Source organism: Panthera tigris, chromosome C1 (genome assembly GCF_018350195.1).
Source record: "Panthera tigris isolate Pti1 chromosome C1, P.tigris_Pti1_mat1.1, whole genome shotgun sequence".
Classification (NCBI taxonomy): Eukaryota; Metazoa; Chordata; class Mammalia; order Carnivora; family Felidae; genus Panthera; species Panthera tigris.
The window spans coordinates 1,255,690-1,322,193 of NC_056667.1; the positions used below are offsets into that span (position 1 = coordinate 1,255,690).

A 66,504-nucleotide genomic window follows, 5' to 3' on the forward strand; every position below is an offset into this window, starting at 1 on the left:
CGCGGGGCCGGCACACCGCCCGAGGCCCCTTGGGCCACGCCGGTAGCGGTGGGGGTGGTGCCCGTGGGCCATGGAAGAGCCCGGGGACCCCGGTGGGCTCAGCCTGGACGAAGGTAAGAGGGAGCAGTAGGGGCTCAAGGAAGAGGCTGTAACTGCCCTGCAGGGAGCCAGGGTCAGACGCTGAACTGCCCATCGGTGACCCACTGAGCCCACTTGGGCAGGGCTTGACCCCTTCCCCCAGGGGTCTCCGGGACAACCCCATCCCATAAGCACCTGCACACCCCTGTCCCCCGCATCGTCCGCCACTGTGCCAGCATCTCTGCAAAAAGTGGAGACAATCCCCATGGGCGGGGGGGGGGAGGAGGTGCCCCGGCGGAGCTGACGGACACCTGACCTCCAGTCTGCCCCGTGGGGCACCAGCCTCAGTGCGGGGGGGGGGGTGTCGGATCTGGGGTATCCTGACCTGTGGGACCCTGGGGGCTCGCCTGGTCCAACCCCCTCCCGCCCCCTTCTCCCAGGGCTGCGCGGGCGCCCCGAGCCTGGTCAGCACCATGGACAGGGCAGCAGCTCCTTCTCCCTGAGGCGCCTTGCGGTGGTTTGCTGAGCCCTCAGGGTTCCGCCAGGCTCCCCCCCACCCTCCCCCCCCCGTGGGAGATTTCTTGCTCAGATCTGTCACTCTGTCCTGACCTGCGGCCCTGGGCACTGCCCTGGGCAGACAGCATAGATCAACAGGGGTGGCAGGCGCCCTCCAAGGCTGCCGGGAGCTGCCCAGCACCAAGGAGCTTAGGTGCAGGGTGTCAGGGCCTGTCCCCGCAGGGACCAGATGGGGCAGCACTTCTCAGGCAGCATTTGCTCCCCGCCAGGAATGGGGAGAAGCAGAGAGGGGAGAGGGGCCAGAGCCACCACAGCTGTAGCTGGAGGGACCGGAGTGAGCAGAACTTCCTGACTAAGGGCTGAGACCCCCCAAGGAGAGTTGAGCTTGTCTTCTGGCCATTTGTCTGGATCCCGGTTGTTCTGGACTTCATTAGTTCTTCCCTCTGATTGGTGTGGACACACGGGAGGGACTGTGGAGCCTCGGAGAGCAGGCGGGGGAGTGGGGACATTACTGCCAGGTCGTCTGAGGGCGAGACCCTGGCGGTGCCTTTGATGAGCTGTGTGACCACAGGCAGACGCCAATCCTCTCTGAGTCCCTTGTGGAAGACAGGGATGGCGTGGAGTTGCCTTGGTAGAGCATGTGTGAGCAGAGTGCGCCCTGTGTGTGTGATGCTCCGGGATGCCTGTCCCCTCACCACCCCCTTCTCTTGCTGAGATGCCCTTTATGCATGGAGGACAGCATGGCAGTAGGGGCTGGTGGTGCAGACACTCCTGACTTGGCTGTGTGCTTGGGCCGCTCGTCGGTACACCCCCTGGATGACCACAGCCCCCATGCCAGTGTGGGGCAGGGGTCCCATAGCGGCTGGTCCTTCGGGAGAGCCTGGCCCAGCACATCCCTGCCTATCTGGCCTGCAGAGAGATCCATGGAATCAGCAGGCAGCCTTGGTCAACCTTGGTCAGAACCAAGGGTTCCGAGGTGCGGGATGCCTGCCTGCGAACCAAGGGGGGACCGGCTGCCCCCAGGGTCCAGGGAGGCCTGACACACCCAGGCTCTGCAGCCAGGAAGGGAAGAGCCCTGGTCCTGGGAGGGGAGGAGGAAGGCAGCAGCAGGGCCTGAGGCCCCTCGTGCCCCCATTGCCTGGGTCAGGGTCTCAGCTGGCCTCGAGGGGGAGACATGTGGCCTGGCCCTTGTCTGCTGGGAGGAGTGTGCTGCGCCCCTCCCCCCACACCCCGGGAGAGAACAGTCTCAAATGTGCAGCTGAGGACAGAGCAGATGGGCTGGAGTCTTGGGTCCGGCCCCCCATCTGCACAGCTAATGAGCTGATGGCTTAGCTTCCAAGCTCCTGGCACCTTTCTCCTGGAAAGCCGGGGGACGGGCAGGGCGTGAGCGAGGGGCGCAGAGGCCAGGACAGGGTGCGGGCGAGGGGCGCAGAGGCCAGCTCCATGCTCCTTGCAGGCTGTCGGGGGCAGAGGCATCGAGGAGGGAGGAGTAATCGGAAGTGCCTGTTTCTTCTGGGACTTTGCTCCCAGCACGGCTTACGTGGGCTTCTGCCGGCTGGACAGACTTCCCGTGTGGAAAAGGCCCCTCGGGCAGGGTGACGGACACCCTTTCCAGGACGGGATGTTTTGTCCGGCTCTTGAGAGCTGGAGGGAGAGGACGCTGCCCGTCCCGAACGGGTCGGTGTGCCAGCCAGGGACAGCTGGCCCTTGAAGACTCCAGGCTGGGGCCTCGGGTGCCGGACGATCGGGTGAAGAGAGGAGGAAGCTGTTCTCAGTCCCAGTGACTCGTGTTGGTCCTGGGTTCACAGTGATCGGGCCCTGGCCCCGGTCAGCTGAGCTGCTGACCTTTGGAAACTGCCTGTTGTTCAGGCCCCTGTGGTGGCACTGACCATGGGCTGGGTGTGGGCGGCCCCTCCTGCACCCTCTCCCAGGTCCACGGTGGGCATGTGAGGGGACGGAATCGAGGGAAATCAGGGTGACACTCAGGGAGGCCCCATCCCCAGCCACACGGGGACAAGATAGAGGGGACTTTAGGAAGTCAAGGTGGGAGAGCCCAGCTGCTTCCGGAGAGTCCTCAAGGTGCCTGAGGCCCCAGGGCTCTCGAGGAAGCTGCCCTGGCTGGCAGGAGCGGCGGGGCCCAGGGACCAGTCCACGGGCTCAGCCTTCTTCTGTTTCCTATTGCCTCCGTGGCTCCGTGCCCACTCTGCCGGCGGCCGTCCAGCCCCGCCAGCTGCCGCCTGCCTCCTGCGCAGGCCCAGGTGGGTGTGGGGTGGGGACGGCCGGTTCCGCCAGTGAAGGGAGGACCCCCAACCCCCCCAACCCGCGGGAGTTTCCTCTCCTCCCAGCAGGCAGGCCCAGTCCATCTGGTGACTTTTCAGGAACATGCCCCCACCCCCAGAGCCGCTGGAAGTCTCTCTCTGCTTCTCCAGCCGCTCCCGGGGGCTCCCGGGGGTAGGCCCATCAGACAAAGCCGACAAAACTGGGCACCTGCCTCCAGGGAGGCCAGGCCGATGTGGCTGTGTGATGGCCATCCTGCCCCCTCCCGGCCTCTGCTCAGCCAGTGCCTGGGAGAGGAGGGCCGGGGTCTGGGACAGGAGCCCCCAGAGCACAGGAACCAGGGCACCTGTGAGGGCAGGCTATAAATAGAGTCCTCTCCCCACACGACTGTCCAGTGTGATTAATGCCACTGCTGTGGCTGAGCTGGGGGCCACCAAGACAGGAGGAGGCAAAGGGAGAGCCACTGCGGGAAAGACCCTCACCGGTGTGAGCAGGCCCTGGGCTCTGCTGGGCAGGCAGAGGAAAGCAGGATATTGGGACCCCCCCCTGTGTTGAAGACCCATGTCCCCGTGGTGCCCAGCAGTCTCGGTGACAGTGTGGTGGCCCATTGCATGGGAAGGGGTTTCTGCAACAGGAGGGCACTGGGCACCGGGCACCGGATACCCACTGCTTCAGGAGCCTGGACAGCTGTGGACTGCTGGCCCCTCACACCCTACCGGGTGACAGACAGAAAGTTCCCGCTGGCCTTCCCTCAGGGCTGGTCCTGGCAGGATCCTGTGTCACCGGCTAGGAATGGGCCAGGCTGCTGCCATCCCCTGCCCGGAAGCGCAGGCACCCAGGGCCTCCGTGGGTGGCAGGTGCGGGCCCGGGCCCGGGGCTGGTCAGTCGGCAGGGGTGGGGCGGGACATCGCTGGCTGCCAGAGCCCGTCTCCACCCGATGGCACTCTCAGGAAAGGGTGGGGTGGCCTGAAGCAGCCCAGAGGGGCAGAGCAAAGTCTGGCTGGTCCACCCCCACGATGCCCTTGGGCCCCCTTGCTTCTGAGCCAGGTGATGCCGCGGGGCTAGGCCCCCCTGCCCACAAAACTCTCTCCTGGCTCTTGCTAGAAGGCTGAGCCTCTGGCCCCACGGCGAGGATGCTGCGGGAGGAGAAAGGCACATTCTGGCAGGTGGAGTGTCCAGCGTGAAGCCCCATCCCCGGCTGCTCCCCTGTCCCCCGGCCCTCCCCCAGTCTTGTCTGGGGCCAGCCCTGGGCCTCGCTGGCCTGGCCAGCCACCACGCCCCCCAGGGTCTGCTGCCCTCGTGCAGACCCTCGGGCCAGTCCTGGCTCCTGTGCCCCCTGGGCGCTGGGCACAGTCACCCTGGAGTCCTGCCTGGGGCGGGGAGGGGGGCTTGAGGGAGCCGACTCGCACTCCCTGATAAAATAAAAATAGTTGGGAGGAGGCGCCCAGACGCGCAGGGGGAGGGGGGCGCGAGCTGCTTCTCAGACGTTTAAATAATCTCCGCCATATGTGTGTGGGCCTGTCCCTCCCTCCTGTGAGGCGCTGGCCAGGGGCCGGGCCGATCCCCCGTGGGTGCGCGCGGGAGCCCGGTGCAGCGGCTGGGGCCTGCTGACCTCTTCCTCTTCTTCTCCACCCAAGCACAGTCTGAGTGCCCACTGCATGCGGAACTGGCCCCGCTGCAGAGCAGAGATGCGGCTCGGGGCGACAGGCGGGGGGCTGAGGACCGGTGAGGGCTGTGGCAGGGACAGGCCGGCGTCCGGGCCAGTCGGGAGCCTCGGGCTCCGTGTGTCCGGCCGTTGCTGTCTGTTCTGAGTCAAGTGGACACGGAAGGGCTCCCTTGAAGATCCTTCGAAAAGGCAGAGAAATGTCGGAGGGGAGAGGGGCTGCGGGAGGGGGGGGGGGCTGCCCAGCCTGGGACCCAGGGCCGGTGCCCTCAGGGAGGGGGGAGGAACGCAGCCCACACCCCGACCCCTGCGCTCGTTTGCTCAGTGAAGGGGCAAGGGAGGGCCTGACCCGTGCGCACACCCATCGTGGACGGGGGCCCGTGACACCTCAAGAGTGCCGGTGAGTGCGCGTGCTCGCACAGGGGAGCCTTTGGGCATGGTTTGTGGGCTTTGTTGCACTTTCCAGCCCTCCCAGGGAAGAGGCGGGGGTGCTGATCGCCCCTGGCCTCTTGCCCCCTCCCGTGTGAGGGCAGGCTCAGCCTCCAGTGTAAAAAGGAAAAAGCCAGTGCTGGCCAGCTTCTGACGGCGAGGACGTTTCCCCCTTGGGGAAGCTGCCACTGTGTCCCGTGGCCACTGGAGGAAGAGAGGAGGGAGAGCCTGAGGGGCATCCTCTGACAGACAGGGAAACTGAGGCATGGAGACAGGCAGGCCGTCCGAGTCAGCGGTTCAGCCACGGTGCAGGGCCGAGCTGAGGAAGGTCATGAGGACCTTTCCTCTGGGGTGTCAGTGTGGGGGGTGCCCTCCCCGTGCCCTTGCCCCACCCGGGGGGGTGTCACCCGTTCATCTGTGCCGGGCACGTCCAGGCACCAGCCTCCTCGGGGATGGCAGCCGGAGGTGCCGGCACTGGCTGGTGGTGGCTAAGCCCTGGAGGCTGGACGGCCACCAGATGACCAGTGACGGCCGTGCCGCGCGCCGGCTCGTGTCACCTCGTGGGGCTGACTTGGCGGTCTTGGCACCAGGGGCCCAGCCTGTGCTTCTGCTGTGGGCCAGTCCCGAATGGCACAGGGACAAGCAGGACAGGACAGGGTGGTCCCTGCCCGGCGGTGCCCTGGGGGATCAGGCAGTATGCAGATGAATATGTGCGGTCTCGTCCAGAAGCCACAGGGAAGGCGGGAGGATGCTCAGAGCAGCAACTCAGGTCACAGGACTGAGAGCCAGGAGAGGTGTGTGGGGCAGGCGTGAGGAGGAAGGGGCTGGGGGGACCCCTTGTGCCCCCTGGAGCCCTCCTGCCCCTTCCTGGCGAGGCTTCTGGCTGACCCGGGTAGGTCAGGTGTGGACTGGTTCCGGGCTCTGGAGGCCAAGTGTGGAGACTGAGCCCCCGCAGGGCTGGTGACATGTAGCTGCTCTGGCGGCCACATCTATGGCACTGTTGGGGCTGGAGGTGGGGACCGACCAGGGAGTGGACTCTGGCTGGGGTCAGGGTGTTGGGATGTCAGTCTCCCCCGGACGCTTTGGGCGGCTGGTGCTCGCAGGCCAGGCGGGGTGGTGGCGAGTGTCCTGGGTGCGGATGGAGTGAGCCCATGGGTGGGGTGGGCTGGGCTCCTGTCCCTCCCGGTGTTGGCCTGGGTCTGCTCCCACGCAGCACCTGGGGTGGGGGTTTTCTCCGGTCCTGGGACCTGTTCCCTTCTGTGACCCTGAGGGAGGGGGTGGGGGCTGGCTCCGGTGACCACCTGTGGACACGGGGGCCCGGCTCGTGCGTTTGGGGACCTGGTCAATGGTAGGTGCCCCTGCTCTGTGCTTGGTTCTTCTGGGCTCTGCTGCCCCTCCCTTAGAGGCCTGGGGCTCAGCCCCTGTGGGGGAGGGTGGGAAGGGAGGAACCTTACCCCCGCTTTGGGGGGCTGAGCCATCGGGGTTCGGGGCCTGTCCTGGGTTCAAGCCCAGCTTGGCAATCGCCTGGGGCATGGCCTTTGCAGGTACCCAGCATGCTCAGCGGCACTGTGGGGGCAACATGGTGTCCCCAGAGTCAGGAGCCCCCCCCGCCACGGTGTCCTCAGACCCTGGTCAGAGTGTCAGAGCTCAGGTGGGGGTCACCAGGGTCTTGCGGGCAACAGAGGGGCTTTGGTGGCAAAGCCCTGCATCAGGCTGGACTGATTGGACCGTCCCCCGCCGGGTCAGTGAGGACCACCCTGGGCTGGCTGAGGAGGACTCAGGGGTGAAGGGCCACTCAGTGTGGGCCCCCTCCTGGGCTCCCTACCCAGGGAGATTAGGGCACCAGAGCCCCCCTGGCTGATGGCGGGAGACCATTGATCTGGGCTGAGAGCCCAGGGGCCTGACCCGAGGATGGCAGGGTGTGGCCGGCTCAGGGAGCTTTTGTCCGGGGGGAGGTGAGAAGACCCCCAGAAAGGGGCCAGGCGTGGGGGAGGAAAGAGGCGCAGGTGTGACCAGGTGTAACCTGGGTTTGAAGAGCCGCAGGCTTTGAGGCAGGAGGGGATGCCCCAGCGTCAGGGAGGGCCCGCCGATGGAATGGGGCCGTGACACAGGACCGGCAGGTGCGGCCTGGGGAGCCAGCCTCGGACCCGCCTCCCGGCCTCCTGCTCTGGTCCCTCTGCCCCGCTCCAGCTGCCCCCCGAACACGCAGATGCTGTCAGGGCTCCGCAGCCGCGTCTCCTGGAGGAGACCCAGGACGCTTTCTCTTTCTAGAGGCTGGTGGCTTCCTAACCTGATTCCACACAGCGCCGCCTCCTGAAGGGACTGACTCGGAGCCGCTCTGGCAAAGGCTCCTAATTGGGTTCTGGCATTTGGCTTTGAGTCGACTGCGTTGGCTCTGGTCAGGTGGGGCCCTGTTCCCTGTGGTCAGCCCGGGACGCCCATCACTAACTCCTCATGGCCTGCCGCCTCCCCACCCCCCGCGCCCCCGCTCCGACCTCGGACCGGGCTGTGCCCAGCTCTGTGGCCCAGGCCCCAGCCAGTCGCCTCTGTGCTGGGGACGGAAGGGTAACAGCCCAGTGATGCCTGCGTAGGGGGCACGCGGGGGACCAGGGGCTCGGGGGCTCAGCGGCAGACGGGCTCCGAGGTCCTCGGGACCGGGCGCCAGTCCTCGCGGCTGCTGGTCGATGTGACCGTGAGGTGGGGTTCTGCCCCTCAGGCCTCGCGCCCTGGGAGAGGGGGGCGTGCCACCGTCTGTCTGTCTTTGTCCGGCTCTCCTCCTTGTGCCCAGAGCTGCCCGCCCCAAAGGGCTGTCCTCGTCTGGGCCTTCCCTGGTGTGGCCGTGAGTGGGCCTCGTGTCCGGTCAGCAGATGTGCAAGCAGGTCCTCCCTGGGCCCGGCTCTCCCCCTCCAGGCCGGGCCCGCCAAGGGAGGGCAGCCTCTGGAGGCAGAGCTCGGCGACGAATGCGCCCAGGGCAGTGGGCCGCCTCCCGGAGCGCTCTGCCCCAGGGGCTGGTCCTTGGGAGCTGAGGCGGCACAGCCGGGGGCCCGGAGCAGGATGAGGCGTCTGGGAGTCCGGGACCCAGGCTCGGGGACCGGCAACTGTCCCTCCAGGGCTAGGAGTCGAAGCAGAAAGGGGCCCCCCGTGTCCCAGGCCCTCCCCGGGCCGGACAGCCCTGGGCAGGCAGCCCGCCCAGCTCGGCTCCTGGTTGCGGCCCACGGAGGGCTGGACACTGAGGGTGGGGTTCTGCTGCTCCCGTCACCCCTCACCCCCACTCCGGGGACCACAGGAGCCCCTCAGAGCCCCTGGCAAGTACCAGGGACGTGGGCTTGGGAGCTGGGGATGCTGGGGCGCAGGCTGGGACAGAGAAGGGGCAGCAGGGAGGGCGGTGGGGGCACAGTGGACGGTCCCATGAGGACCGTCACCCCAGGCCTTACAGCGGTGTTCTTTGGGTCCTGGGGTGGCCTCTCTGTCTTGCCTGTTGTCGCTCAGCCGGGACGTGGGGGCTGCCCGCTGCCCTCCTGGTCTCCAGCTGGGAGTTCCCTTGGCCTAAATCCTCTGGCCAGCTGGGCTGGACCCGGGCTTGGATTAGCACAGGGGATTGGGCAGGGTGTGGGCGGGGCTTGCAGAGGCCCTGCAGTTGCCCTGCCCTCAGACTCTGGGACGCTGCTTCTTTGGGGATCCCTTCGTGGCCCTGGCGGATGGGCAGGCTGACCTGGGGGCCATCTAGGACGGCAGGTGACGGTTGGGCCAATGTCAGAGGGACCTGGGAGCAGCCCCGCGGGGGCCTCGCAAGGCTCTAAGCAGGAGGAGGAAGAGGAGGAAGAGAGAAGGAGGGCCCGTGGAGCCCCTGTGCCACCCGCCATTGCCTGACCTGCTGCTGAGGCGGGGTGGGGGACGCGGGCGTCCTTTGGCCTCTGTGAGCCACCCCTGGCCATCGTCCTAGCATGTCTGTCCCCTGGCCGTCTACCCCCAGCCGGACCGGGGGAACAGTGGCCTGCCTGGCAGAGGCCCTCCTCTGGGTCGGAGCGAGCGTGGCCGTGTCCCCGCCGTGGCAGCTTGGCCCGCTAGGTAAGGGGGCAGGCCTGGCCCTCCTCGGCGGGAGCCCCGCCTCAGAGCCACAGGGGCCAGGAGGGTGGGGGCTGCTTCTGGGAGTGCAAAAGGCCCCCCTCCTCCAAAGCAAACCTATGACCTCCTGCCCCTCGGGTCTCCCTCTGGGGGTCATGGGGCTCCCGCTGCACCCCCGGCCCACCTGTCTGACCCCAGGGCGCCAAGCAGGCAGCGGGGGAGGGGTGGTGGGGGTTTGGGGATCAGGGGCAGGGCTGTGGTGGGCATGCTGGCTGGGCACTCAGGTGGCTATAAAACTTTTGCTGAGGGGTCCCTGGCACTTTGCAGGGGTGGGGGTGGCACCTTCAGCCGGGATGGGCTGGGGCTAGCGTGCTGGTGAGGGACGAGACCGCGCCTAGAGGGGGGCAGAATTCCCCTCACTGGTGTGAGACAGGGGTGGGGTGGAGGCCTGCCCGGCTGGTGATGAGAAGGTTGTGTCTGTTCTAGCTGGGCCGGCCCACGGAAGGCCCCACGTGGGACTGTGTCCCGCGCCCCCGGGGCCTGGTCTGGGTGCCCCTTCTGGAACCTGTTCTGGCCTCTGCGCCCGCCCCTCTCCCCCTGTCCTGCTTTATCTCTCCCCTCTTGCTACCTGTGCACCAGCAGCCTCACCTGTGTCCTCATCGCTCGGTGTCTCTGTGGAGCTCAGCCTCCCTGTGGGACCTCCCACCACCACCCTGGAGTGTGAGGAGTCCCACTGGCTGATCTCCTCGGGTGGCATTGCCTCCAGGGGGTCCCTTAGTGGGTGGGTCATGTGGGGTTGAATTATCAATGCTGCAGCGTCCTGGGCTTTCTGTAAGTAGGTGTGAAGGGCCCGGGGGGCTGGGGCTGACCCATCCCCGGCCTGGAGCCCCAGAGCCTGCAGCCTCTCCAGCCCTGGGGGGCTGCTGGCCTGGCTGGGACCCCCTCCCCTCAGGACCTGGGAGACGTGAGAGCTGCAGACAGGAGGCCAAGTGGACAGAAGAGGGGAAGGGAGGGCGGGGAGGGGTGCTGGGAGGAGGGTTTGTGTTCTGGAGCTGAAGCCTGGTGCTGCCTTGACCTCCCAGGGCCCCGCTCTGTGGCCTCTAGGGACAGACCCTCACCCTTCCTGCAGGGAGGAGGAGGAGGGCGGCTTTCCCCAGTGGCACGGGAAGCAGGTGCAGGCTCCCAGGTTAGACCACGGCCTGGCCACCCACAGAGGCCCTGCTGCACGGCAGCTCCTGAGCGTGGCCTCAGCCACCACAGCCCCTCGTGTGTCATAGGCATTGGGGCAGGTCACGGCAGTCACTGGGGCTGGGATGGACACGGTGGCTGGAGTGAAGCGAAACCAAGCTGCAGAGGAACAGGGTCCTGCCTGGGACCCCGCCTGGCCCGGGGCAGTCGGGGAGGGTGGCCGTGGCCGGGGCTGGGTGGCTCGGTCTGTTTCTGAGCTTGGGCCTGTGGCCCGGGCCAGCGCCTGGGGGTATGAACCCGCCCCCGCGGAGGGCCGGCGGGCGGGCGGGCGGACGGTCTCCGCACCCCTTGTGCACGGGGTGGTGGGCGGTAGGGCTGGCCCGGCTCTCACGGCGCCCCGTCTGTCTTTGTGTCGGTTGTCTTCTGCCCGCCGTGTCCATGACGCCCAGTGGAGAGATGCATGAGCGCCATGCAGGCGGGGACACAGATGGTGAAGCTCCGCGGCAGCTCCAAGGGCCTGGTCCGCTTCTACTTCCTGGACGAGCATCGCTCCTGCATCCGCTGGCGCCCCTCGCGCAAGAACGAGAAGGCCAAGAGTGAGCAGGCGGCCTTGGGGGCGGGGGGAGCTGGGGGCTGCCTTGGGGGAAGCGGGCTGCCCTGGGGGGCGGAGCTGGGGGCTGCCCTGGGGGGGAGCGGGCGGCCACCAGGCAGCTGGGGAAGTCTCGGGGGGCCTCCGGGCCCGACACAGGCATCTGGTTGGCCTTACAGTTTCGAGGTGATCTCTGGGCGTCAGGCGCAGAGGGATCAGGGCCCCATGCCCTTCAGGACCTGTAGGACTGTGGGGACCGAGAGCCCATCTGGGATGGTCTGAGGAGCAAAAAAAAGGCCCTTCCTTCAGGGTAGCCGGGTCTAGACCTGCCGTAAACAGAGAGAGAGACCCTTGCGGGGCACATGGAGGGCAGGGCTTCAGTGCCACATGTTAGCTCAGGCGACCTGGGGCATGAGGACTGGCATGGGGCGTGGGGGCTGCAGGGCCACCCGGGGCAGGAGGGGGCCTGGGCTGGAGGGTTCTTGCAGGGGTGGAAGGGCGAGGTGGACGTCGGAGCAGGGCCTGTCAGGGACCAGGCTGGAGGCAGGAAGGAAAACGTCAGGGTCCTCCCAGGCCCGGAGAGACCCAGCTGCACCAGGGCAGGGCCTCAGCCCCGCAGTTGCCAAGGGCACAGCTGCCGCCATGGGGCCTGGGAGCCTTGGCGAGGAGCCCCTGGGAGGCATCCTGGTGGTGGTGGTGGGGGGGGGTGGTGCATGGGGCTGCCCTCTGGGCCCATGATGCTCAGATGGGGCCCCTCCTCTGGGCCCGGCACTGCTCCCCGTACTGGGCATCATGTGGGAGCGGGTGATAAGGCAGGGGTGGGCAGGCCGGGACTGGGGGAGGCCGTGTGTGGTACTCAGACCTGACTCTAGCCTTGGAGGATCCCGAGGAGGGAGGAATGGGGGGCAGCTGTCCTCTGCCAGCACCCCCTAGTCTAGGGCCCGGGACCCCCGCCCCTGCCATGCACACCCACGCATGCAGGGAACTGGAGAAGAGAGGTGGGCAGGCCCCCCGCCCTGTAGGCGGGCTCTGTACTCCCGGGAGCTCAGGGGGTGGGAGCAGAGGACAGGAGGGACACCCCCCCTCACTGCACGGACGAAGTCCCCCCTCCATCACAGCTCTGCCCAGGATAACTCCCAGAAGGGCACGAGTCTCCCCACCATCACTGCCCTGCCCAGGATAGCTCCCAGAAGGGCACGGAGCCCGCCGGGCAGGGCTGCAGGAGATGGGCGGGTGGTGTTGGGAGGTGGTGAGAGCTGGCAGGAGGGTGCGGTGGTCGGGGCCCAGCCCAGGGGGCCGGGCTCCCAGAGGGGATGCCTGTGCCCTGCACGGCTGGGAGGGGCCCTGCCGCCTGTGCAGGAACAGACCTGAGAACTCGTCTACTCGCGGTAATTCAGCTTTGGAACGGAGGCCCCGTGGAGCCCCGGGTGCTGTGGCCAGTAATGAAATCCTTGGTGGACCCGGAGCTGGTGCCCGCCGGGCAGGACCCCGCCGCACCCCTGGCCCCGCGGCCTGCTGGAGCCAGAGCCTCCCAGGGAGGCGGCGCGGGATCAGGCCAGTCGCCCTGTCAGAGTGGAGACGCGAGCTGGCTGGAGCCTGACGGACAGAATTGGCCTGTCTGGGCTCCCTCACCCTGCAGCCTCGGCTAGTGCAGAAGCCACGCGCCTGGGGTTGCTAACTAGGGGGAGGGGGCTGCCCCCGAGAGCACGAGCCTTTCTCACACCCCGGGGGAGTGGGGAGCAGCCCTCAGGGTCAGAGCAGAGCAGGGAGGGGTGGGCTCCCCAGCCTCAGCACATGTGTACTTTTTCTTTTCCCCACCCTGACGGTCCCTTGAAACACCCCTTCCCCGGCTCCCCCAGCCTCAGATGGGAAGGGGACCCACAAGGGGACCGGCCTTGTCTCTCGCGGGCCGAGCGGGACAAGCCGCTGCGGCGGGCGGGGGCGCCAGCCCCTGGGGACAGGCTGTGACCGGCGGCCGCCCCTGCCTGCCCGCAGTCTCCATCGACTCCATCCAGGAGGTGAGTGAAGGGCGGCAGTCCGAGATCTTCCAGCGCTACCCAGACGGCAGCTTCGACCCCAACTGCTGCTTCAGCATCTATCACGGCAGCCACCGTGAGTCGCTGGACCTGGTCTCGCCCAGCGGGGACGAGGCGCGCACCTGGGTCACGGGCCTGCGCTACCTCATGGCCGGCATCAGTGACGAGGACAGCCTGGCCCGGCGCCAGCGCACTAGGGACCAATATCCTTGGTCTCGGGGGGCGGGTCCCTGGGTGGGGCTCTCCCGCCCCTGGCCGGGTCACATGTTTGGGGGAGGGGAGGGGAGGGCGCGCTGGGCCTGCTGGACCCGTGTTTGTCCCTGACTCGGCCCTAAAGTGGCTGAAGCAGACATTCGACGAGGCGGACAAGAACGGGGACGGCAGCCTGAGCATCGGCGAGGTTCTGCAGCTGCTGCACAAGCTGAACGTGAACTTGCCCCGGCAGAGGGTGAAGCAGATGTTCCAGGTGGGGTCCCCTGCCTCGGGCACCCCGGGCACAGGCTCTGTGGGGCTGAGGCTGCGTCCGGAGAGGAGGGGCCCTGCCTGAGCGGCGGGAAGTCCTGGGCGGGGCCTCTGGGCCCACAGTCAGTGAGAGGCGAGGAAGCGGCTTGCCCCTCGCCCTGTGCCCTGCGTCTGCTGAGATGCCCCAAGTGGCCGCCTCTCTCTCTGCAGCTGTGCGGGGCCCTCCCTGGCAGCCTAGGTATTTGGGGCAGGTGTGGGTCCCTGAGGGAAACCACCCAAAGGAGGCTGCACCCCCTTTCCTCCACTCCCCCCACCGACTCCCCAGCCTTGATGAGGCACACCGGCCTGGCGGGGTCCAGGGTGCACACTGGCCCGTGTTGCAGCCTCAGCTCTGGCTCCCCGCCCCCTGCAGCCTCCCGGTTGCAACCACCCCGGTGTTAGAAGTTATGAAAATGCATCTGTCAGCTGGGAGGCGGCCTTTATTGTCTGTAATTAGTTTCTCTCTTTCCGGAACTCCTGCTGGAGCAGCGGGGAGGAAAGGTGGCATCACTGGGTCCCGGTTTGTGGAGTTGATGGGCAAGCAGACCCAGGAGGAGGGCGCTCTCTCTCTCTGTCTCTCTCTGTCTCTCTCACGCGGGCACATACACACACACACACACACACGCACAGAGCCAGCTGCTCCACCAGGCACGGCCCCCGGTGGCTTCACTTGTGCTCTCACCATAGACAGCTGGTGGTTCTTGGCCAGAGCGGGGGTGGGGACCCCGCAGCTCAGAGCACAAGGGTCTGTGCATGAATGAAGGGGCGAGTGGGATGCTCTCGGGCTGCTGGTCAGGGACTAGGGGGGCTCACAGGGCCCCTGCCCGGGCAGTGAGGAGCTGTCAGATGGCTCAGGCCTGAAGATCAGCCCCCCACCTGTACCCTGCCTACCCTACCTCCAGGGACAGCTCTGGGCTGAGAGGCCCTTCCAGAATGGAGAGGCTGTCAGGGGCCAGGCAATAGGCTGGCTTAGAACTTGGGGTCCAGCTTGGCCGGTGAGGTGGGAGGAGAGGAGTGTACCCTCACAGAATGGGGTGAGCGTGCACAGAAAGGTCCAGTGCAAAGTCCTGGCTTGAAGATGCACCACGCTGGGAGCTCTGGGGAGCCCATGCCCACCTGCCCCTCTTCTAGGGACACTGGGCCTCTCACGTGCTCTCTGGGCACAGGGGCTCCCCACAGAGCCCTCTGACCAGCCCTCGGCCTGGCTGTGTCTGGGCTCCAACCAGATCCCCTTGAGGAATCCCAGAGCAGTGGGGACAGACCCTGCGGCCTATCTGTGGGGCCTGCAGGTGGGGCGGACTCCGGGCTGGCTCTGGAGGGGGAGTGAGCAACAGGGGTGGGAGACTGATGTTGGCCTAGAGCTGGGGACCCCAGGCCCTGGGTAGCTCAGACCCCAGCAGCCTTGTCCACGGTAGTCCCTGAGTGCCTGGGCCTCCCTGGCCATCTTTGCGGCCGACCTTGCGGGGCTCTGGACCCCAGAGAAGGAGGGCTGGCCTCCAGCCAGGCAGAGCAGCTCTGATAATTAGCATCACTCCGGTGGTCGAGGAGTCTCTGTATTGTTTCCACCACCTGGAAGCGCCTAATCAAAGGAAAGATCTGTGTGGTGGGTAAAGAGCGCCTTGAACATAGTTTCAAGTCTGAGATAACAGTGGAGTGCAGGCCCAGCCGAACGTGCCTTCACCTGCTGCAGTCACAGTCTGTGGAAAGAGGGGCCGAGGAATTACATCAGGAGGCAATTCTGGGGCTCAGAGGCCGGGTCTGTCCTTAAGGGTTTCCCGAGGGCTTCATCCTCATAAAATATTCTCATTCACCCCGCGGGCTGGCAGCTGGACAGAGAGCAGGCAGCCACCCCGCCCTGGGCTCCTGGCCGGACCGCCCAGCACAGAACTTGGGGATGGGGGGAGGCCAAATCACCCTGCGGGCTGGACACTCGACACACTGGGAATCTCTGCCTGGCTCCAGCCACACTGTGGGGAGGGCTGCGGGCCTGGCTCTGTCCCAGGGGGGTCCTTTGGTCTGCAGTGTGAGCCAGAGCCTGCAGCCAGAGCCTGGCTGAGCCTGCCGGCTCTCAGACCCAGGGCTGTCCTCAAACCGAGCTCCAGGCACAATGAGGTCTTTGTCTGGTGTCTTCTGGGCCCCTGCGCATGTGGCTCTGGGCTCTGGTCCTGTCCCAGCCTTGGCACAGACGCTGGGGTCCTGGGGTGGGATGCTGGGACCTTGCTGGGTGTCCACTTCAGTGCCGAGCCAGGACTGGCCTTCCCAAGAGCAGTACTCTGCCTGGGGACAGGGACATGGGGGTGGCTGTGGCCACTTGATTCTCTGGTGATGCTTCTGGTTCAGAGAGGGCCTCAGGGACGTGGCACCCACCCCCCAGCCACCCCAGATTGTGTCACCACATAAGGAAAGACTCCAGATGGCGCTCAGAGCCGGAAGTGCTGCTGTCCATGGTGCTGACCCAATGTCAATGCCTGCTGTGCAGCCAACCTCCAGACAGGTCCTTCTCACACCCCACCCCCACCCCACCAGCCCTAAGAACTGGGGCTCTGGATCAGCACCTTCTACGGGACCTTTCTTGTCCATTCCCAGGGATCACCGTGGCCCCAGGGCACCTCAGGCTCCTCTGGGCAGCCTGGCCTCTAGTCGCTGGGTGCCCTTGTCCTCTGTGTCTGTCCCTGGCCTTGGCGTTTGGTGTTCCCAGGGTCTGACACTTCAGTAGATGCTCCCTGAGTAAGTGGGTTCATGAAGAAGTTCATGGTCTCACTGGGGTCACGGTGGGTTTGCCCCCGGCGGTTCCTGCAGGAGTCGTGTGAGCTGCCCTGTCCGCAAGACAAAGACAGTGGCCAGGTCCTCTCATCTCTGCTGTGGAGACTGAAGCCTGGACACTCTTGTGCACCTTGGGGCCTTGTGCTTTTCTAATCAATGGGCAGCAATTGTAATTACAGGCTCACAGCCCAGGGTGGGCATTAACTCCAGGGTGGGGTGTCAGCTCCCAGAGTGCCGTATTGATTCCAAAGTGAGGTGTTGACCCCCAGGATGGAATGTTGGCTTCCTGAATAGGGTGTTGGATCTCAGGGTAGAGTGTTGACTCCCAGGTGAGATGTTGGCTCCAGGGTGGGGTGTTGACTCTAGGGTAAGGTGTTAGCTCCAATGTAGGGTAGAGGCTCCCAGAGTGAGGTGTTGGCTCCAATGTGGGGTGTTGACTCCAGGGTAGGGTGTTGGCTCCCAGTTTAGAGTGTTGGTTCCCAGGAGGGGCATTAACTCCCATAGTGGGGTTTTGACTCCAATGTTGGATGTTGGCTCTCAATGTGGGGTGACTGTGCCAGGTGTAGGTGCAAGTTGACCATGAAAGACTGGGACTGGGAGGGCAGGGTCAGATCTGTGTGAAAGGATCACTCAGTGGCTTCTTGGTGGGAGAGTTGGAGCGAGATCCCGGTAAATTCACTGCTGCAAGGATCCCAGGGAGCTATCGGGGTGGGACATTGGGGGACCCAGAGGCTTTGGCTTGCAGGAGGCAGACACAGATGACCACCAGGGTACGCTGAGCTTTGAGGAGTTCTGTGCCTTCTACAAGATGATGTCCACCCGCCGGGACCTCTATCTGCTCATGCTGACCTACAGCGACCACAAGGACTACCTGGACGCTGCTGACCTCCAGCGCTTCCTGGAGGTGGAGCAAAAGGTGAGGGCACGACGGCAGGAGCAGGGTCCTGGCGTATATGGCCTCACCTTTGGCTCCCGGGGCACTTGAACCAGTTCACTGTGACTGAGAATCCTTCAGTCTGGAAGGATGGGCCACAGCCTGACCCTCAGGGTCCTCAAACCTGCCTCCACTTAGTGAACCTGCTTTGATTCCCATCATGGGCCATCCCAGCATATTTCAGGGTGTGTCCCATGGAGGCCCTGAGTGGGTGGCTCCTCGGTGGGCCTCTGAGCGGCTCAGCCATGACCACAGATGCCCTGAGCCTCCTCAAGGGACCCTGCACTTGACCACAGCACCTTCAGCATGGAGCACCTCGTAGAACTGGGGTTCCATGACCCAACCTTCCCACCTGTTCCAGCCACGGGTCTGACTAGCTTGTACCCCCTGAGCCCCAGGCCCGTTACCACTACCTTTGACCCATTTGTCCAGCAGATGCCCAGATGCCTCCAAGTGCCAGGGGGGCTACCCACCCATTTCTCTTGACTCTAGGCCTTCTTGTCTATACCAAGAGGCCTGCTGCTTCCTGGGCACCGCCCTGCTGACTGGGGGCCCAGTGTCCGGAGGCTCAGGGATGTGGGCCCCTCAACCTTGGCCCAGGCAGGGGCTGGGTGTCACCTGCTGTGGCAGGCAGGAGGCTGGAAATCCATAGTGGGAGAGGGGAAGGCCAGTGTCCCCTGAGGAAAGAGTGTCCCCGTGGTGGGGCCCAGGCAGTGTATATCTCCCACCCTAAGGGCTGGTGGGAGGCGGCCGTGAGGACCAGCATCCACACTTATAACTTCCTGGGATCCTCAGGGACCCAGTTTGGGGCAGAGAGTGGGAGGGGCAGTCAGCCTTAGGTTAGAGGCCACGGGCAGAGGCTGCTGGGCAGGGCCGGGGGCTGGGTGGCTGGAGCAGCTGTGGCACCCAGGCTGGGTCTACACGTATCTACCCAGGATCTCCACCCCCCCCACCCCCCGACTGTCCTGGGTTGGTGTCTGCCCCACCTTACCCCACGTGGCCGTCCTCGGGGCTGTGCTCCCAGGACCCCTCCCCGCTACTCATACAGTTTGCTGGGGTTCCATCCGCGTGGAAGTGTGCCTGCCTCCTCTCCTGTCCTCCTAGGGGAAGCCCTGGGGTCTGACCCAGGCAGGAGAGGCTGGCACCAGCCTGGCTGGATGCTGATGCCCCGGGCACCTCACTCCCAGCCCAGCCACTGTGGGCAGCATTGGGATGAGGCCGTGGGTTCTCTGTCCCTGTTGCCGGTGTACGTGGGGGTGGAGGGTGGGAAAGTGGCCCTGTCTGGGAAGGGCAGTACTGACTCATTATTCCCTACCCTTTGCCCTAAGCTTTCCAGAAGCTTTTCCCTATATCTGGGGCCAAAGCTGTCCACCAGGTGGGTGGTTTGAGCCCGGACCCAGCCCCCAGACTCTGGGCCTCCCAAGGTCCACAACTACTCTGGGCTCTGACCCTATTTGCCCCGCTTCCCCGCTATCATCTGATATCCCTCCCCCACCCCTGCCTACACGGGACTTCCTAGAAGCCCTGCTGGTGAACTTGCTTCCGGGAACTGAGGGCTCCCGGCCTGGGCTGCATGGCAGGGCCCTGGGAGACCACTCAGCCTCCGACCAGGGCAGGGTGGCGGGGGTGGGGGGCGGCATCGATGCCCAGGGCCGCTTGGGCTCGGCTTCCGTGTGCAGCTTTCCCGAGATGGATGTGGGTTAGGCAGCAGGGGGAGCCAGGTAGGGGAGGCTCCCTGTGCCCCTGGGGCTCCTCCAAGGTGGGACCGGTTCTCCTGCACCTTCTCACACATAGGGCTCCCTGCCAGGCCTGCCCTCGTCTACAGCTCTTGAGACCCCGACACGGTGGGAATGAGGGGTGGGCCAGCTGATGGGACCAAAGACCCCTCCCCTGCATCAAGGATCCTGTCCGACACAGCTCTTCCAAAGCCATGTGATCCACCAGTAGTCCTCCGGCCACTGAGTCCCAAGTCTCACGACACTGAGTGTAGCCGGTGTGCCTCCCAGTCAGGGAAGCACCCTGCAGGCGCCCGAGCCTCCCCCTGACGCCCACCGTGGGCAGTCTTGATGCGACAATCGGAGGCAGCCTGGGAGGCGGCGGTGGTGCAGAAGGAGGAGCGGGGGGGGGGGGGGGGAGCTGCCTGAGGCTAGCCCGGGGCCAAAGACGGGCTAGCCTGGGCTGAAGCCCCTACTCTGGCCTAGATGACGGGGGTGACCCTTGAGAGCTGCCGGGACATCATCGAGCAGTTTGAGCCCTGCCCAGAAAACAAGAGCAAGGCGGTGCTGGGCATTGACGGTGAGCGGGGCATCACTGCGGTCCGGCTGTCCCGGCGGGCTGATGGGCAACCTGGGGGCCTGGACAAGTGGCCTGGGCAGAGAGTTTACCGTTCCACGTGGCGGGGGTGGGGGGCGGTCCTGAGATGAGCCCCGTGGCGGGGGGGGGGGGGGCCTGGCACGCAGGCGCTAAGCACCCTCCCACGCTCCCCACGCAGGCTTCACCAACTACACTCGGAGCCCCGCCGGCGACATCTTCAACCCAGAGCACCACGGTGTGCACCAGGACATGACGCGGCCACTGAGCCACTATTTCATCACCTCGTCCCACAACACCTACCTCGTGGGTGACCAGCTCATGTCCCAGTCCCGGGTGGACATGTACGCCTGGGTCCTGCAGGCCGGCTGCCGTTGTGTGGAGGGTGAGCGGCGGGGGCCGTGGGAGTCCGAGCCCCCCTCGGCCCGGGGGCCTTGGGCTCCGGGGGTCTCTGAGCAGGGTGTCTGCCCTCCTTCCCGGGCAGGGGCTGTGATAGGCCTCTCCTGGTGTTAGTTGCTGAGCAAGAGGACTGACCCCAGTCAGTCCGCGAGCCGCGGGTCTCTGGGCATCGGCGGCCAAGCTCCTGGAGCTGGCTGACGTCTGCCTTCCCGCAGTGGACTGCTGGGATGGGCCCGACGGGGAGCCCATTGTGCACCATGGCTACACTCTGACCTCCAAGATTCTCTTCAAAGATGTCATCGAGACCATCAACAAATATGCTTTCGTCAAGAATGAGTGAGTGGCTGGGACGGGGGCGGGGGTGGGGGAGGGGCTCGTGCGGCCCTTCCTGCTACTCCCCCACATGCTTTCTTGGGGGCAGTGTTTGCAGAGGCCAAGGGGCTGATCTGGGGGTCCCTCGTTGAGGCTGAGGGTCAGGGAAGGGAGTGGAGCTGCAGCTCCGGGGAGAGGGAGGGCAGCGGGCGCAGGAACCGACAGCGGATTGGCTGAGCAGGGTGCGTGTGCGAGCAGCCCCCGTCCACACACACTTGGCGACCCCTGCTGTCAGCCGCCCTCAGCCGTGGTGGCTCTGGCACTAATTACCCCCGAGAAGCTACTCTGTGTCCAAACTCAATTTGCTGTCACTCAGCTGTAGCTACAGACACCGTTGAACAGAATCCTATTTAGTTTCTGGAAATAGAAGACCGCTCCCCTGCCCCCCCCCCCCACACCCCAGTCACCTTCAAGTCCTGGTTAAACAAGGCTCAGAGGTAAGAAAAGAGCTAATTTAATGAGGGAGGGGAAGAGAAGCCAGATTGAGGACATAGAAATAGAGGGGCCCCTCCTGAAAGAGCTTGCCCGAGCTTTGTCTCGGGCTGTCAGGAGGGAGTGGGAGTGAGGAGTGGTGGCCTGGTGCCTAGACTTGCAGGTGAGAGAGGCATCTCAGGGTAGGGGGGCTGAGGCAGACAGATGTCCTGTAGCTGCCAAGGACCCAGGGACGTGCTAGGGTCTCAGGATGGGGCTTGCCTCTCATGTGCCAGCATAATCTTTGCAGACATAGGGTTCTTCCCTAGGCCCTTGTGCCACAGGCTTCAGTCCCTTGCCCGGGAAGTAGGGAGAATACCTTCCCGCCAAGTCCTGTTTGTCCTCTCTGCACCACAGGACTCGCCCATCTCTTGCTCTGATTCATGCCATCTAGGTCTGGGTCACCTACATTTTCTAAAAGGATCATGTTGCCTTTCGACAAAAATCCAAGTAAAATGTGCACACGGTTAAAAAAATAAATCAAACAGGGGCACCTGGGTGGCCAGTCGGTTAAGTCCAACTTTGGCTCGGGTCATGATCTCACGGTTCGTGGGTTCAAGCCCCATGTCGGGCTTTCTGCGCACAGAGCCCACTTTGGATCCTCTGTCTCCCTCTCTCTCTGCCCCTCCTCTACTCACGTTCTCTCTCCTCTCTCAAAAATAAATAAACGTTAAAAAAATTAATAAATAAATCAAACAACTGAGGAATGTGTAATGAAAATGCCCATGCTATACTCCCTATTCTGCACTATGAAGGTGATAACAATGTTCTACCAGATGGAATGTGCCAGGCTTATATCTACTTTTCTTATGGGGCCGATGTTGGGACCCCAGAGCCATTCACAGGACAGTGTCTCCAGTATCTAGGTCAACGAGATTATTTTTCTCAGTCTAGTCATTGTTCCATATTGCACCTGTTTACTTCACATTATTTTTAAACCATGACTGGCTGACTTGCTTGCATGTTTCCTTTTGTTTTCCTGGAGTTTCTAATTGCCTTTGTTTTTTTCTTATTGGGCTATGAATTGCATGCCTTTTTAACCTGTCCCTAACATCTCCCAGATCCTTTCCCACCCACGCAGTTGCTTTTCAAAGCCATCGATGGGCCCCTTCTCAGAGTGGCTGTCAGTTCCATCTATCTTGGCTGCTGGTGAAGATCTCTTTTCATTCACTGGTGCAGGTGACTTGAGGTCTTACACATTTGGGGGCCTAGCCCTCCCCTGGCTTACTCCGCTCCTTCCACCTTGGGGCCACAGGTACCCAGTGATCCTGTCCATTGAGAACCACTGCAGTGTTATCCAACAAAAGAAGATGGCTCAGTATCTGACGGATATTCTTGGGGATAAGCTGGACTTGTCATCAGTGAGCGGTGAGGATGCCACCATGCTTCCTTCTCCGCAGATGCTCAAGGGCAAGATCCTGGTGAAGGTAAGCCCCTCCCTGCCCCTTCTAGGGCCAGCATCCTGCTGGGCCTCTGGCCTCTGATCTGTGGCCAGGTGAGGGGCAGTTGCCCTGCTCTGGACAGTACAGGGCTCCACACCATCTGTGGCAGATTTGAGGAGTCAGGGTAGGCCCTGTGCCCAACCTGGCCTCAGTCTCCCTCCATGGTGGCCATTCAATCTAGGGTCCTCTGTGTGCACACCCAGGCATTTCCCTCCCACACTGCTGCTGCAAGGAAGTGCCAGACTGGCTTCTGCCCTGTGGCCTGAGGTCCACAAGCAAGCTTGAGAAAGGCTCCTTCCCTTTGCTGCTGCTTCTGTGGCTACTGGCCTCCCAGTACTTCCTGCAGAACCCCTCCCATGGTCCGCCACCTCCCCCCAGGGCAAGAAGCTCCCTGCCAACATCAGTGAGGATGCTGAGGAGGGCGAGGTGTCTGATGAAGACAGTGCAGACGAGATCGATGAGGATTGCAAACTCCTCAATGGGGATGTGAGTAGGGGCTGGGAGGCCCTTCCCTTCTCGGGGGGCGGGGGAGCCGCAGTCCTGAAGAGCGGGCTCACGACCTTGCTGTGAGAAGGCAGTGGCTGAGAGAGGGACATCGGGCAGATGTGAGGGTGCTTTGCACGGCAGTTAGACAACTGGGCACACCCTCAGCCGGGGTGGGGGGCCTTCCCTGCCTGCCCCTTCACCCAAGACGTGGCCCTGCACTCCCAGCTGGCAGAGGTGCCGGGGCTGGGGGCTGGCTGCACGGGAAGGGAGGAGTGAAAAAGGGCTTGGCAGAGGGGGGCTGGGGGGACTCTGTAATTAGCATCTTTTCTCCTCTGGGCACTGTTCTAAGCCGCTGCTCCGAGGCGGGAAGGCATTATTTCTCCCTGAGGGGCCATCGGATGGGAAAATAATTGTGCAGGAGCGTTCCCAGCCATGCTGGCTAATTGTTTGAGAAAGCCCTGAGGCAGCGGAATTCTCCGCTTGGATGTGCCCGCATATTTCTCTGGCTCCCGGTGACAGGACACCCGTGTTCTCTGACACCTAGGGTGCACCCCTCCAGCCTGGGCTCTGGGGCACCCAGATGCCCACGACCCAGGCGCTTCCCTGGAGGGGCCCGAGTTTGTTAGGGCTATGATGGGGGCTGCTTCGGACAGAGAGGGCACCTAGAGGCTATGCCCCGGGTGCTGGCGGCCGGGCCGTCCATCCCTGCCCTCTGCCCATCTCCTGAGGTCCATCGTAGCCACTGGTAGGATCCCAGATCCCGAGCTGCTTCGGGCTCTTGGAGCCCAGCGTGGCCACCGGGCACACCGACTGCCTCCCCCACTGGCCAGACACCGGAATCCCTGGGGGCGGCGTTGTGCAGCTAAAGGGATGCACGTGTTAAAATCTGAGAGGCCTGGTTCAGAGCCTGGAGGTCACTGGCTGTGGCCCTGGGGCAGGTCGTAGGCCTGAGGTGCGCCCCAGGAGCTGGGAGGTGTGGGGGTAGGCAACGCAATGCGGGGGTGAGTGTGCGGCCAGGGGCGTGAGAAGCCAAGACGGGGTTCGGGCTCCCCGGCTCCAGCAGGCCCCCGCGGCCCTGCCCGAGACCCTGGGGGCCGTCACCGCTGCTGCCTCGGGGCTGGGGGCTGATGACAAGGGGCGACCGTGTGGCTCTGGCAGGCCACCACCAACCGGAAGCGTGTGGAAAATATCGCCAAGAGGAAACTGGATTCCCTCATGAAGGAGTCGAAGATTCGGGACTGTGAGGACGCGAACGACTTCACCGTGTCCACGCTGCCCCCGTCCGGGAAGCTTGGGCACAAGGCAGAGGGCAAAAAGGTGAGAGCCCGACGGCCGGTGACGTCAGCCTGCAGCCGGGTCAAGGGCCTGGAGCACAAGGTCTGTGCACACCGGTGCACGTGTGTGTGCATACACACACGCCCCCGAACCCGTGCACACACCCGCACACACCTATGCGTGCACACACGCACCTCTGCGCACACACCTGCACACACCTACTTGTGCACACGCACACCCGTGCATACGCCTAGTTACCTAGTTGTGCACACGCACACCCGTGCACACACCTGCACACACCTACTCACGCACACACGCACCTCTGTGCACACACCTGCACAGACCTACTTGTGCGTGCACACAACTACATACCTAGTTGTGCACGCACGCACGCCCGTGCACACACCTACACACCTAGTTATGCACACCTGTGCACACACCTGCACACACAAGCCTGCGTGTGCACTCATACCACTGCCCGCTGGCCCTGGTGCCTGCCGGCCTGCCTCTCGACCCCGGCTTCTCTAGGAGCTCACCTCAAGCTGTTTTGATTCTGATCATAAGGGACTTGCAGCCTTCCCTGTGTCACAGGGCGGCTGGCCAGGGTGAAGGGGTGGCCCCATTTGTGTGGTTGCTCTGGTGTGGTTGACGGCTGTTTCCTTGAGGTCCCCAGGGGAGCTGCCCCCCATCCCACACCCTCCACCCAGGCTGTGAGCGGGAGAGGGTGGGCACCCCCCACCCCCACCCCCCACCCCGGGGATTTGCAGCTCTTTGTGGAAGGGGACTTGAGCATTGCCTGGGGACTGGAGGCCAGGCACCTCCTGCTGAAGGGTCTTGTGAGTGACAGAGAGGGGCACACAGCGTCTCAGAGCCCAGACAGTCTTGGGGAGCTATCTAGCTGGTCCAGGCCTGGAGTCCCCGACAGCCTCACGGGGAAGCAGGGCTGGGCTCTTGGAGGTATCTCATGGGGAGAATGGCGGGCGTGAAGCATGTGTTGGGGGGCGCTAGGCCGGGTCGGCGAGGCTGAACAGTCTGGGGCCCGGCTGGAGAGGGGCCGCGAACCTCGAAGGTCAGGTGCATCAGCTGAGAGGCTCAAGTGCAGCTGATCCCCCAAGGGCTGTGGTGGACGGCGCGGCTGGTCTGGGGCCAGGCGGGGTGTGGGTCAGCCCTACAGACCCTGTTTCACGGTGTGCAGGGCTGCAGGGCAGGCGGTGGAGGTGGTGTCTACCCGTTTGGAGAGAGCCCTGCCCTGCCCCCTGCCCCCTGCCCCCTGCCCCCTGCCCCCTGCCCCCTGCCCCCTGCAGAGCTCACCACTGTCTGGGCCCCCGGGAAGGTGGGAAGGCAGGTGGGGGGGCTGGGCTTCCCGGGCAGTGTGTTTAGATACAAGTGTCTATCGCACCCACAGGGCACGTGGTACAGCCGGTGCCCCCGGACGCTGGTGGGTCCCTCTCTTGTGCAGGTGGCCCCCACAGGTCCCATGCGGACAGGGCATTGCTTATCTCCAGTGCCCAGATTTCTAGGTGGGGGCTTGGGGACGTGCAGGATGGCAGCTTGGACCTGGGGAACTAATGTCCATGTGACTTTTTGCATGAGGGGGAGCAGGTACTCAGGGAAGGCTTCCTGGAGGAGGAGAAGTTGTGGCAGCTTAGGCTGAGCTGCCAGGCGTGGAGCTTGGAGGGGGCATCAGGGAGGACCCCCCGCCCCCAGCCGCATTAGGCCCGGCTGGGGCACGCGCAGGGGAGCAGTGGGGATGCAGGGCACAGAACTCTGTGTGTGTGTGTGGGGGGGCTGGGCGGTGTGGTCATGCACCTGCTCCCACATGCCTCTCTGTCCCCTTTGCCGAGTGGCCAGAGGCTGTGGCCCCCGCTCCCTGGGAGGCAGTGTGTAGGGAGTGTAGGCAGTGTGTAGGAGGAGTGCAAGTGTGTAGGGTATGTGGGGTGCGGGCATGCTGGGGTGCAGGGTGTGCAGGCATGCGGGACTGCAGGGTGCGTGGGTGTGCAGGGGTGCGGTGTGCAGAGGTACAGGGTGTGCGGGTGCAGGGGTGCGGTGCGCAGAGGTACAGGGGCGCGGGTGCGGGGGTGCCGCGTATGGGGGTGGGGTGGCGACGGCAGGTTCTGGCCGAGGCAGCGGCCGCTTCTCCGGATGCTGGGCCAACAGGCGCCCCTCCCTGGTTGTGCCCCGATTCAGAGGCGCGTGTGCAGGCGTTTCAGGCCGTGTTTACAGAGCCGTGAAGCGCGTCGGCCTCAAGCGGCTGCAAATGCCCGGCGCCCGGCAGCCGGCGCCTCTGCCCGCGGGCCGCGGAGCCATCAACAAGTCAGGAGGGAGATGGGCTGGTGTTGCCAGGCCAGGGGAGGGAGAGACACTTGTCGGCACAGTCTGGGGCGGGGCTGACGCCCAGCGCCTCTGCTGCGGCGGGTCTGTGCCCCGGGGTCGGCACGAGCGCCTCCCGTGCTGCCCCCTGACGGGGTGGGGGGGGGGGGGTGGGACACGAGGAGGGCAGACGCGGGTGGGAGCCGGGAGCCGGCGAGGCGCCTGTCCTGACTCCCCATGGGCCCGGGCTTCTCCGCAGAGCAGGAGTGGGCAGGGGCAGGGCGGGGGCTGGAGCTCGGGGGCGGCTGCGGGCAGCGTCTCGGGCCGCACGCTCCTTTCCCGACGTGTGAGCCACGGTGCACGGCGTTCAGGTGGGGGGCCGAGGGTGCGGGCGCCACAGTGGGCTCTCTGCGGCATGAGGTCCCGTCCCCTGTGCCCCTGGGGTGGAGCTGACCCTCGTGTCCTCCCCCCTCGGGCACAGTGGGGCCCAGCTTGAGCCCCTGACCAGGAGCCTTGCTCACCTCTTGGCCGAGAGGCCGGCGGCCCAGGCCGGGGCACGGTTGGCGGGGAGTTGCGTGTGTGCAGACGCACGTACGGGACCGGGTCTCGGCGGGGGCTGGGGGGGAGCAGGGAAGGTGCTCCATAGACAACCGTGCGGAAGCTCCCAGAAGCTCCCAGAAGCTCCCAGAAGCCCCGAGGGTGATGTGAAACGGCCGCTTCGGGGGCACAGACCGCATCTGTCTAATTAGGTAATACTTTGGTCTCTGCAAGAAGCAGGACAGGACGTCAGAGCTGCAGGGGTCTTCATAAAAGCCTCACATAAGCGTGCTCGGCCGAGGAACGTTCCAGACACACAAACAGCACTTATCGTACACTCGCCCTCCATGGGAAAAGCATTCAGAACTGGGGCCTTAATGAGTTCAAAACAGCACTTCTGGAGGAGCCCGTGGGGCCTCCACACTCCCTCTCAGACCCCTGCCTCTGCGCCCCCGGGGCGGGCTGGGGAAGGCTGCCCGGAGCCTCGGAGCCTGGGGCCCTGAGCCCGGGCGCCCCCTTCACCGCTGTCTCTCCGTCCCCTAGGCTGAGGACGGCGTGGAGTCCGGGGAGGACACCGGTGGCAGCAGACGGAACAACCGGACCCTCATGAGCAGCTTCTCCAAGCGCAAGGTCTGGCGGGGCTCCCGGGCAGGGGCGGCCGGCTCCCCGTCCCTGTGCCCCCCGGGGGTCCCTGGGCCGGCCCGCCGGGGAGCCCCCTTCAGCTCCCGGGACCCCTGACCTGTCTTCCAGAATCCCCCCTAGCTACATCGTCCCACTGGGGCTGGGGTTCAGAGCCGGCCTCGGCACCTGGCCGGGGCTGGACGCAGCAGGCGCCTCGATGGCCAACCCCCCCCCCCAACCAGGCACACCGGCCGACGCCCCCGGGTCACTGGGGGGCCCCGCGGGGCCTCACTCCGCTGTCCTTCCGCACAGAAAAAGAGCAGCAAACTAAAGAAAGCGGCCAGCATGGAGGAGGGGGGCGAGGACCTGGAGTCCCAAGGCAGCCAGGGCCGAGGGTCAGTGGCCCGCCCGAACGGAACGTGGCAGCGGGAGGCGCCCAGGCCCCTGTCTGCGCGGCAGCGGGAGTTGGATGCGCAGGCCCCGGGTGGCGGGGGGACCGCGCGGTGGGCCGGGGGAGTGGGGGCCCCTGGGCGCGGACCTCGAGGGGGCGGGACCGGCCAGCGTCGCCCCCTGCGCTCGCTTCCAGCGCCCGGTGCGGCCGGGGAGGCATCCTTCGGTGGGGTCCGCGCCGGCCCCCGCCCTCCCCCACGTCGCTCCTGGGTGGAGCCGGCTGAGGCCTGGAGCCCGCCTCCCAAGCTGGGGTGCGCCGGCTGGCCTGAGTCGGGAGGCCCTGACCCCCCGTCCCCCACCCTGTCCGCAGGGCGAGCCGGCAGAAGAAGACCGTGAAGCTGTCTCGCGCCCTCTCGGACCTGGTCAAGTACACCAAGTCTGTGGGCATCCACGACGTGGAGGCGGAAGGTGAGGGGACCGGGGCCCCCCGGGGGGGGGGCCGGGGAGGGGGAGGCGGGGCGCTGGCCTGCCTGCGCCCCTGATGCCGCCCTCCTGCACCGCAGTGGCGTCTAGCTGGCAGGTGTCGTCCTTCAGCGAGACCAGGGCCCAGCAGATCCTGCAGCAGAAGCCGGCCCAGTACCTGCGCTTTAACCAGCACCAGCTGTCCCGCATCTACCCCTCCTCGTACCGCGTGGACTCCAGCAACTACAACCCTCAGCCCTTCTGGAACGCCGGCTGCCAGATGGGTGCGCGTCACGGGGCGGCCGGCCTCGCTCCCTGGCCGCTGGCTTTGGGGAGCCCCTATCACCCCCTGCCGGTGTCGCCTGGCCGGCCCTGCGGAGGTGGGGGGCGGCCCCGGGACCCCAGGACGAGGAGGGAGAGACGGAGGCACGTCCGCCCGCGTCCCCGGGGGTGGACGGGGGCTGGCGGGGCAGGGCCCCGGGGACGTTGTGCCGGGACGCGCACACACGCCCCGCTCACGCACGGGGCTGTGAGCCCAGGGTCCCTGCTCACATAGGTGAGCCCTGGACTCGGGCAGCCGTCGGGGGGAGGCGGGGCGGCGGGCGGCCAGGCGCTGACCGGGCCACGTCGCCTCCCTGCCCGCAGTCGCCCTGAACTACCAGTCGGAGGGCCGGATGCTGCAGCTGAACCGGGCCAAGTTCAGCCTCAATGGCAACTGTGGCTACGTGCTCAAGCCCCAGTGCATGTGCCAAGGTGAGGCCCCGGGGGCCCAGGGACACGGAGCTTCAGCAGGGCCACCTGGTGGGTCAGCCAGGGACACGGCCCCCAGGATGCCAGGAGGGGGTGTGCGGGGGAGGACCCCCACCCTGCCAGGAATCCGCGAGGGGTGCGCTAGGGAGCCCCTCCCCACGCTTGGCCCCCCATGAGGTTCCCCGGCGTGACAAGCCTGAGGGGACTCCCCAAGGACTCAGGCCGAGACACCTCCAACCACGTGTGGCTTTCTCCTCATTTTAAAGCCTTCCTGCTCCCCAGCTTACAATTGCCACCTCCTCGGGTGACGTGCCCGCAGAGCCCCACCCAGGGAACCCCGCACCCGGCCCCGCACCCGGAGGCCATGTGCCGAGAGGGGAGACGAGCCGTGCCCGGTCACAGGGTGGTCACGGGGGCGTCCGGCACGCGGACGCCTGGGACCCCCGTGCCGGAACGCCGCCTCCCGCCCCCCGGGCCTGGCGCTCCCATCCAGCAGGAGGGTGCGGTGGGGTGCCCAGCCCGCCTGGCAAGAGGGTGGAGGCCGGCCCCGCTCCCCCTCAGCCTGGCACCCCCGCACCCCCCAGGCGTCTTCAACCCCAACTCCGAGGACCCTCTGCCCGGGCAGCTCAAGAAGCAGCTGGTGCTTCGCATCATCAGCGGGCAGCAGCTCCCCAAGCCGAGGGACTCGATGCTGGGGGACCGGGGCGAGGTAGGAGGGGCCCGGGCCCGGGTGGGCGGGGCTGGGGCGCCACGCCAGGCCAGGTGCCAGCCCTGCCCTCCGCGCCCAGATCATCGACCCCTTCGTGGAGGTGGAGGTCATCGGGCTCCCCGTGGACTGCAACAAGGAGCAGACGCGTGTGGTGGACGACAACGGTGAGGCCCCGGGGGCCACAGGGGAGGGCCAGGCGGGGCGCCCCTGTGACCCAGGCAGCCCCCCGGCTGCCCCTTTGCTGGAGCCTGGGTCAGAGCCCAGTCCTCAGGTTCTCCCGGGCCGGGCCGCCAGCCCCCGAAGGAGGCACCGGAAGAGGGCAAGGGCCCAGGTGGCCTCCGGGCTGGACCTGGGGTGGGGGGTGACACCTCCTCCCGGTGGCCTCTAGGATTCAACCCCATGTGGGAGGAGACCCTGGTGTTCACGGTGCACATGCCTGAGATCGCGCTGGTGCGCTTCCTCGTCTGGGACCATGACCCCATCGGGCGTGACTTCATTGGCCAGAGGACACTGGCCTTCAGCAGCATGATGCCAGGTGCGCAGGGGGCCGGCAGGGCAGGGAGGGCAGAGCCCGGGCCAGGACCCCCGGTATAGAGACCAGCATCTCCTGCAGAGCCCAGTGTCCCCCATAAAGACAAGCATCCCCTCAGGCCAGTGTCCCCCCACTGGCCACCACCCTCCACAGAGACCGGTCCCCCCACAGCCCAGCATCCCCCATAAGGACCGGTTCCCCCCACAGGCCAGTGTCCCCCATAGAGACCGGTCCCCCCCACAGTCCGCTCCCCATAGAGACTGGTCCCCCCGACAGGCCAGCGTCCCCCATAGAGACTGGTCCCGCCCACAAGCCAGTGTCCCCCCCACAGTCCAGCGTCCCCCATACAGACCGGTCCCCCCACAGGCTAGCGTCCCCCATAGAGACCGGTTCCCCCCACAGGCCAGCGTCCCCCATAGAGACCGGTTCCCCCCACAGGCCAGTGTCCCCCATAGAGACTGGTCCTGCCCACAGGTCAGTGTCCCTCCACAGTCCAGCGTCCCCCATAGAGACCGGTCCCCCCCCACAGGCCAGCATCCCCCATAGAGACTGGTCGTGCCCACAGGGCCAGTGTCCCCCCACAGGCCAGTGTCCCCCATAGAGACTGGTCTCCCCACAAACCAGCATCCCCCATAGAGACTGGTCCCACCCACAAGCCAGTGTCCCCCCACAGTCCAGCGTCCCCCATAGAGACCGGTCCCGCCCACAGGCCAGTGTCCCCCCACAGTCCAGCATCCTCCCTATAGACCGGTCCCGCCCACAGGCCAGTGTCCCCCCACAGTCCAGTGTCCCCCATAGAGACCTGTCCCCCAATAGGCCAGCGTCCCCCATAGAGACTGGTCCCCCCACAGGCCAGCATCCCCCATAGAGACCAGTCCCACCCACAGGCCAGTGTCCCCCATGGAGATCGATCCTCCCCAGAGGCCAGCGTCCCCCATAGAGACCGGTCCCGCCCACAGGCCAGTGTCCCCCCCACAGTCCAGCATCCCCCATAGGGACTGGTCCCCTCCATAGGCCAGTGTCCCCATAGAGACCGGTCCCCCCACAGGCCAGCGTCCCCCATAGAGACCGGTCCCCCCACAGTCCAGCGTTCCCCATAGAGACCAGTCCCCCCATAGGCCAGCATCCCCCATACAGACCGGTCCCCCCATAGGCCAGCGTCCCCCATAGAGACCGGTCCCCCCACAGTCCAGCGTTCCCCATAGAGACCAGTCCCCCCATAGGCCAGCATCCCCCATACAGACCGGTCCCCCCACAGTCCAGCGTCCCTCATAGAGACCGGTCCCACCCACAGGCCAGTGTCCCCCATAGAGACCGGTCCCGCCCACAGGCCAGCATCCCCCCACAGTCCAGTGCCCCCCATAGAGACTAGTCCCTCCCATAGGCCAGTGTCCCCCATAGAGACCGGTCCCCCCACAGGCCACCATCCCCCATAGAGACCGGTCCCCCCACAGCCCAGCATTCCCCATAGAGACCAGTCCCCCCCACAGTCCAGCGTTCCCCACAGAGACTGGTCCCCCTATAGGCCAGCATCCCCAATAGAGACCGGTCCCTCCAGAGTCCAGCATCCCCCATAAAGACCAGTCCCCCCCACAGGCCAGTGTCCCCCATAGAGACCGGTTCCCCCCACAGTCCAGCGTCCCTCATAGAGACCGGTCCCACCCACAGGCCAGCGTTCCCTATAGAGACCGGTCCCCCTATAGGCCAGCGTCCGCCATAGAGACCGGTCGTGCCCACAGGCCAGTGTCCCCCTGCAGTCCGGCATCCCCCATAGAGACCGGTCCCCCCCACAGACCAGCATCCCACATAGAGACCGGTCCCCCCCACAGGCCAGCGTCCCCCATAGAGACTGGTCCCCCCGACAGGCCAGCGTCCCCCATAGAGACTGGTCCTGCCCACAGGCCAGTGTCCCTCCACAGTCCAGCGTCCCCCATAGAGACCAGTCCCGCCCATAGGCCAGCATCCCCCATAGAGACCGGTCCCCCCCACAGGCCAGTATCCCCCATAGAGACCGGTCCCCCCCACAGTCCAGCATCCTCCATAGAGACCGGTCCTCCCCCATAGGCCAGCATCCCCCATAGAGACCAGTCCCCCCACAGGCCAGCGTCCCCCAGAGAGACTGGTCGTGCCCACAGGGCCAGTGTCCCCCCACAGGCCAGCGTCCCCCATAGAGACCAGTCCCCCCACAGTCCAGCATCCCCCATAGAGACTGGTCCCCCCACAATCCAGCGTCCCTCATAGAGACCGGTCCCCCCGACAGGCCAGCGTCCCCCATAGAGACCGGTCCCCCCCCACAGGCCAGCATCCCCCATAGAGACCGGTCCTCCCCACAGTCCAGCGTCCCTCATAGAGACCGGTCCCCCCCCACAGGCCAGCATCCCCCATAGAGACCGGTCCCCCCCCACAGGCCAGCATCCCCCATAGAGACCAGTCCCCCCACAGGCCAGCGTCCCCCAGAGAGACTGGTCGTGCCCACAGGGCCAGTGTCCCCCCACAGGCCAGCGTCCCCCATAGAGACTGGTCCCCCCACAATCCAGCGTCCCCCATAGAGACCGGTCGTGCCCACAGGGCCAGTGTCCCCCCACAGTCCAGCGTCCCCCATAGAGACTGGTCCCGCCCACAGGCCAGTGTCCCCCCACAGGCCAGTATCCCCCATAGAGACCGGTCCCCCCCCACAGGCCAGCATCCTCCCTATAGACCGGTCCCACCCAACAGGCCAGTGTCCCCCCACAGTCCAGCATCCTCCCTATAGACTGGTCCCGCCCACAGGCCAGTGTCCCCCCGCAGTCCAGCATCCCCCATAGAGACCGGTCCCCCCTACAGTCCAGCGTCCCTCATAGAGACCGGTCCCCCCCACAGGCCAGTGTCCCCCACAGGCCAGAGTCCCCTGTAGGTCAGCTGAAGCCAGGACTGAGCTTCTTTCTGTGAGTCGGTCCCTGCCATGGGTGGGCCTGGAGACACAACAGGGAGCTGAGGAGGAAGGTATAAGGCCAGGGGCACTTTGTGGGCGGGATGGGGGAGGGGAGCCCAGTCTGTGGGGTCCCCCAGGCCCCAGGAAGAGGAAGAGGTCGTTGCAGGACTGAGTGATACCGGAGGGCTTCCTGGAGAAGGAGCCCCCAGAACCGGGCTCAGGGGTTGTCCTCGGGGCCCGGGACCTTTGGGTAGAGCACGGGGCGGGGTGACCGTGGCCTGGCTGTTTCAGGTTACCGGCACGTGCACCTGGAGGGGATGGAAGAGGCCTCTATCTTTGTCCATGTGGCCATCAGTGACGTCAGCGGTAAGGTGAGTGCCACCCGCAAGGCCATCTGCCCGGCCCGCCCCTGCTCCCACCCCGGCCCCGTTGCCAGGCTGTTGGGCCTGGTGCTTGCTCTTCTGGGTCTGTTTCTCCGCCTGCAAAATGGGCGGTAGGGACACCCGACCCCTGTGTCCCGGGGCCGCTGCGGGCACCAGGAACCGGACACCCTGGCCCTTCCTGGGCACCCCTGCCCCCCACCCCCCGTCTCTCCTAAACCTCCTCACTCCTACGTCTCAGGGTCCCCGATTCTCCGTCCCTCTCTGGAGGGTGTCTGCCTGGCCCTGCCCCCCCACCCCGCATCCCCGGACGGGGCTCTCACTCCATCGCCCCAGGTCGCGGAACCCAGGGCGGCCCGTTCTGTGCTCCGGGCCCAGGCAGGGCGTGTGTGTGGCGGTCCGTCCGGTGTGCGTGGGGGGCCTGCGTGGTCCCGGCGCTGTCTCTCTCCTGCCACCTGCGCGGCCCCGCGGCACCACGGGCCGCCTGGCTCTCGCCCGTCGTCACCCCGTCCATCCGTGGTGTGTCTGCCTGTCTCCGCGGGCCCCGTGCCCGGCTGTCGGTGTCTCACAGCCTTCACTCTGTCTCTTTGGTCTTGCAGTGAGCTTGCCTATGTCTAAGGTCTACTTTTAGAAGGACAGTCCCGTTAGGAGCTCGAAGGTACCCCAGCGCCCGGGGCGGCGGAGTCCGCCCGCCCCCCCACTGCATGCTCAGGCCGCCCCCATTAGCATCCGTGATTCCCGATAGCATTTTGGAGCCTGTCAGCCCATGCGACATGGATCGTGCCGCGGCTCTGGGGTCCCTTGGGCCATGTTCAGCCACAGAGCAGCATTTACGAGGCAGGTCCAGGACTTCAGCGAGGCCTCCTGTGCGTGGACCCCTCCCGGCCTTCCGTTCCCTCCTCTGTCCTCCGTCCGCCGCCCCGTGTCCCCCGCCTACCTCTGTGTCCGGTCCTCTGGCTTTGAGCGCCCTGCCCCCCTGCCCCCGTCACCCTTCCTGCCCTCGCCTTTCCTCTCCGCCCCCACCCCCCACGTGCTCCCTGACTCTGTGCGCCCATCACGTCTGGGGTGGGGTGGGGTGGGGTGGGGTGGGGTGGGGAGGCCCCAGGGACCAGGAGCTCGGAGCTTGAATCCTGGACCTCCTTCTAAATGGCTTTGCGGGCAACTTCGACCAAATTGCACTGGATTTGGGATCTTGAATCGGGAAGCTGATTCAAGTGCTGGCCACTTTAACACCTCCGCCCAGACGTGCCCCTGTGTCACTGGGGAGTGGTGGCTGTCGTCGGGGCCTCTGCATGCGAGGACCCTTCTGGCCTCTGCACTCTCGACACGCAGCCGCCGGCCTCTCCGGCGTTGACCCGGGTACTTGCCGGCTGGTCCCGGGGGCCCCCAGCTGCCCTCCTCAGGCGGGGAGGCTGTCGGGAGAGGCCTCGCAGGGACTTCCCGGGCCTGGCTGTCCGGGAAGGCCCGAAGCCAGAGCAGTTCAGGGAACGCCGAGCCGGCACGGGGCCTGCCCTTAGGGCTGTGTGAACCGAGAGCAGGGTGAGGCTGGCAGCGGGGCAGGAAGGCTTCCCAGAGGAGGCAGCACGTCCGAGGAGTGGGCCGGGCAGGGCCCTGGGAGAGCAGACCGCTGGCCCACACCCGGCTTTGCTTGCTTCCTCAGCCTGTGGCGCCCGAAGGTGGGGGTGGACGTGAGCCTGGCGGTGTCTGCTCCCGTGGGCTTTTCTCCCCGTGTCAGGCCCACCCCGCGGGCCCCGGGCCGGCCTGCTCCGCCACAGCCGGGGGCTCTGTGAGGGGCACACGGTGTGGGCGCGGGATCCGGGGTCCGGGGAGAACCCTGGGGGGGCCTCTCCGTCTGGCCGTCGCCGGGCCCACCTGTCCTGGGAGCCGTCCACCCTCCGGCGGCGCCTCCTGGTCTGCGCCAAGGCCGCAGCGGCTGCTGTCCCCGGAAGGGGCGCCCCGGACACCCTCTCCCGCACCCACAGCCCTGAGCGGCACGAGCCCGACACGCTCACCGGTGCCCTCGTCGGGCCGGCTCTCGGGCCGCGGCAGGCTCGGGCCCGTCACCGCCTGCCGGAGCGTGCCGGGGGCCGGGCCGGCGGTCCCCGGTCCCCGGTGCCCGGCCGCTGGCTACGTGGGCTCCTTCTCTTGCAGGTCAAGCAGGCTCTGGGCCTAAAAGGCCTGTTCCTCAGAGGCCCAAAGCCCGGCTCCCTGGACAGCCATGCTGCTGGTCGGCCCCCGCCTCGGCCTTCCGTTAGCCAGCGGCTCCTGCGGCGCACGGCCAGCGCCCCGACCAAGAGCCAGAAGCCGAGTCGCGAGGCCTTCCCGGAGCTGGTCCTGGGCACGCAGGACCCCGGCTCCGAGGGGGAGGCCCGTGACGTGGCGGCCCCCGGCCCCGGCCCCGCTCTGGAGGCCTCGGCCCCGGAGGAGCAGGGCGACCGCAGCCCCCGAGGTAAGGCGCCGGTGGGGAGGAGCCCGGCGCGGGGGAGTCTGGCGCCGGGGCGGCCCCCTTGTGCGCCCGAGGGCCCCGGGCCCGCCGGGATGGCCGCCGCCTGCATGAAGTGTGTGGTCGGCTCCTGCGCCGGTGAGGACGCCGAGGGCCCGCGGCCGGGACGGCTGCCCGGCCCGGGGCCCGGGGCCGGGCGCGAGCCCGTCAGCCAGCAGCCCCGGGCCCGTGCGGACTCGCTGGGGGCGCCCCCCACCGCCGCGGGGAGAGGCAGAGGGGCCCGGTGGCAGGGTCCGGGCGGCGGCGGCGGCGGCGGCGGCTCTGTGTCCTCGGACTCCGGCAGCCCGGGCGGCCCCGAGGTGGCCCCCCGCTGGCCCGAGGGCGCCCGCAGGCAGGCAGGGGCCCCGCAGCGGGAGATGAATGCCTTGTTCGTTCAAAAGCTGGAGGAGATTAGGAGTAAATCCTCCACGCTCTCCGCCGGTAAGACCCGACGCTCCTCCGCGGCGTCCTCTGTGCTGCCCCCACTCCGCCCCTCGGCATGGCCGGGCCCGGAGTCTGCTGCGCTGCCGCGCCCAAACCGCCGCCTCCGTGTGCTCGTCATGGCTTTACTTCCCGCTGCTCCCTGCTTGCCCGGGGGCCCCCGTAGCCCCCAGCACCCCTTCCCCAGCTGACTGCGACCTGCCCGCGCAGATCCCCCCCGCCCCTAAGCGGCCAGGGAAGCGAGAGCAGGTCTGACCACAGCTGCCTCGGGGGCTGAGGTGGCCCCCCTCCCCGCCCCCCCCCCCAGTGCCCCCCATGACCCGGCTGCCCTGGATGCCCTTCCTAAGACCCGGGGGAGCTTCCAGCCCCCCTCGTCTCCCTCCGGGGCCGGGCCGCGGGTGGGTGTCCGGCCCCTGACTCTGCACCGAAGGCCTCCGGCGAGTCCGGCGTGGGTCGGTGGTGCCCTGCAGAGCGGCCCCCGACGCCCCCGAGACCCCCGGACGGTGCCCAGGGTGTCGAGTGGAGTAGACGGCACCTGCTCGGTCCTGGGGATTCATTTATGGCCTGAGCCGCGCTGAGCACCGGCTGTGACTGGACCCCGGCCTGTGGAGGGGCTGAAAGCTGAGCTGTCCCCTCCCCGCCATCCCCGCACCCGCCCAGCCTCGATGTTTGTCCACCGGGCAGCCCCACCCCTACGCTGACCACCCTGTTCTCCTTTCTGTCCCCACGCTGCCTCTGTAGTTAGGGACTGAGAGCAGCCGAGTGCCAGGTAATGGGGCCCGGTCCCCCGGTCCCCCGTGCACCCTGTGCCGTCCCCGGCCTGGCTTGTCGGCCGGGCCCCGTGGACCCTGCCCGTGGACACAGGCCCGTCTGCCCACCCCCCCACCCCCCTACCCCCCAGCCCCAGCAGCGGCAGAGCCGGAGGGCAGGGTGGGGGGCAGCTGCGTGCCCACCGAGGGGCCTGGCTGTTGGGGGTCCTGCGGGCACCGTCCCTGGGGGATGAGCCCGACACGCTCTTCTCCTCTCGTCCACAGACCCCCGCCCTTTCTCCGCGCAGAGGCCGGGCTCCTCCCTCCGTGGCCTGGAAACCATTGCCGAGGAGCCAGCCCCGGGCCCCGGCCCCCCACCTCTGGTGGCTGCCCCCCCCAGCCCCTCCCCGGGAGGGCTGCCGTGCCCGTCGGGACCTGCCGCCGAAGTGGCCAGCCCCCCTGTGGTGGCTCTGGGAGCTCCCATGCCCTTCCAACTCAGGACCCAGAGCAGAGGGGTCACGGAGCAAGCCCCAGAAAGCCATCGGCGGGTGTACAACGGTGGGGGCCCAGGGGGAGCCTGCGAGGGGGCCCCCGGCAGCCAGACGGTCAGAAGGGCTGACGGCGACGGGAAGGTGCCCCCGGAGATCCCGGGCGGATGGCGGCCCCCGGCCGGGCCCTGCCCCACCGTGTACTCGGACGCCACGGCTGGAGACCGGCTATGGCGGCGGCTGGAACCGGGCGGCCACCGAGACAGCGTGTCTTCATCCTCCAGCGTGTCCTCCAGCGACACGGTCATCGACCTCTCCCTGCCGGGCCTGGGCCTGGGCCGTGAGAGCGTCTCCGGGGCTCCAGCAGGACGCCTGCCCCTGCGACCCTGCTCGGCCACGGCCGCCCGCCTGGACCTGCCTGCTGTGACCAAGAGCAAATCCAGCCCTAACCTGCGGGCTGCCAGCCAGCTGCCCACGGCGCCGGAAGAGCTTCAGCCCCGTCCGCTGGCCCCTAGGCCACCCTGGGGCCGCCTCCCCCTGGTAGGCCTCCGGGACTGCCCTGCAGCCGCCAAGTCCAAGAGCCTGGGGGACCTGACTGCTGACGACTTTGCCCCTCAAGTGGAGATCCTGGGCCGAAGCCTGGGCCTGGCGAGGGAGGGGCGGGCGGTGCGGGGGGCGCGACGGGACGCCCTGACCGAGCAGCTGCGCTGGCTCACGGGCTTCCAGCAGGCCGGTGACATCACCTCGCCCACCAGCCTGAGTGGCGCTGGGGAAGGGGCGCCCGGTCCCCCCGGCTTCCTGCGGCGCTCGTCCTCCCGCAGCCAGAGCCGCGTGCGCGCCATCGCCAGCCGGGCCCGGCAGGCCCACGAACGGCAGCAGCGGCTGCAGGGCCCGAGGGGACCCCCAGGGGAGGAGCGGGGCACCCCGGAGGGTGCCTGCTCCGGGGGCCAAGGGGGCTGCGGGGACGTGCCGGCCCCCTGCAGGGGCTCCGCGGCCACTGGCCTCCTGCTCAGACTCTGACGGAGGCTCAGGGCGGATCGCAGCTGCCCTCGCCTTGGCCCTCCGTCTGTCACACCACCACCCCCCCCCCCCCCCCCCCCCCCCGGGGAGGAAGCGGCCTCCTGGTCTCAGGGTCTGGGGGCATGTTTCCTGACGTTAAGATACACAACAGAGGTATTTAAAATTTAAGAGACAAAGCTTCTGCATTAAAATGGTGCCCAGTCCTCTTCCACTTGTACCTGGTTTTCTGCAGTGCGGGGGGCGGGGGGGGGGGCGTACACAGGGGCGTGGGAGGTGTAGGTGAGCACGGGAACAGGGGGAGCGGATGCACGGGGCCCCTGGTGCAGGGGCGCGGGTGTGGCTCCAGGGAATGCTCCTTCTGTGCCCAGAGCTGCTGGTTCCCTGCCCGACGGCAGCGGGCTTGCTCTGCACAAAGCCTCCTCTGGACACCCTAGACTCTAAACTCGCGGACACAACTCCACGCCCACGCCTGCTCGGTGTAGGGTGGCCCACCGCCCCCGTGACCGTGAGCCAAGTGTTCCCGGGCCGTGGTCTGTGCGAGAACACCCCCACCTCTGTCCACAGACTGGCACCCTAGGGCAGGGGCCTCGAGGCTCCAAGACGTAAGCCCTGCTCCCTCCCGTGCCTCCGGTCCCACTCTTGGACAGGGACCCCAGGCCAGAGGACCCCCTGGCTGTGGGGGCTGCCCTGCCCAGAAGGGGAGATACAGGCACTGCCCCTTCCCTGGAGAAGCCGGATGCTGGCTAGGCCCCAGGGGATCCGTGCCTGGGCTGGCCCCCCACCCCCGCGTCTGGCCCCTAAAGAAGCCACCCGGGGTGCTGGGGCAAGGATCGCTGTGACAGGCGGTGCCCTTTAAGCAGCAGGCCGTGGGCTTGGCTGGAGGCCTCGCGACTCACCGCCAGGATAAATCTTGCCGCCTTCCCGAGCAAACCCTCGGGAAGGTGGGTGCGCACGCTCTCCCTCGAGGTGTCTGTAGGCCCCGGGGCCCCACACACCTCCCCAGATCCACCAGACCCCCGGGAACCCTGCCCCTGCTCAGGCATGGGGTGCGTTTTTGTGGGAAGTGCGCCCCACGGCGAGAAGCAGCACCAAGGCAGGGCACTCAGGTGTGCCTGGCCTTCGGGGCCCCTAGAACCTGGGGTGCAGCGAAGGCGGTTCTGGACCAGGGGTGGGGTGGGTTGGCTGCTGGGGTTCCCGGAGGTGGTGTCCCGCCTGCTCACGAGAAGCGGGGGGCCAAGCCTTGTCCAGCCCCGGGTGGGCCCTGCCCGCCGCACACGGCTACCGTCCGGGGGCCGGGCTTAGCCCCCGGGAAGCCCAGGAGGGGGGCAGGTGCCCCCGGTGCCCCTCCTGAGGGCCAGGCTGGGTGGGCGGGAGGGCCCGTGGGGGCGTCCTGACGTCAGGCAGAGCCGGGCTCTGGCCGGACGTCTGGAGGCCTCCCAGGTGTCTGCGCTGGGCCCCCTGCACCAGGCAGGCCGGCGCTGCGCCTCCACCGGGAAGCAGGGGACGAAGGGCAGTCGGGCCGAGGGGCTGGGGGAAGCCGCACGGAGGTGGCCACAGCCTGCTGCAGGGGTGCCGGCGGGGAGGTGCAGGGCTGGACTGTGGTGGGGTCGAGGCCGGGGGACCCTTGTGGGGATGGGGGTTCGTGGGGACCACCTACTGGCCCGGCCTGGCCCGGGGGGGCCCGGAGGCTGGAAGCCTGTGGGGCCACAGTCCCAGCTTTAGCAGAGGAACGGCTGGGAGCCGCTTGCACGTGGGGCTGGGGGTGACACGTGTGGGGGTCACCGGGGGGGGCTGGAAGTGGGGTGGTCACGGCCCCTGAGCGTGAAGGGTGGGAGACGGGGCAGGCCACCCTCCAAGGCGGGAGCCCCGCACACCCTGATAGAAGGGTCATCTCACAGGCCCCCCCCCGGGGCCCAGCGCAGAGGCCCCCACCATGGGTGGCCCAAGGCCACGCGGCGTGATCGGCTCTAAGCAGGAGTGTGCACGGGCCCCCGAGGGCTCTCAAAGGTCCTCCCTGGATGCCAGTCGAGTTGGGAGTGCCGCCCGCCCTGTCCCCCTTGTGCCCAGTGGGGCTGGGGGGGGGGGGGGGGGGCGCAGAGGGCAACCTTGTCTATACAGACACACCGGAAGGAGTCTCCTGGCCCTGGGCCGGGGTGGGGGTGGGGGCAGCGGCCACAGCCCACAGGCCACAGCCAGCCCAGGGGCTCCGGGAGTAACTGAAGGGAAGAGCCCGCTCTCGGCCGCCCCGGGGAGGGGCTCTCAGGACCCCTGCCCGCACCCCTTCTCTGCAACCACACAGCACAGGCAGGGGGCCGGGCCCACTGTACACGTTCTATTTGGTGCGGACCCCGAGCCTCTGGTGACCTGTTGGAGACATGTGCATATATTTATATCTATACGTACATATGTATATATATATATAAAAGATTATTTAACAGTTAAATATATTCCAATACGAATGTCTCACTGGACAGAGTTGCGTCTCCCGCCACGGACGCGGCAGCATCGTAGAGACCCTGACGCCACACGCGCCCACGCTCCCACCCGGGCGCACCCGGCTCTCAGTCACAGGCGCGCGACATAAATATTCCGATCCGAACTCGGTCTCCCTGTTGTGGTCGCAGTACGTTCCCGACGAGCGGAGGAGGGTGGCGGGGCGGGCGCCTCACTCGGCCGGGACCTCGTACTTGAAGATGACGCTGAAGAGCCGGCCGCCCAGCCGCTCGGCCAGCCAGGAGTTCTTGATGACGGCCAGCTTGAGGCTCTCGCAGCGCAGGGCCGCGTAGTAGTTGGTGTGCACGGCGCGGCCCATGCCCTCGATCACCACCAGGTCTGCGCCTCGCTCCCGGACCAGCACGGCCAGCCCCTTGTCCAGGCGGCTTCGGGGAGGAGAGGGGCGGTGAGGCGGGGCGGCGGGCCCTCTGCCCCTGCACCCTCCCCACAAGGGCATCCCCGCCCTCCGGGGCCTGTGGCGGGAAACTTGTGAAAACCGGGCCTGAGAAGGCTTTTCTATGTGCGGCACTCCAAAGGCTCTAACTCCTTTCCGCGTCACGCGAACTCCCCCTTCCTGCGTGGTTCACGACGGCCCCAGAACAGGGAGGAGGTCGATCCTCGAGCAACGTCCCTCCCCCGGGGCTGGCTCCCGAAGGCCGGGTTCTCTCACGTAGGGTCCCCCGGGGCCGAAAGCAGCAAGGCGGAGACCCAGGCGTCTAAGGGCACGCGGGGTGCCCACAGCCCCAGCCGCGGGGCATCCGACCCACCAGCCCACGGCGCGGCCGGGCCGCGGACGGTCCCGAGCCCACCCTCCCGGGTCCCCGAGGGAAGAAGGCTGCCCAGACCCAGGGCTCCAGCCGCACTGGTGACCCCTGCTGCCCAGCTCGCGCGCCGGGGGCCAGGGTGGGCGAGGGGGTGCCTCGGGGGTACCTGAGGTCCAGACACGGGGAGCTGGAGCCCGTCTGCATCAGCAGCAGCCTCTCCTCTTTGAGCGCCGAGCTGCGGAGCACAAGGGGTCGGTTGGCGCCCTGGGAAGCTCCCACCATGCCCCCGCTTCTCCGGGCAGGGCCCCCCGGGTGCCCGCCCTGCTTACTGGACGACAGGGTCCATGGCCGCGATGCGCTCAGCCACGATGAGGGACTCGCAGTACGTCACGTCATTCAAGGCGGGTCCCGAGTTGCACGCCAGGATGACCTACGGCGGGACGCCCCGAACTCTGTAGGGACCTCGGCCACCGCCCGGCACCGAGCCAGCCTCTGCTCGCCCGCCCACCCGGGGCTGCCGGCTGGGAGGCGCAGCCCCGGCGACCTCGCTGCTCGGCGGTCTCCAGGAGGGCCGGCTCCCGGTCGGGACACGGACGGCCCCGGAACGGGCAGACCCGAGGTCCGCGACAAGCCTCACCTGAACCTACCTGGCCCGCACGGGGGCCACGCCGACGCCAACCCCCACCGCGAGTGGAGGGCCCAGGGCAGGGGTCCCGACTCGGCCCAGACGCTCACCTCCGTCCCTCTAGAGAGAAGCTCCCTGACAAAGGGGAAGACTCCCAAAATGACGTCTATTCCACTGTTATCTGCGAAAATTAAGGCACATTTGTGAGGGGGCCCCTGCAAGACAAAACCAGGACGTTCAGTTGGGAACAGGCGCGTCCAAGCGTTCCAGACACCTCCGTGCTCCACACTCCCCGAAGGCCGAGGCCGAGGGCTGCTGGGTCCCGCGGGCGCTGGGGTGCTGGGGGCAGGGCGCCCGTGCCTCTTCCAGGACTGCGGCCCCCGTGACCTCCGAGCCGAGGCCGGCCGGCCTGACCAGTAGAGCCTGCGGGACTCAGGCTGGAGCAGGGGGCGGTTAGCTGAGACCCGCAGCTCGGCGGCTGGGGGAGCGGGCAGGGGCCCTCAGTGCGCTGCCCCGGGGCAGCCCCGCGCCGTCTCCAGGGCCCCTCCCCGCCTCCCAGGGCAGAGGTGGGGACAGCTGTACCTTCAGTCTCTGAAGCCACTTGCCGTAGGAGTCCACGAGCCACGGCCGCTCTGCGGGGCACGGACACGGTCAGCCGCGCGCTCGCGGCCAGGCCCCCTCCCCCGCCCGGCCCCGGGCAGCCTACCTTGCAGCTTCGACTTGGCCTCCTCGAAGCCGAACTGGGGGTCAGATTCAAGGACGCTGCGCGGGGAAGAGGACGAAATCACAAAACACCCAAACCTCAGCTCACAGCATCCACGGAGACCCCGAGCGAAGCCCTTCCCAAACCGGCGAGCGTTGCCGTGACCGGAGCGGCGACGTTCCGCCGTCGGTTGTCGGCAGAGCGCGCGGGCCCCGGGTCGGGGACCCACTCGGCAACGTGAACGGCGGTGCCGGGGGGCGGGGTGAGGTCCTGAGTCGGGGGCGACCTCGGGCAAGGCCCCGGGTCGGCGCCGGCTCCCAGCCTCGCCCAGCACACGCCTCGACGCGCCACCCGAAGGGAAGGACGGGGACGAGGGTGAGGGGAGAGGTGGTGATTCTTCTCAAAGTTGGAAAGGACGCCGCTGGTGCGGCCAGCGAGAGCCACGCAGAGGGGACAGCGGGCGGGAGACAGGGCGCCGGGCACAGGGCGAGGCGGGGGACGGGCATGCCCGCTCCTTCGGGAGCCCCAGGAAATCACGCTGGAAGGCTGGGTTTTGACGGTGACCCCAGACCGAGAGCCCAGGGTGCTCTGGGGACCGGGCACGTGCCCCCACCCAAGTGCAGACTCCTTCACGAGGCACCTCCGTTTCTCACTTTCAAACGTCAAGCGTTAACTCTGACTCTGGCGCACCAAGGGTCCGGATCTCTGCCTCAGGGCGCAAGCCCACACCCGACAGATGCCAGTGAGCCGGTCCCCGCGGCTGTGCTCAGGGGAGCACAGCCCACAGAACCGCCTGTCATTCCCGGGGCCACATGCGACCGGGTGGGGGGGTGGGGGGGGAGGGGGACAGGACGGGCAGTCGGGCCGTGGTCCTGGGCCCAAGCTGGACCGAGCAGGCAGGGGTGGGGCTGACGGGAGGCTGGAGGGCGGCACCTACTCAGAGACGGCTTTCGCTCCCCAGTCGAAGACGTTCCCGGCCAGCAAGCCTTTCACCAGGGCCAGCTGCCTCTCCTCCCAGCCCAAGGCGTCCAGACAGCGGATCACCCTCGGGAAACACTTCAGTGCGACCCCGTTTTCCTTCTGCTTGACCTGTGGAGACAGGCGGGCGGCTGGTCAGGAGCGACGGCGCGGCCCTGGCTCCCGCAGGCCTTCGGCGGACCGGGCAGAGGGAGGGCGCCCGGCTGGGGACGCCGCGGAGAGCGTCACCGGGAACATCGCTGTGAACCGGTGCCGAGGGGTCGCGCGCTCAACGCGCCACCACGGGACTTCACGCCAACCAAGCCGTGAGAAACCACAGACTCGGAGACGCGCAAGGTCACGGCGTGGCCCAGGGCAGGGAGGGCCGCGGTGGAAGACTTGGACCCCCACAGGCACCCGGCGCCCCGTCCCGAGACGCTCCACCCGAGGGCAGGGGGCGGGAAGCGGTGTGCGGCACGGGCCCGCGCACGTGGCCTTCTGGTCAGCGTGGCCCGTCTAGGCCGCCCGCCAGGCTCCGGCCGGCTTGTCGCCTGCGAGGGCACGACTGGCGTCCACGAACGCTCTGAGGCGGCGAGCTCCCGGGGCCGGAGAGGCGGGGCCTCCAAACCTCGGCTCTGACAGGTGTCGCCGCCCGCGTCCACCCCGCTGGCCGTGCCCCCTCGCGGGCGCCAGTCCTGCGCGGGAAGGCGGAACTCACTTTGGAGTAGGGGTCCGGGAAGTTGAACTCATTCAAACAGTGCTCCCTCGTGTCCAGAAGGCTGCGCACGGTCAGCGTCCCGTAAGCACTGGGGACCGGGTGGGGGAAGGGCGGCTGAGCGGATCTGACGGCCACGCTCGCTGCCCGAGGGCGTCGTCACGGGGGAACCGAGGCGGCCTGGCCCCGCCGGGTGGCCGAGCGGGAGGGGGGGGCGTGCACCGCCGCACGTGTGGCCCCAGGAGCGGCCGTCGGGAGCCCCGGCCCTCGCGAGCGCACGTTCCCCCGCCGGGCCCCCCGGCGCACCGCGAGGCGGCCCCGGGCAGGGGACACTCACAAGGGCTGGTGTCGCAGCGTCTGCAGCTTGCGCCAGTACTTCTGCCGGAACTTCTCCGCCCGCTCGGCTGCGTCCACGGAGCCCGGCTGGCTGGCCACGGCGCGTTTCACCACCTGCGAGCACGGGGCGGTCAGCACGGCCCCGCGCTGCCGCCGAGCCGTCTCCCGGGTGGCGACGGGGCCACCCGAGCTCCCGCCGTGCCAGGGGGATGGGTGGCTCAGGGGACCGTCCTTGCAGGCTGCGGGGGTCTGGGGCAGGGCAGGAACCCTCCCTCTGAGGACCCCAGGGGCCCGAGGGGCTGTAGGAGGGGACACGTGCTCCTGGGGGGCCCCGAAGGGCTAGAGTCACGACTCTTTGGGGCCCGGAGCCCGATCGCAGCTGTCCCCTGACCCCCGCGCGAACTGTTTGCGCTCTGCAGAGACGCGGCAGCCGGCCCGGAGGCGGGGCGCGATCGTACGCCCTCGCTGAGGACACGTCCCAGCTCGCCGACGAGCCACTAGGAGCCACGTTTTTACCTGGGAAACGTGATTCACCCCCTCAGGCTCACACACGCCTCCGGTGGCTTCCGGGAGACGCCCCCTCCTCCTTCACCACACCTGTCGCTTGCTGCACGGGCGCCCGGGGCCTCCGGCGCCTACGAACTCCGAGCCGCCCGTCTCGACCCCAGGGGCGCCCGGCCCGCCCCGAGCCCTCACCCCGTCCAGGGCCTCCTCGAAGCAGGTGAGCCAGTACTTGCGGGCCAGGGCGTCGTCCGTGAGGTCAACCGTATCGGGCACGTAGGAAGACGGGTCCAGAAGGAGTGGCAGGTTGGCCAGCGGCCTCTCCAGCCGGTCCATCTCCAGAAGGTCGAACTGGAAGGACGAGAGGCGGCGGACGCGTCAGCCACGCAGCTCTAGAAGACCGAGGCGCCTCCCGCCAGCCTGAGAACCAGCTCCTCGGTGAGAGCGGAAGGGGTCCGGGGAGGAGACCGCTGCGGGTGCAAGCGGACGAGCCCCTTCTTCCCGTCCCCAGACCCCGCCCGTGGCCCCGCTCAGCCACGGCGCCCTCCATCTGGCCGGTGGCCTGAGCCACGCACCCCAGATCCCAAGTCTGCCCGGCCCCCTTCCTCCCTCCCTCCCCACCGTGGAGTTTCCTGGGACCCCTGCGGCGGGGGCTCCCATACCAGCCTGAGCCCAACCTCACACACGACCCCCAGACACGCCGGCCGTGCTCGTGGGCCCCCACGAATGCTACTTGCACGCGTTGTCCCACTCGCTGCCCCGCAGGCCCTGGACCCGTAACTCCCCCGTATGGGGTCCACGGCAAGGCCACGGGGACCCCGTGGGGCAGGCGGTCCAGGCCCCACACTGGCTCCTTTGTCTCCGCAGCACGAGTCTGATGCCAGTTCCGCCGGCATCGCCGAGGGGCCCCCTTTATGCCCAACGTGCTCCCTGTGGCCGCCAGCGACGAGCAGGCCAGTGCCCCAGCGGTTTCTGGAGGAGCGGTCACTCAGCCAGCCAGGGTTTTGACTTACGTTGTCAAGACCGAAGCTGGTGCTCTCCCGCACACGCGAGAACCCAGCACACGCCTCGCGGCCCTGTCCCCGCCTCTAGGGAGTGACCCACCACATCGCCGCACAGCGGGACGCAGCTCTGGTCTGCCGGCGGCCTTCGGCCCGGCAAGCCTGGGGGGTGACGGGCAGGTGTGCTCTGTGCCGGGGCGTCCGCACAGGAAGGGCCACCACGTGGGGACTTTCAGGATGTCCCGAGTGACAAGTTCAGCGTGGAAACAGCTGGCATTTTCCACGCGAGGAAAGAAAGTGGACGGTCACCGACCCCGGGGCCTCGGCCCGGGCTTCGCGGGCCCTCCCGCTACCTGGACCCGCGGGAGCGCAGCCTCAGCCTGGCCTTGCGTAGGCCCCGCAAACCCAAAGCGACGACCTGGCCCCTCCGCGCTTCGGCCTCTCCCTCTGCGAATGGGGGTCTCTGTCCCCGCCTCGCAGGGCCACAGAGACCCAGCACAACAGGCACGCGAGGCGCCAAGCACGTGCCGCGTGGGGACGACCGGCATCCACATCAGGTCTGACGCGGGGATTTCGTGCTCGCTTATCCATTTGGTTTTACGATCCCTAAGGTGGGAATCCACATCGCCCCTCTACGAATCAGAAACCGCGCATCAAAGATGCAGAGACCCCTTGCGAGCCAGTCGCTGCTCTGACCAGGCCCGGGGTGTGGGAGCTTTCTCTCCGGGGAGGCTACGATTAGATCACACGCGTCCCCACGAGGCTTACGCTAACTAGTATGAGAATCTGCGTCCGTGACGGAAAATCAACTTTGTGTCCAAAAGGCCAGCAGCCTGGTCCTGATGGAGACATTGCGACTCGTGTGCCCAGACTAGCTGTCCGGACTCGTCCAGCCGGCTCTCCAACAGGGCGCCCGGGTTCTGGCAACTGCTCAGTGAGTTACCAGAGCGACATACGCCATCTGGGGGGTGTCCTCAATAAGCCTGCGACGTCCCCCAGGATGGGGCCATGATGGTAGCGTCCTCTGTCTGGCTGACAACTGGTCACACGGGCCTCTCCAAGTGGGGATTGAGGGATGGGCAGGAAACCAGCAGGGACCGCAGACTCTGTCCTTTCCTACCGCTCGAAACCATCAGGCAGAGAACGCAGTCTAGAGAAGGGCCCGTGGGGGGTTCTGTGGCTCTGGGTTGTGAATGGCACCACGATTCTGGGGAAACACGCTCTGTGTTCTCCCTGCAGACACAGGGCTGGACTGCACAGTCTTGGAGGCTCCAGCGGGATGTCTGGAAAATGCTAAGAGGAGGAGGGAAGCCAGCCCCGCTGCCCGTCTTTCGTCCCAGAGTCTCGGCCTGCTCAGTGGCCGGTCTGCACCGGGAGAGGGTCTCTCGGAACCTGATGACCCCACCAAGGACCCCATACTCACAGTGCCGCTCCTCACCCGCTGTGTTGGGCAGAGCTCCGGGGATGAGCTCATCAGCCCGGAGCTGCCGGCATAGTTTTCTCCCCAGCTGTACTGGTTAGGGTCTAGGGAGGGAAGGACCAGGTGTCACTCAGACCCCAGGTGGCCCGACCACCGCGGGAGGTCTCCACAGCACAGGTGGCCTGGGGTTTCATGCTACGCTACCGTAGTCCCTCTCACTGGCACTGAAACCCCGTGAGATGATACCCGTACCCTTCGCAGCCTCTTAAAGCAGCCTGCCCCGCCCTGCCCCATCACATCCTGCAAGCGTCCTTGAAAAAGCATGGCCGGGCCGAAGAGACGCAGCTTGGCAGACGGCAAGGCGAGAGGGAGGCAGAGGAGGGCCACGTGGCCCTGGTCCCTGCTCGGAGCCCTTTTCACCCACCAAGACCCTCCCCCCCAACCCAGGGTCAATCACGTGGCACGTGAACCCACAGGTGTCGCCTCCCACCGACCCCTCGGAAGAGCGGCAGCAGAGGGAGGGCCGGCCCCTCAGGCTCTTGACTCCGAGGGACGGTGAAGCTGGTGGGCGGGGCCTCTCCCGGAAGGTTAGAGACCCAGTCCCAGGGCCCCGGTGGCCTCTCACCCCCACCCCTCGCCGCACAGGCCCTGCCCCGCCCTGAAGCGAGCACGGGTCCCCCCACGGCTGCTCCACTCACTGTCTTGTTCTGCTCCTTTGAGAAACGCTCCGATGGCTCCCAGGTAGCCTTCGTGTCTCAAGAACAGCGCCTGGACTTCCCCCTGCCGTGGCAAAACCCCGCCTGAGCTGACCTCCAAGCGACACCTGGGCGGTTGCGACGCCCACACAGGCGGCCTCTGTACGCGGTGGAGGTTTCCCGGACAGTCTGCGACGCACTCGTCAACAAAACCTCACTCGGTGCGGAACCTAGACGCTTGGCATTTGCGAGTAACTCCTTCCGCAAATTAACACCCACCCCGGTCACCCCACTCGAACGACACGCGTCTCAAAGCTCGTCTGCAGCCCGCGCACGGTGGAGACGGCCCCAGAGGCTCGCCGCTGGCATCACGCCCAGTCCAGGGAGGGCCGCGGCGCCCCAGGCGCGGGACGCGGGAACTGGCCAGAGGAAGGGAGGCAGGAGCCCAGGAGAAGCTGGCGGGGGCGCCCCGCTTCTTGGCTGCCTGCCCCGGCCCCCCCCCCCCCCCCCCCCCGGCCCCTGGGTCGGCTGGTTTTGAAGACGCCGAGGGGCCAAGCCGAGTACCCGGGAAGGGCGGAGCCCAGGGTGCCGGCACAGGGATGGAGGAAGGGAGGGAGGGGGCCCCGCACCTTGGAGAAGAAGTTAATGCTGTAGGTGATGGTGCGCATGGTGACGGGGTGGCCCCGGATGAAGAAGCCGCCGAAGTACACCCTGTCCAAGCAGTGCAGCTTCGCGTACAGGCAGGCGAGCTGCCCGATGTCGTTGCTGATCATATGCAGCAGGCTCTTGGCCATGTCCTCCTTGGAGAACTCTGGGAGGGCAGAGGCAGGGCGCCGATGGGCGAGGCCGGGCCCGCGAGGGGGCCGCAGGCGCGGGGGGGGGGGGGGGGACGGCGGCGGGGGCGGGGGGGGGGCGGCACACCTTTGTCGGCAGCGGCCGACTTCCCGAAGCTACTGGCGATGAGGTCGCCGCTCAGCCCCAGGGTCTGGTGGGCGCCCCCGTACACGTCCCGCACCAGCATGTCCACACTCGTGTGCTGGCCCTTGGAGGCCAGATGCAGCAGCTCGTCAAATTTCTGGGGGGACAGGGCGGACGGAAGGCGGTGGGGTGCGGGAGCTGGCGGTGTCTCCACAGCCCAGGAACCAGCCCCGCGCCGAGGAGCCGGCGGTGGGCCGGGGTCAGGGTGCGGCGGGTAGGGCTCCACGGCCACCCACCCGGGAGGGGTGAAGAGGGGGGGGGGGGCAGACTCTGGGCGCCCAGGCTGCCTCCCGCAAGGACCAGGCACACGGCCAGGACCAGGCCGCGGAAGGAGCCGCTTCCACAGCGACACCGGCCGCCTCGGGTCCCCTGGCCGCCGACCCTCTCCTGAGAAGGCATGGGAAGCAGGACTCGACACAGAGCCGGGAGCGTCTTCCCGCAGCCGTCGGGATACCTTTGTTTTGGTGAGCAGAGCCCCGAGTCCCCAGAAGGTGCCACCTCCGATGGAGCTGCCGCCAACCCACTCGAACCTGTCCTCCGTCTCCACCTGTGGCGGCAGGGCAGGCGAGCTGCCGAGGGGGGCCGGCCACCGCCCACCGGTCCTGGGGACGCCCCAGACGCGGGGGGTGGGGGGGCGCCATCCTGCAGGCCGAGCCCCCGCCGACGCTGCACGGGTGCTCCCTGACCGGCCGTCACGCGTGGTCCGGGGAGCCCACCTCACCTTCACAATGGACACTCCGGAGCCGATGTTGACCAGAAGGTACGGGAAAATGTCGGGGTGATTGGTCTGGAATCGGAACTCGGGGTCGGAATCTTTCTGATACGCGAAGGCCTCATGTGGTATGTTCCTCAGCACGAAGTTGCAGCCCTTTATCAAGCAGGTCATCACGTCCTCCTTGTCCACTCTGCAACGGAAGGAGCCCGGCCACTGAAAACAGCACGGGCCACAGAAGGCGCCTCTGCTGCAGCGCGGGGTCCCTCGTGGACACGCCGCCCCCGGCCCGGCCGCGCTCAGCTTGCCACTCGGACGCACACGGCCCTCAGAAGCGGCAACCGGCCCGGCTGCTCCGAAGGCACCTCCCTCCCCCCGCCCTGCAGCCACCGCGGCCACCGTGCCACCGTCATCGCCTGAGCGGCCGGCCCTCTGCGCTCCGTGTGCACGCGGCTAAGCCCGCGGGGACCTCTGTGCCAGCCGCACGAGCCCGGCCCCCTTCCTTGTGCCTCCTCGGCTCCCCCCCCCAGGCCCCCCCTGCTCCCCCGGGGTCCGGCCGCCAGAACCCTCCCACCGGCCCGGCCCCCGAGTCTAGTCCCAGCACAGGGCAGGGCGGGGGCGGGTGCGGCTGCTTCAGAGCCCGACCCCGAGAACCGGCCGGCGGCCCCCACTTACTTCAGCCGCAGTTTTTCTTCAATGAGGTCCTTGAATTTGTACGCCCCGCCCCCGGTGGCCTGGATGACCTTGGTCTCAGTGTTGACGAGGTGGTCTTTGATGAAGTCCAGACAAGCTTCTATGTAGGTGTTCTCGAACTTGACGAAGTGCAGCCGGGCAGTGACCTCCTCCTGGACTGAGATCTCGTAGGGCGGCTCGTGGTCCTGCTCTGTGTCCTGGGGACACAGGTTGGGGGTCTGTGTGTGCGTGCTGCCCTTGGCGGGAGGGGGAGGGGGAAGACGTGGGGATGAGGCCCCTGGACCATGAGCAACGCAACCCTTAACGCTAAGTTCAGGCCGGAGGCAGCGCGAGGGCAGGGGTGGGGAAGGAGCCGGCTTCCTAGGCAACAGGAGTGGCCGGAAGTGCCTCCTGACGGGTCCTGGACGGAGGGGGGCCGAGCTGGGGGGCAGGGAGGGGTGTTGGAGGCAGGGAGGGGTGTCGGGTGCCTCCTGATGGGGTCCTGGACGGAGTGGGGGCTGAGCTGGGGGGCAGGGAGGGGTGTCGGGGGCCTCCTGACGGGGTCCTGGACGGAGGGGGGGGCTGAGCTGGGGGGCAGGGAGGGGTGTCGGGTGCCTCCTTACGGGGTCCTGGACGGAGGGGGGCCGGGCTGGGGGGCAGGGAAGGGTGTCAGGTGCCTCCTGACGGGGTCCTGGACAGAGGGGGGCCGGGCTGGGGGGGTAGGGAGGGGTGTCGGGCAAGGAATCCCCCTGGAAGCTAGGCCGATGTGCACGAGCAGCAGAGGGAGGGCAGCCGGACAGTGACAGCGGCCACCCAGGGCCCCCCCGCGGAGGCTCACCCTGCCCGAGGACTCGAAGGAGCGCACTCTGGCAACCTTGTGCTGCACGGTGGAGTAGTAGGCCAGCTTGGTGAGCGACCCCCCTGCAGGGAGACACGGGGCAGCAGTCAGGAGCCGGCGGACGGGAGCCCAGGCTCGTCGGTCCACGCGGCCTCCCCCGCCACACCAGCTCCTGTGCCTGCCGTCGCTTGGTGTGAAAACCCCGTGGGCCACCGACCAGAGGAAGGGAAGGAACCGTGGGGCCCAAGCACTCGGCACAGCGGGCCTGAGACTGCCCACTTCCCCTGCGCACCAAGTCCTCGAGGAGAAAGGAGAGCGTCCTGTTTCCGGGAGGCCCTGGAGATCACCAGTGGTTTCGAAAAGTTGTTTCAAACCCTGGTCTTGAAAATGGCCCAAAGGACAAAGCTAAGAAGGGCACGGCTTTCGCCGACAAGTACGCTTCACTGTCCGTGGTAACAAGGGTCGGGGGGGAGCCACTACGAGGGTATTTTCCCAGAGTGCACCGGCAGAGGAGGGGGCTGTCTCACCGGGAACGTTCTAGCAGCCCACCCTCTCCAAGCTCGGGGCTGGGGGCCTCACGGGGGCGGCGGGGTCTCCTCCCCTCGGACCGGATCTCGTGACTACCACCAGGAAGCCCAAACACCAGGGAGCAGAAGAGGCCTTTATTTGTCTGAAACACGTTCAGGGCCACTTAGAGAGACACCCAAGCAGTCACTTCCAAGGGTAAGCTCTGGGGGGTCAGAGGTGGCCTTGGGGAGGCGTCAGGTGGATTCCCGCAAGGCCCGCGACGGTGGTGGTGGGGGGGCAGCAAAAGGCTTGTCGCCACGGCCACAGAACGGGTTCGTGTGGCCAGCGCAGCCGGCGGGACGCCCTGTGTGAGGAGGAGGCTGGAGGCGATCTCTGAGAGTTGCTTTGTGATGCCGCCCCCAGGGAGCATGTGACAAGCACTCAAGTCAGGACACATCTGGAAAAGGCAGGCATCAGAGGGCCGCGGCTCGTCCAGGTAACGATCTCGATCTGAGAGCGGCCGCTCGGAGCCTGCCAGGCAGCGTGGACAGGGCCTCCCAGGGTGCCCCGGGACCTGCCCTTGTCGGGCCACGGTCAGCACGCCCGCTCACAGGCTTCCTCTCATCCCCAAACCACGGGCTTTAAGAAGCAGGACTTGGTCTAAGCCTCCTCATCCCTCCTCCCTGCCCTCAATCCCCACCTGGCCCGGAGCGGCTTTCACTCCGTGAACAAACACGATAAACCTTAAACAGGCGACGCAAAGGGAAGAAGATATGTTGTGAGACTTGTCAAAAGTTACTGTGAACGAGACCCCCGATCACAGAAGGTCCGGCTTCAGATCGTGAGTTCTTTACACGAGGTTTACATCACAGCCAAATACGAGGTGTTGGGGCCTGCTGGGGCTGCGGTGGGGGCAAGCTGTCCCGTGTGCCCCACACCACGCACCCCAGTGGGGCAACGCCCAGCAGCCAAGCCACATCTCCGTGCCCCCCTCCCCCCCAGGGGGACAGCGAGTGGGGACGTGCGGAGCGGAGCGTTCAGCCCGAACCAGAGGAGCTCACAGAGCAGGATGGCGGGTGCCCGGGGAGAACAGGGAGCCCGTCTGTTCGCAGGATCCCTTGGATTTAGTGACCGCCGGCCACAGGTCCTGGCATGTCACACCCGCCAAGTGCAGTGACCACGCTGGCGGGTGCACACAGTGGTGGACATCAAAGACGCTCCGGTCCAGCCCGCCCCCCACTCCAGGGCCAACGGTACCCGGACTGACATCAGCCCGCCCGTGTCCCTCCACCGGCGCCTGAGCCGGGACCCCCCACCCCCAGTTCATCCAGACCCACGGGGCCGGGCGCAGGGCCACCCTCTCCTCCGCCTTCTTGGCCAGTCCTTCCCCCGTGGGCACCGGGTCACCGCCCCCTCGCCCTTGTTCTTCACCCGAGGGACCCGTCTGCTGCCCAGCAGAGACTTGAAGTCGAGTCAGCTTTAAGCATGTGTTCGTAGACAAAATGTCCCTGATGCTTTCGAAGCAGGGAATCTGCTTGGCTGACACGAGTGTCCGAGAGAGGAAGGAGCTTGCCAAGAACACAGAGCAGCTGAGCTCTCCTGGAGCAGGAGGCTTGGGTGAGGGGAGAGGAAATGGGAGAAGCCTGTTTTTAAAGCCAACTGCTGACAAGCACATGCACTTGTGGGTTTCCGGGGTGAGGACCCACGTCCGAGCTGTGATCTCCCACCAGCCGCACAAACACGTGGTCTGTCCTTAAGAACACACACAGGACTCAGACCCAGGGGGAATCGTCAAAGAGGGGAAGGGAACACTGACACTGAAGATATCCCTTTGAGTGTCCTTCTGCCCAGGAACCCCACCTGGGCTTGGCGCTGGAGGGCAGGCCACTGCAGGGCCCCTTGGAGCCACGGCACTCCTCTCTCGACTTCCTTCACCCCGTGGCTACGAGCTGACCCCTGGGAGCCACAAAGAACATCTCAGGGCAACCCAGGGCGAGCCATTTTTCAGCTGCACTTTCAGGAACGTTAAGTGCCAACCTGTTCCCGGGGTGCAGAACCCAGGTTTAAGTGCAGCCAAACAAAGTCGGAAAACGTCAGGGCACACACCTGCCTGGGCCCCTGTCACATCAAGGCACGGGTAGGTCTCAGAAGACGGGCAGAGCAGGGCCTCCAAGCTTCCCACTGCCAGCCCAGCGTGCAGTCAGGCACCAAGTTTAATTGGGTCCCCCGCTCATAATGTGTCCTGCTGTACGCTGGGGTCCCCACCCCCCACCAGGCCTCAGGGCATCTCACACCTGCCGCCAGGTCAGTACCCCAAGGCGCCGCCCCTCACAACCCCCACTGGCCTGCAAGGTGAGCACTGAGGACACTGAGGGTCCAGCCCACTTTCCACTCTCCCGGAGGACACCCTCCCCCACCCAAGCCGGAGACACCTCAGTGACTCTCAGCAGCAGGGGAGAGACAAGACCATCACAAGCAAATGGCTCCAAGAGGAAGGGCCCGGGGCGGGGACAGAAGCACGCCTATCCCTTCTAGCATCACTGGCCAGCTTCAACAGGTCAGGCAGGGCTGCCCCGCTGCCCCGCTGCTTAGCCGCCTACACTCGGCGAGTGGCAGGCCCAAGCAAACCGAGGCCCCAGCCGAGAGCCAGCTGAGAAGGGAGCCGTGTGAGGCCACCATGTCTACTCCGGGCGCTTCGCCCAGTGAGGCTGCCCCCAGGAAACCTTCATCCCCTGCCGACGGGGGCAGAGCAGCCAAGTGCCGAGGCTTGACCAGATTCCAGGCCCCACCTGGCCGCTTACCAGCCGACCTCAAACAACTTAGTTCACCTATCTGACCTCAGCGTCCTCATCTACGAAAGGGGGCTGCCGGGAGGCGGCCGGCGCCAGCGTGGGATGAGGGTCTAGAACGGGCCTAGAGCAGGAAGGTCGAGTAGAGCCTGGGCGAGGCCCTGGGGTCACCCCTGCGGCCTGCACGGGGCAGGGAGGTTTCTGAAAGATGCCGGCAAGGGTCCCAAGGTCCACGTCCAGGTCCTCCAAACTCCCGCCAAATGTCAGCGGTCCAGAAGCCGAGGGCGGCAGCGGGAGGAGGGCTTCGGGCTGGGCCCAGACGGGCAGCCCGCCGAGGGTTCCCGCGGCCCCAGGCCGGGCCGCTGCCCGCCCTCGGCGCCGCCCCAGACGGCGGGCCCCAGATCGCTCTCGTGGCTCGGACAGACCCCGCCCGGCGGCCGACCCTACCCGGGTGGACTAACGAGGGGCCGCCGGGCCGCCCGCCTCTCCGCGCGGGACTACGAGGGCCGGCGTGCCCCGCTCCGGCCGCGCGGCGCCTGCCGGGAGCTGTAGTCCGGCTGCCGCGGCCAGCGTAGGCGCCGACGGCCCGCGGACTACAAGGCCCGGCAGGCTGTGCGCGCCGGCGGCCCGCGCCCCGCCCTTCGTCCTTGCCACCGCCCCCGGCCCGCCGGCTCCGCCGCCCGCGCCCACGCCCGCCGCGCGCCGCTCAGCTCCCGGCGCCCGTCCGCGGCTACCTATGTCAATGGCGAAGCGCTTGGCGTTCTCCAGGTTGCGGAAGATCTCGTCGGGGGGCAGCGTGATGCTCTTGTCCAAGCTGTCCCCGCTGCTCCCGCTGCCGCTCGCTCCGCACTCCGCCATTTTGAATGTGCCCGGCCAGCCTCATCAGCCATGGAGATATATGCGCATATATTTGACTGCTAAACGCCTCCCGCGCATATATTATGCTAATGAGGCATCCGGGCCCGCCCGCCCGCCTCTGTGGTCCCGGCAGCTGGAGGACCACTGGCCTGCCCGCGCGCCGGGGTCCCCGCGGCCGTTGGCCCAACACGAAACGTCTGGACTGTTGTCTTTGTTGTTCCCTCACCGAGCTGGCCAGATGCTGACCTCCAGTGCTCTGAGCTAGTGCAGAGAAGGCACCTGGGGCTTGCAGACCCCCAGAGACCTGCCTCTTTCAGTGAGTGCAGCTGTTCCCAGGGCGCATGTGACCCACCAGCCCGGGTCTCTAGGGACCAAGGACAGTTCCAAAAGCCACATGCAAAATGGGGGTGTCAGGGACCCTGCCTTCCAGGCGCCCCAGCCTGGGGTGGACGATGCACCTGCAGGTGGGGAAGACACTCACCCTGATGGTGAGATCTGCAGACAGTGCAGGGGAAAACAGGGCAGCCCGCCTGGAGGAGGCTGCCTTTGGGCAAAACGGGGAGTCTATGGGAGTTTGTAGGGGACCATCTGAAAAATATTCCTGAAGCTGGAGCATGGACACGAATGGTAGTGGGCAGGGCCAGTCCCTGGGAAGCTCCTGCTGGCCAGAAGACCCTTGAGGGATGAGACCTCAGAGGCACCGGCTGCTTTGGGAAAGAGCCCAGTGCTGGCGGTGGACAGACGGTCCCCAGGGCAACTGACTCCCAGGTGACCCTGGGCCAGTTACTTCTTGTCTCTGGACCTCGGCCTCTGTCTGAGCATGTTACCAGCTGCCTGGCAAGGCCTCCGGAGCACGGGCCTGTAGAGCAGCACAAACCCCACGCCCCCGGGGTGATCGGAAGGGGGGCCCTGTGCCTCGGGAAGAGGCCGACTTGCCAGCATCGTCTAAGGGGTGGGTGTGCTGGGCGGAAGAGGGCAGGGGGTCTGCTCCTAGAGCACACAGGCCTGGAGCGCCGAGGACTCTGGGCCGGGGGAGGGGGGGCACTGTGGGCCTGACCAGGAGGCACAGCCCCCTCCCCGTGCATTGACATGCCTGCCCCACATGCCGTAAGCGTGTGGGATGTAGCGCTGGGCCGGCCTGGAGGGGGCGCCTCAGATGTTCCTGTCAGGCTGGACAGAAAGGGATTCCAGAGGGCAGAGGGGAGAGGCGAGCTCCAGAGGGAGGATGGCCCGGCTGGGCCCCCTCGCTCCGAAGAAACGGGAAGGCCTTTTGGTTCCACTGCCCATGGGCGGACTTGTCCTTTGGGGAGCCAGGGCCCTCCTAGGTCCTTGCAGACTCAGTCAACACCTGCTGGTCCACCTGTTTCGGCCCTGGCGAGCGGTCGGCCTGCAGGGAGGGCCGGGCAGCCACCTGTGTGTGGGCTAGCCAAGCGGGGGCATCCAGGAGCTCACCCGGGGCGGGGCCCGCTGGCCACACGAGACGGCCAGGGGAGGCAAACGCCTCCTGTGCCTTTGGCCCTGCGAACCCCCTTTTGTGAACAGAGCCGGAAGGTCCTGGAGCTGTCACTCCCCCCCTCCCCCACCCCCCCACCTGCAGGGAGCTGCTGAGAAGCCCCGGGACAGAGAGCCCAGTCTCCCACTGCACTGCTTCCTGCTGTGCACGGGGGTACGTGTTCTCTGGACCTGTCTTCCTTCCAGCCTGCCTCTCCCCTGCTCGCCTGCCTCCTGGCCTCCCTCCCTCCTTCCTTCAGCCAGGACCAGCCCTTCTCTCCCTGTGCAGAAGGTCACCGGCAAAGACACCTCCCACCCATGCTGGAGTACCACGATAGCGTCCGTCCCCCTTCCCCCCCCCCCCCCCACCCCGCGCAGACCCGCCCACCCCGTGGCTGCCAAGGACACATGTCAGGCACGAGAGACAGACCCCAGAGGGCTGCTTAGTCAGATTTTATTGGAAGTCTGCAGAGCAGTCCCGTGGGCTCCCACGTGACCGAGGGTTCAAATTCTGAGTACAAAGTCATGACCACACGCACTCGCCCACACACAGGGATCCTTTGAGGATCATGGTGGAGACGCCCACCCTCCCCACAAAGCCCACTATGAGCCCCAACTAGACAGCCACGTGCACGCAGGGGCCTTTCGGCCACAGCTCTGCATGGTCCTTCGGTGCCCATCCAGGCTGACACTCTTTCCTATGAGGATACACCTTGAGTTCCGCCTTCACAAAAGGCAAATGTGCCCACGGCACGGCCCGCCCGCCGGGCCCCCTGGCCCGGCAGCAGCAGGCCCTGAAGAAAGTCCTCTACACGTGGAGGCACCGGCTGACCGAGCCCCTGACGCCTACAAATATCATAGAACCCCGGGCAGCGGGGACTTCCCAGAAGTCACTTGCTGAAATGCAAACACAGAACAACCCCGTGGAGTCAGACACTTGTGCGAAGGCGGCCCCGACTGTCCCGAGTGACCAGGCCTCTGTGACCGCCTTCTCTCCAGAAGGACCCTCCTGCTGGCCCGCCAGCCTGGAGAGCGAGCCTTCCGGAGGAGGGGGCCTGTCCAAGCCCCAGGAGGGACAGACGAATGGCCAGAGGTGCAGGCTGGCCTCTGGTCCTCGGGGCGGCCACCCGCACGTCCCGCCGGGTCACCAGGGCCGCCAGAGGCCGCAGGTGGGCTGGCGCGCGGTCACCGCAGTGGCCTTGGCGGGAGTGAGCACGGGCGTGGGCGGGCTGCTGGTCGCCTTGGGTTCCTTAGCGGGCACGGCGGGCGCGGCTGGGGGACGCTGGAAATGGTGGAGCAGCTTCATCTGCGTGTCGCTGGCCGCATGCAGCGTCAGGAACTGCACGGCCTCCTGCAGGCACCAGGAGTAGCCCTCGCTGTAGTCCTGGTGCAGGCTTTTGGGGCCGGCGGCGGCGGCGGCGAAAGCTGCAGGGAGAGGCGCCGCGGTGATTGGGGCGGGCGCGGGGCCGCGGGGGGCGCGGGGGGCGCGGGGGCGCAGGGGGCGCAGGGCTGGGGCCGTGTGGGCGCGTGGGCGCGGGGAGCGCGGGGGCGCAGGGCGCGCAGGGCTGGGGCCGGGTGGGCGCGGGGGCGGCGGGGAGCGCGGCCAGCGGCTCACCTTTGCTGTGCTTTAGGTAGCTGACGGCCATCTCCAGGATGTCGGCCTTCTCCAGCTTGGAGTTGGGCTGGTGCCGCGCGAACTCCTGCTCCAGCAGCAGCTTAAGCTGCTCGATGCTGCTGTTGATGCGGTCGCGGCGCATCTTCTCCACCACTGGCTTGCGGAGCTGCGGGGGGACACGGGCGTCAGCCGGCGGCCAGGGCGCGGGGGCCGCGGGGGGCGCGGGGGCGCGGGGCGGGCGGGCGGCGCACTTACTCGGTTTTTCTCTTTGGGGCTGAGCAGCTCCACGGCCACGGTGCTGGGGGCCATGCCTGGCGCAGAGAGGCGGCTGGCGAGCGGGGAGTGGCGGGCGGCCGGCCGGCGGGCCCTATATAGGCGCGGCGGCGGGCAGGCGCCTGGGGCCCGGGCGCCGCGGCCGTTCCCACACTCGGCGGCCAATGGCCTCGCGGGCCGCACAAAGGCGCCGGCCCATTAGCGCACGCTAAATTGCCTGTGAATTGGCGCGGGCACAATGGGTGCTCCCCGAGGAGCAGGTGGGCCGCCTGCACAATGTCCGGGCTGTGGGAACGCGCTCGCCCTCATTAGCATCCCGGGGCCTGATGCTAGAAGCCCCGCGCCTCAATATGCTGCCTTTTCCCAGGCCTCGGGGGTGGGGGGGGGCAGGAAAGAGTAGTGCCCCTCCCCGGCCCCTCTCTCCCCTCTCCTTCCCCTCCCCGGTGGCTCCCCGCTGCCGCTGGCTGGCGGAGACTAGGTGGGGGAAAAGCTTTAGAGTGAATTAATGCCGCGGCTTCCAGTGGTTTGGGCACCTCCTAGACAGGGACCTGCTGCCCCCCCCAGGGCGGGTGGAACAGAGGAGCCTACACTTGCCCCGAACAGGCACCTGGCCTTCCCCGGGGAACAGGTGGAGAGTGCAGGAGCCACCCGAGCTCTTAGGATCAGACCTACTGGCTGTCACCTGGGACTCGCGACTTCTCCAGAGCTAGAAAAAATTGGCTGTGGTGCTTCCCTGGCTCAGTTTTGGGTAGCTCCAGGAAACCGGAGTTCGTGAAATGCCCAGCTTGGAGCCCGACACCCGGGCAGTCCCCCCAGGAGCTGCTGCACTCATCCTCGGGGGAGCAGCGCGCCAGGCAGTAGCATCCGGGGTGCTCTGCACCGGCAGGTGCTTCTCGGGGCCGCACCCGACCCCCATCTGGCGGGAAGTACCACCATGGCCGTCTGGGGAACAGGGGAGGGCACCTGGTTCCAGGGGTACGCTTCGCACAGACGTGCGGTCGCTGCACCTGTGAGATTCGGGGGGAAGCTCTGTTGCGGGCCACCCTCTGCCCATCCTGCTGGGCACTCGCAGGGTTTGCTTTGCTTGGGCACCTTGCCAGTGGGTGGGGAGGCAGGGTGCCAGGTGGCAGACACGAGGGTCAGAGCAGGGCAGGCCTGGGGCCCACGTGGACGCCGCGCAAGCTCAGACGGCGGCCCCAGGGCGGCACGGGAAGACTGGTAATCCTGGTGTCTGGCCAGCCAAGCTGAGGGCCGGCAGCTGCTTTGGCGCCGCCAGCCCTGCCCTGGTTCACCGGGACCGGGAATCCTGCAGGCACTGAGGGGGGCGGAGGCACCGGGGCCTCCTCCTGGGGCAGGGCAGGACCCGGCCAGGTTCAAGAGGCAGGCAGGGCCTCTGCCCTGGGGGCCGGCAGCTGACATCAGGGCACGTTGGCCAGAGTTTGAATCCGGGAGCACGTCCAGGTGTGGCTGGAAGTTGCGGGGCTTTAACAAGGGTCGGGTCAGATCTTTCCCCCTCCCGTGGGTCTTAGCAGTGACCCACAGCTACGACTGACTGGCCCGTTTGGTGGGCCCGCTCCAGAAATCGCCCCTCCCCCCGTCGCATACAAGGAGCCTTTGGTCTCCCGGCAATGGGCCCAGCCGGGAGGCGTGCAGGATGGTGTCACGACAGCCAGGGCAGGCTTGGCTCGGAGCCAGCTGAGGAGTGCCCCGTGGGCCAGCTGGTCACCCGCCGGGGTGGGTTAGGCTGGGGGAGCTCCCAGGGTGGGACCTTCAGGTGGCTTTGGAGGGCGAGGGTAGGCAGCCCCTGCTCACCCCTCTGGTACCTGCTCCTTCCTCCTACCGGCACCTCTCTTAAAGAGGACACGGCCCCTGGGCTGGCGGTGGGAGGCGGCGACCCCGAGCGGGGGCTCCCGTCTGGGCAGATAGGACCCCGCCACGGTTATTGGGCTCCAGTTTGCCGCAAAAGGGCAGGGGGCACCGGGGCCAGCTGGGGACGGGCACGTCGAGGCCCTGTGCTCACCGCTCTGCTCCGTGGCCCGGGATGCTGACAGTGGCTAGGGGCTTTGATGTGGGCTGGCAGTGATGTTCAGTGGGGCCATTTTTGGAGCCAGAATGGGGCTCGTGCTGGACAGCCGGCATAGTCTGTTGTGCCCCTTGCCTGCTTATGGGCTCCGGGGGGTGGGGTGGGGAGGGACAGGATCCCTTCGTCACCGGTGTCCGCTTTGCCCACATCCTACGAGCCGGGGACGCGGCACCAAGGAAGTGCTTCGTTGGGGCTGAGGGAACGCAGGGCCAGGAGCAAGCCCCAAGCCCACCCTGGCCCTGGCCACGGCCTCTGCCCACGCCCACGTGCGCCCTAACTGCCTGGCTGCTAACGGGAGGCGGCGGGGGGCGGGGGGGGGGGGGAGCAGGACTCTGACCAGAAGTGAGGGCAGCGCTCCAGCCAAGCCCTCCTGCTCACTGCCTCACCCCTCCTCTGCTTCGGAGGGGGGCAGTTGGCCGGGGCTTGCGTCCTGCCGGCCCCCTCCCCCCTCCCCCAAGCCGGCTCTCGGTCCAGATGAGACACGTGCAGGAGACATGGTCCAGCTTCTCCCCCCCACCCCGCCCCCGCCCCAGCTGCCCGCCCACCCGCAGCGGGCCAGGGTGGCCTGCCCGAGGTGAGGGCGGCGGCTGGGCCGTGGCGGGCCCGAGGGGGCTGCCTCCTTCTTCCCTCCTCCCCCCGACCCGGAGCGGCTTTGGTCCATTTTTCAGTGGTGGGAAATATGAAATGAACAGTGTGAAATCCCAGCCAGGCCGGATGAGAGGCTCGCTCCCTCCCTGCGTGCGGGCCAGATGGCAGTTCTGTGGCCTCCGAGGCACACGCCCGGCCTTTGTGGGCCGTTTAACACTGTGAATGGGGCCAAAGTGTGGGAAACTCCTTGGGCTCCTGGCTCACACCATCGGAGGGGGGCTGGCCCGCCAGGCCTGGGGGAGGGGGCCGTGGAGGGGCGGGGTGGGGGAGGGTCGAGGCCGGGCTCCAGGCGGGGGCGGGTTCTGCCCAGAGGCATCCCGGAACGCAGGGGGTGGCGGGATCCTCCGCCTGGGCTGCCCCCAGCAGCGGGGAGGGGAGTCCTCCCTCCGCCCGAGGCTCAGAGTTTGTCCCGCGCCCGCCACCCCGGAGAGCCCCCGCGAGTCTGAGGGGTGGCGGGTTGGGGTGAGGCGAGGTGTCTTCCTGTGGATGTGCGGGGCTCCCCTAGCTGGACGTGACGATGCTAGGATTCGGGGATCCGGGATCGTAACCAACTCCTGAATGACTCCCACCCTCCACGGCCCCTCCCAGGCTGACTGCAGAGCACATGGCACCACGGGGGCGGGTAGGGCTCCAGGGGCATCTGCTCTTAGTGCCAGAGGACGGTCCGCGTGGTGGGTCCACGGCCGCAGAGCCGGGCGCAAGCCCTGTGAGGGCTGGGCGCCCACCCACGCGCACGGCACCAGGCGCTCGAGGAGCCGAGGGGTGGGAGCCACCCCGGTGCCCGCCGACGGAGGCACGAACACGACATGGTCCCTCCGCGCCGTGGAGGATCATCCGGCCCTAAAGAGGGAGGAACACAGATGCCCTCGGGGGCACCGTGCTCCGTGACAGCGGCCCGTCCCCACAGGACAGACCCCGTAGGACTCCGGGGACGCGCAGTACACGCGGGGGTCAAATCCACAGAGAGAGTGGCGGGGTGGGCGCCAGTGTTTCGTGGGGCGGAGCGTCCGTTTGGGAAGGTGGAAGGTTCTGGAAATGGGCGGCGGGGACGGCCGCGCAACTGTGTGAACGTGCTTGATACCTCCGAACTTCACGCTTGGTGGTTAAGACGGTACGTTTCAGGTCAGGGGTAACTCACGAGATACACAGGTCGTTTTCAAGAGGGCCGACTCCTTCCCTGCGAGGGCCCAGGGGGTCGCCCACACCCTCACGGGAGACGCGCCTTGGGGTGGCGCCCCGCTCCCTGCGGCGGCTCCGTGTCTACCGATCACCGGTGACTCCCGATGCCCGGAGGTCAGAGGTCGGGCGGGAGGTGTCCCTACACCCGGAGAGGCCCGCGCCTTCCTCATCGGCCAGGCCCGGCGCCAGACCATGCGAGGACTCTGTGGCGGTCCGAAAGGCGTCTGGCAGCTGCGAGTGAGGGCCCTGAGGCCGCCCTGTGGCTGCAGCCTGATCCCACCCCCTCCTGGACGCGGCCCTCCTCCTTTGGCCCCGTCCGTCCGTCTGTCCGCACGGCCAGCTGGAAGCCAGCTTAGAAAGGGGCTGGAGGGCAGAGGACGGACCCCAGCGCCGGCCCTCCCTCCGGGACCCGTGTGCCACTCGGGCCGACAGGTCAGCGCCTGGGTCGTGCCTGGACCGCAGGGGGTTGCACACTCTGCCTTTGTTGCCGTGAAGGTGCAGAGTGGTAACTGCCGGCCGTGTGGCCCCAATCCCATTGGGGGGCGCTCTGGGGGCAGTGGCCACCACCAGGCCAGGGGGAGCCCCAGCCCCCTCTGCCCTAGCTCCCTGCACCCCCTGCCCCAGACCGGAGAATTGGATACAGAGATGGGACCTCTTGCTCCTTCCTCCCCACTGGGGGCCGCCTCCCCTCACGGGGGCACAGACGCCTGGGGACGCTGGGCTGGTGGGTCCCGAGGCCTGGCCCCTACCTGGGGGTGGGTGGGGACTGGGGAAACCTTTACCAGTAGGGGGTAACTCGGCGGGGTGTAGATCGGGCCCACCACGGACTTCCATCGGAGATGGGCCAACGAGAAGCGCGCTTGACGTTGGCAGAGAAGTGGAGGGAAGCCCCCCAAATGCCAACAGTTTGGGGGCATAAGTTTGGTTACTTTTCCTTATGTCTGTATTTTCCAGATTCCCTTGAGCGAGCATCCACTGTTGCTGTTGTTTCTGAAGGGCCACATATGTATTTAGGCTTGCTATCTTTGGGGGTGCTGAGACACTGATGCTTTTCCGAAGAGCCGTGGATTTGGGGGGATGGAGGGGAAGACAAGGACGCCAAGGGAGGGCTTCTTAGAGGAGGAGATGGCTGAGGAGTGTTTGGAGGGACGGTGGGTGTGCTCCAGGCCAAGGGAGGGTGGGAACTGGGCTCGGGGGGCGGTTGAAGTGGGGACCAGAGTCTGCAAGTCTGGCCGGAGGAGGTATCCCTGCATGTGTGCCTGTGCGTGCTCCCCCCCCCGTGTGTGCTCCCCGTGTGCGCTCACCTGTGTGTGTGCTCCCCCGTGTGTGTGTGCCCCCCCGTGTGTGTGTGCTCACCCGTGTGTGGGCACCTGTGCCTGTGTGCCTGTGCGTGCTCCCCCCCCCGTGTGTGCTCCCCGTGTGTGCTCACCTGTGTGTGTGCTCCCCCGTGTGTGTGTGCCCCCCGTGTGTGTGTGCTCACCCGTGTGTGGGCACCTGTGCCTGTGTGCCTGTGCGTGTGCCCTGGGCTCTGGGAATAAAGAGCCTGGCACTGGCTCCCTGGCCCCTCGGCCTGGCCCCCTCCCCTGGCGGGTCAGTGTGTGGACGCAGCTCGGGCGTCGCCCCTTCCCGGTCCCGTCCCGCTGCCCGGCTGTCAGAGGCCCCCAGATGGAAGATTGTCCCTGTTGGGCTGAGCGCTGCTCTGCGCCACCTCGCGGGGCCTGGGGGGGAGCGTGGGGGACAGGCCGCGTCAGCAGCTCCTCGCCTGCACCGTCTGGGGGGTTAGTGCCCTGCCCTCTGTGACATGCCCATGGTGGCTCCGGCCCAGCTCCCACAGTGTCTGGGGTCCTCCCCAGAGATGGCCGTGCTCTGCATTCCAGTAGCCCCCAGACTAGGGTGCAACCAGACCCTGGAGATTGCTCTCTGAGTAACGCGGGCACTGGGTCGGGGGGTGCAGGGGCAAGTCCAGGCTGCGGCTCTGTGTTCTGTTGAACTCATGCTGGTCCTTTCTATGCCTCAGTTTACCTGTGTACAATGGGCTTCCCCTGCCGGACCAGCTGATGGAGGGCTGGTTCTAGGTTCCTGGAGATGACCAAGGGTGGCCAAGGGGGGGGTGGGGCATTGCTGAGAAGAGAGTAGTGCCCACCCCACCCGGCCCCCTTGGCCCCTGACCCGGAAGGAGACCCCGTTGCTGGGGCTGACTGCTTGGGACTGCCTGTGATTCTCACCTGAACAGAGGCCAGTACACTGAGTCAGGGTCACCGAGTCAGGGGTTCACCTCTTTCTCCAGGGGGCCTGGGGCGGGCTGGTTCCCCACCTGGAGAGTAGGGGTGCTGACTGCAGCCTCTGTACCCGCCCCTTCTCGCCACTGATCGAGGGTAGGTGCCACCCAGCAACCTGACTGTGGGGTGGGCCGGGGGGTTCACCCTCTTAGGGGCGCCTGCCCTTCGTCGACGGGGATCACACATGGACAGTGGCCCCATTCAGTTCCCAGGTCAGATTTGGGGACCCCAGCTTTTGCAGGCCAAACCAGACCCCCCGTTCCCAGACGGGGTGTGCTAGTCTAGTCACCATCGAGGGAGGGCATGGACCCCCGGCCCGACCGGCCCCGGCCTTCGGGGCCTCAGTTTCCCCAGTGTAAAGAGGGGCTAGGGTGGACGTGCAGGGGCGGGCGGTGTGGGAAAGTGCGGCGCCCTTGAGTCTCATGGGGGCCCCCTCTGGATTAGGGGCCTCTCCGGCCCACGTGCCCCCCCCACCCCCACCGCCGGGGGCAGGCCCAGGTCGCAGTCCCAAGCTGGTTAAAACCCTGCGGTGTCAGAGAGCAGCTCGCTCCCAACCTCTGAAAGGCAGACAAGCCTTTATTGCTCTATTATAACGCGGAGCCAGATGGCCTTTTGGGAGCTGCCCCCCCTCCGCCGCCCCCCGTGGCCGCCCCCATTCATTCAGAGGCAGAGCCCAGCACTAATGCCGCGGGGGGCCCAGGCACGCTTCCGTGGCCGCCGCCGCAGTGTGGGAACCGCAGGCCAGCGCGAACCCACAGCCCTGCGCATCCAGGACCCGGGGGTGGGGGGGAGCCCG

General features: G+C 67.1%; 3 protein-coding genes across 5 annotated transcripts; 1 reads left to right on the forward strand and 2 right to left on the reverse strand.

Annotated features, from left to right (window-relative positions):
* Positions 1–6,494: 6,494 nt before the first annotated feature.
* On the forward strand, positions 6,495–38,634 carry PLCH2 (phospholipase C eta 2). The gene is made up of 24 exons (XM_042997056.1): positions 6,495–6,614; positions 8,907–9,031; positions 10,158–10,294; positions 10,666–10,812; positions 12,801–13,043; positions 13,177–13,307; positions 16,851–17,021; positions 19,241–19,334; positions 19,531–19,734; positions 19,964–20,084; positions 21,847–22,018; positions 22,412–22,519; positions 23,678–23,836; positions 27,185–27,271; positions 27,575–27,657; positions 28,023–28,120; positions 28,216–28,398; positions 28,760–28,867; positions 29,449–29,573; positions 29,653–29,737; positions 29,962–30,108; positions 33,308–33,387; positions 35,548–35,845; positions 37,354–38,634. The coding sequence occupies exons 1-24, from the start codon at positions 6,495–6,497 to the stop codon at positions 38,574–38,576; spliced, it is 4,449 nt and encodes a 1,482-aa protein (XP_042852990.1). The 3' UTR covers positions 38,577–38,634.
* A 2,314-nt stretch (positions 38,635–40,948) lies between these two features.
* PANK4 (pantothenate kinase 4 (inactive)) lies at positions 40,949–56,211 on the reverse strand. 3 transcript variants are annotated; one of them, XM_042996560.1, is made up of 19 exons: positions 56,017–56,211; positions 51,987–52,069; positions 51,152–51,366; positions 50,486–50,669; positions 50,219–50,311; positions 49,708–49,861; positions 49,416–49,597; positions 48,790–48,871; positions 48,110–48,195; positions 45,866–46,021; positions 45,171–45,283; positions 44,837–44,924; positions 44,099–44,250; positions 43,165–43,220; positions 43,041–43,090; positions 42,569–42,673; positions 42,163–42,263; positions 42,000–42,068; positions 40,949–41,455 (listed from the first exon to the last, which is right to left on the reverse strand). In XM_042996560.1, the coding sequence occupies exons 1-19, from the start codon at positions 56,138–56,140 to the stop codon at positions 41,242–41,244; spliced, it is 2,307 nt and encodes a 768-aa protein (XP_042852494.1). In that variant the 5' UTR covers positions 56,141–56,211; the 3' UTR covers positions 40,949–41,241. The 3 variants fall into 3 exon arrangements, with proteins under 3 accessions (XP_042852494.1, XP_042852493.1, XP_042852495.1); XM_042996559.1 differs by having other exon boundaries at positions 48,095–48,195; positions 56,017–56,210; XM_042996561.1 differs by lacking the exons at positions 51,987–52,069; positions 56,017–56,211 and having other exon boundaries at positions 48,095–48,195; positions 50,486–50,692; positions 51,152–51,231.
* A 2,478-nt stretch (positions 56,212–58,689) lies between these two features.
* HES5 (hes family bHLH transcription factor 5) lies at positions 58,690–59,587 on the reverse strand. The gene is made up of 3 exons (XM_042996514.1): positions 59,502–59,587; positions 59,247–59,412; positions 58,690–59,056 (listed from the first exon to the last, which is right to left on the reverse strand). The coding sequence occupies exons 1-3, from the start codon at positions 59,553–59,555 to the stop codon at positions 58,776–58,778; spliced, it is 501 nt and encodes a 166-aa protein (XP_042852448.1). The 5' UTR covers positions 59,556–59,587; the 3' UTR covers positions 58,690–58,775.
* Between the last annotated feature and the right edge of the window lie 6,917 nt (positions 59,588–66,504).

Coding starts and splice junctions, on each gene's coding strand:
- PLCH2 (XM_042997056.1), top strand. CDS start 6,495: ATGGCCTTTGCAGGTACCCAGCATGCTCAGCGGCACTGTGGGGGCAAC. Junction 13,308..16,850: donor GGGTGAAGCAGATGTTCCAG/GTGGGGTCCCCT, acceptor TTTGGCTTGCAG/GAGGCAGACACAGATGACCA. Junction 28,868..29,448: donor GCCCCAGTGCATGTGCCAAG/GTGAGGCCCCGG, acceptor CGCACCCCCCAG/GCGTCTTCAACCCCAACTCC.
- PANK4 (XM_042996559.1), bottom strand. CDS start 56,140: ATGGCGGAGTGCGGAGCGAGCGGCAGCGGGAGCAGCGGGGACAGCTTG. Junction 43,091..43,164: donor GGCCAAGTCGAAGCTGCAAG/GTAGGCTGCCCG, acceptor CGTGCCCCGCAG/AGCGGCCGTGGCTCGTGGAC. Junction 41,456..41,999: donor TCCCCGTGTCTGGACCTCAG/GTACCCCCGAGG, acceptor TCCTCCCCGAAG/CCGCCTGGACAAGGGGCTGG.
- HES5 (XM_042996514.1), bottom strand. CDS start 59,555: ATGGCCCCCAGCACCGTGGCCGTGGAGCTGCTCAGCCCCAAAGAGAAA. Junction 59,413..59,501: donor GCCCCAAAGAGAAAAACCGA/GTAAGTGCGCCG, acceptor GTCCCCCCGCAG/CTCCGCAAGCCAGTGGTGGA. Junction 59,057..59,246: donor CTACCTAAAGCACAGCAAAG/GTGAGCCGCTGG, acceptor CTCTCCCTGCAG/CTTTCGCCGCCGCCGCCGCC.